We start from the raw sequence: 70,611 nt of genomic DNA, 5'->3' as shown, positions 1-70,611 counted from the left end.
TACACAAGCTTAGAAAGGAGAGGAAAACATGGAAAAACAATGCAGCTGAATGACAAACATAACTCAGTCGTTTAAAATTCAGAGCTGTCTGTCCCCATTCCAATCAAAGAAGGAGCTGAGAACTCTGAACGTGTATTTACAGGCAGAACTTGTTCCTGACATCTCCCATTTTTTTTATCCCTATTCTTTCCCCCAGTCTTATTGCCAAAAAAAATTAAGTTCAAATGAATGCCTTGTTATTCACTGTCTGCAAGGATAATAAAGATATTCTCTAGCAGAAAGCAGCAAGCAGGGCCTCCTGTGATCATGGGCAGAAGAGGAGCATTATCAGAAGAATCAACTTTTTATTAAAGGTGTTGTGTTCATGCAGCTTTTGTCAGAAAATCCAAATAATTTACTCCCACTTGCTTTCATTTTGAGCAAATGGCAGCCTTGTGGTACATAAAGAAAGAATGAGCCCTGCTTCCCTCCAGTGCTGCTTTCATGGGCAGGAGACAGACACTCTGTGGCTGTCCACAATCCCTGCATTTGAAGTTAGGAGCTGGCACAGCCTGCCTAGAGAAATTAAACATGATGAAAATGTGTTCCTGCCCAAAGTCAGGGGCTGCTTTTGCTGTGTGACATCCTCGTGTCCTGAGGCTGCAGCAGGTTTTCCTCCCAGCAGTGCTGGGGGAGCTGAGCCTTTCCTGGGGTGATTTTCCTGTGCCACAGTGAGGAGCTGCCCCTGCTGAGCAGGGAATTCTCAGCACAAGCATTTCCCTGCACAGGCACAGCTACAAACATCTGTTTTAAACCAGGTTACTGACCTCACTGGAGAGGGGATTCTGGATGGGAGGCATTCAAAAGCCAAAAAAGACCTTGAAGCATCTTCACCTGGGTGATTCACCTTGCCCTGACTCTCCACAGCAGTTTTGGCACTGCAGGACCCCAGAGCTGCTGCTGGGACTGCCCAGAGCCCAGGTGTGCTCCCTGTGGATGGGCTCCATCCAGGTGTGCTCCATCCAGATGTGTCCCCTGGGAATGGCAGGGCTCCATCCAGGTGTGCTCCATCCAGATGTGCTCCATCCTGATGTGCTCCTTGGGAAGGGCAGGGCTCCCTCCAGATGTGCTCCATCCAGGTGTGCTCCATCCAGATGTGCTACATCCAGATGTGCTCCCTGGGAATGGCAGGGCTCCCTCCAGATGTGCTCCATCCAGGTGTGCTCCCTGGGGAGGGCAGGGCTCCCTCCAGATGTGCTCCATCCAGGTGTGCTCCATCCAGATGTGCTCCCTGGGAAGGGCAGGGCTCCATCCAGGTGTGTTCCATCCAGATGTGCTCCATCCAGATGTGCTCCCTGGGAAGGGCAGGGCTCCATCCAGGTGTTCCTGCCAACGCTGGGTTTCAGTCAGAGCAGCCAAACCATCAGCTGGAAGTGGAATGATTTCACCCAGTGCCTCAGTCTCCTTTAGCTCTTTTCAGCCCCAAATCCCCCCCTGCAGACCAATCTCTGCTTTTCACATGCCCCACCTCATGATTTTGCTTTAATAGAGATGAGATAATAGGAGAAGCAGCTTTTCTTGGAGGGAAAATGCAAAGGATGAAACCCCCCCCACACTTCCCATCCATGCTGCTCTTGGGTCCCAGAGGGGCTATGAAGGTGCTGCTAAACTGGTTTATGTCACAATATCCTCCACCACAGGCCTGCCAGGTCACTGAGCCAATCTCAGCTTTAACCACACCATCTTTCAGCTGCTCTGCTCTGCTGCCAGCTCCATGCTGTATTCCCAGCTGGGAAATTAGAATTTTCTTTTTGCCTTGCACTGGGGGGAGAAGAGATCCATGTTTTCATTTATTAAATGACTGAGTGACCAGCTGTTCTTTTCTTGATTAAGGCACTTTAATACTCCTGCTGATACCTGTACTTTAAAGTCTCCTTTCAGACCTCTCATTCTTTGCAGTTGAGTTGTGAAAGATCAGCAGCTGAGCTTCAGTCGTGTTCCTCCTCATTTTTCATGCTGCCTTCACTGTTTTGGAGAGCTGCTGAATACAAAATGAAGCTGCAGGAGTGTGTTTGCTCCACAGCCAGCAAGGCATGAAGCCCTTTTTTTTCTCCAGCTGTGGAGTACAGGCAGAGCATTGCTAACAGAGTCACTGGGGATGTGACTCAAAGGGTGACATTTCGTGCTCCACTGTGAGACACCAGATGATGAATGCTCACAGCAAAACACGGGGCTGGCTTAAATAAACAAAATTAAATGTATTTCTGTGATTATAGGAATCGTGTTGCATCTCTGAGGGAGCATCAGCTGCTGCTCCCAAGTGCTGCAGATTTGTCAGCTTGTTCTGGAATGCTCTGGTTCTTCACTGGATTTTCCTGCTGCATAAATCCATTGGCACGTGTGCCCAAGGAGGCCAGTGGGTGATTTGGGCAATGAGTGATTGATTTGGCCAGTGAGTGATTGATTTGGCCAGTGGGTGATTGATTTGCCCAGCAGGTTGGGACACAGCCTGTCCTGCACATCAGCCTTAATCTTGTTTTACAGTCAGCAATTTACAGCATCATATTGTTCCCATTTTCAGCATTAGAGAGACATGATGGGAGTGTGTGAGAGCAGAGACCTTAGCTCAGAGCCAGACCAGATGGATTCTCCCATTCCTGGATTCTCCCATCCCTGGATTCTCCCATTCCTGGATTTTCCCATCCCTGGATTCTCCCATCCCTGGATTCTCCCATTCCTGGATTCTCCCACCCCTGGATTCTCCCACCCCTGAATTCTCCCATTCCTGGGTTCTCCCATTCCTGGGTTCTCCCACCCCTGGATTCTCCCATTCCTGGATTCTCCCATTCCTGGATTCTCCCACCCCTGGATTCTCCCATCCCTGGATTCTCCCATTCCTGGGTTCTCCCACCCCTGAATTCTCCCACCCCTGGGTTCTCCCATCCCTGGATTCTCCCATTCCTGGGTTCTCCCATTCCTGAATTCTCCCATTCCTGGATTCTCCCATCCCTGGATTTTCCCACCCCTGGATTCTCCCATTCCTGGGTTCTCCCATTCCTGGGTTCACCCATTCCTGCCACCAGGGCATCAGGCCAGCTGTCCCTGCTGGCCCCTCACCTGAGGGTCACCCTCTGTGTTCCAGACTCTGCTCCATGCTGTTTTCTGAGGAATGGGTGGCTTGGGATGCAGCCAAAGGGGCAGAGCAGAGCCCAGTTCTGAGCCCTGGCTCAGTTTCACCTTGCAGCCAAACCCCATATCCTCATCCCCTTCCCTCTGCAGTGCCCCACCAAGGGAGGGAAAACCCCTGGATTGTCCCAAATTCCAGGACAGAAGGGGAACGATCCTCCCAGCAGAGGCTGAGCCAGCACCTCCCTTTGGCTCTCAGATGTGACCAGCTGGGAAAAGACATTTCCCTTTGCCCCACTGAAGGAAAATTTCAGCAGCAAGGTGCTGGTTCAGTTCTGAGATTGAGAGCAGGAGTAAATACTGGTTTTATCTGCTCTGGCAGCTGTGTTGGGTGGGAATGAGCCTTGGCTGCTGTGTGTGTGCAGGTTTAGATAGTTACAGCAGCTGAAGTCACCATGGGATGGCACACAGAAGCACAGGGCTGTCACAGATACCCCTGGGTTTATCAGATGGTGTCTTCAGATGTCTGTGCTGAATGGGAAAACACTTGCAAAATTAATACTCCCCAAGCTCTAGTAAAAAAAAAAAAGGGCTTTGTACAGAAACCCTAAAAAATAAGAGAGGCTTTGCAGCACTGAGGGAGATAGAAATGTAAAACAACCTTTCCACTCAAAAACCTTTCTCCATGGAGTCATCAGGATGAATTTCCTGGGAAAACAGCAGAGACTTTGATCAGCCTGGTTCCTGAGTGCTGTTCAGATTATCATGCTTGCCATGAAGGGTGGGAAACAGGCTGCCAGCTGGTTAATGGCCCAGCTGAAAAATAGACTTCTGTGTTGCCTTTTGGAAGTCACTTGTCATGGAACCATCAAAATATAATCTCTGCACCCTTGTCATCCACAGCAGGAAGCATATTTTAAGCAAGTGTTATCAAGGCTAAGAGAGCCTGAATTAACTTGTGCTCAAGACACTCAGGGCACTGCCAATAAATCTACCAGAAAGTTGTTCCATCTAGAAAATACAAAGTAATACCAAAGCAATTCTGTGAGTTCTATCAGGAGAGCTCTGCCAGCTCCTCCCCCAGGGGTTGTGGCTCCTCTTCAGGGCCCTCAATATTTCCAGTGGCTGGGCAGCTTTGCCACTGCCCCTCAGTTAAACACTGATATCCCTTTATTTCCCCAGGGCCCTCTGCCTTCATCTGTCTACTCCTATTAACTTGGAGAATTCCCTGTGCAGTGGTTGCAGGCAGAGAAATTTGCTGCCATCAGTTTCAAGAGGCCAGAACTCATCATTTAACTTGGGGCACTGAAAGAGAGGAACCCAGCCAAGGTAGTGGCTGAGAAAGGGAGAGGGGAAAGATCCTTTTTATTCCCTTACAGGCTTCCTGCAGCAAGGAAAATTCCTCCAGCCTCTAAAAGCAAGAGGCACAGAATGGCTTCATTATTTTGTACTGCATTACCTCATGGTTTCATGCACTAATAGCTTAGGGTTTGCTTACTTTTAATAGCAAAATAATAAAAGGATTTGTGGTTCCCATAATACATCCACATTTAATGAGTGCATGTGTGCACAGACAAAATGCAATTTTCTAAATTCTACATCTTGCATGCATGCAGTCTTCACCTTTTTTTCTTTTTTTTTCTGCAGAAATACTGTGATTAGAAGCTCATTTCATATTTTCAGGTAAGTGTCCTTAAGTAATTTTTGCAAATTGGGCAAAATTGGGCAAAATTTTTCTAGTCACAAAAACATCCCAGATATGTCAGTTCCCAGCCAGTTCTTTGAACTGAGGCTTCAGGGCACAGCCTGGCAGAAACCTGCCCAGGGTCCAGAGCTGACTGAAGGCAGTGGCAATCTTTCTGTGATGGACCACAGAGGATTTGGAACGGGCTGCAGATGACAGTGTAGCTTTTCCTCATGATGCTCTTTGCTCTGAGTTCTTTGGACACTACAAGATTGTCTGCTCAATTGAAGCATGTAAGGTTATGGAACCAGACATTCCCTAATTTCTGTTCAGAGCTGACTGCATCTCTGCTTCAGGATGATGCCTGGATGTGCTGATCAGAGCTGGTGACATCCCTGCCCTCCTGCAAGGCTGGCACAAGGCTGCTCTGCTCGTGTCTCCAAACTCTCTGTCCCACATGTGTTAAGATTCAAAAGCTCACTAATTAATAGATCCCCTCCTCAGAACACTTTTATCTATCAGTATACGCACATTAAATGTGGAGTGACACTGGAAAATAAATGAATTAAAGTCACTCCAATCAGCCTGGTCACCTTGCTCCCCATGGAACTGCAGCAGTGAGATTGGCTCTGAAATACTGGGATGATCCACAAATTATTTCTGACCAAAAAATCTGAAGTGAGTTTATAAGATGGAGCACCCTGCCTCTGATTTTGTACAGAACAAGGAGAAAATTCTGTGAAGGAAAAACCAATGGAGACAGATGTGAACCAGGCAGCAGCAGAACCAGCCTCTTTTTCCTCTCTGGATTTTGCTGAGGGCTTTAATAGAATCACAGAATGGTTTGGCTTGGAAGAGACCTTGAAGCTCAGCTGGTTCCAAGTGTCCTGCCAAAAGCAGCTGAGCTGATGAAGATGTATCCTGGGCTTGGAGCTTCACACAGTCCTGCTCCTGGAAAATGACAGTGTCCCTGCACACTGCTGACTCCAAGCTGCAGCCTGACCCAAGCAGAACACTTCCCAGCAGAGATAGAGAAATTTGAGACCTTTATTTGTCTTGTAATAAACTTCAGAAATGTTATTATTAGTGTGTCAAGCTATGCTGACTTTTTGGCTGTTGCCTTTAGAAACATGAATTTACAAAACACACTGACCATGACCAAAGCCTCAAACAGTTTTTGTGCCACACTGTTGGTGACCAGTGAGAATTGGCATTGCCCAGAGCATGATCCTTACAGATCTCAGGGCAAGAGGGACTTCCTGATATCTTTTATTTCTTATCATGATTTAACATATTTCACTCTCTCTGTTCAGGCAAAATTATCACCCAGTTACCACCCACAGGGATTCCAGCTTGGGTTTAAAACATGACTTTTAACAAATACCTTAAAATAGAGTAAAAAACTATGAGTGGCTTCAAACTCTTTTGGTAGCATTAGAACACTTGAAGGAATGGTTGAAGCTTCTCTCTTTCCATGGGCAATTCCAATCCATTAATGAGAACATTAAAAACACAGCTTAGACACAATCCAGATTTCCTCTGTATCTCTTTCCTTCCTTTCTTTAAAGCATTTCTGCACAAACACAGAATCTTTTTTTTTTTTTTTTCTGCAGGAACTTTGCTTCAGTTTGTCTAAAAAGATCACTCTTCCACAGGGAGGATGTGTGTTTATGAGAGAGACAGTAAAATAACTGGTTATCAGTAAAACCTGGGTCATACCTGAGACATCATTCCTATTGTGATTCAGTGTGGCTGAAAAGATAAAAACCCAGGCAATGAGCTCAATTCCTGAGCTGCAGGAACAATTCCAATTCTTTCCTCAGCCAGCTCCTAGCAGACCTAGAATTTTACAATCAATATCTGTATCAGGGCTCGTAAATTTATCTTTTCCACCTTTCTCCATTTACCTGCCTGCCAGAGTGACCGAGTCAGCCTGACATCCTCCATCAGCCTGGATGGCTGCACTGCTATTGCCTGTAAACAGAAATTCCAGCTGCATTTTCACCCCTTTCCTCTGCCCAGCTTTTCATCCCCTTTGCCTAATGCCTACAGCAACTGGCCCATGACTTGGGCTTCTAATTAGTGCTGCAAAATGAAAAAAAAAAAAAAAATTCTTCCTGCGGATGCGGTTGGAAGGCAGCGCTGATAAAGAGAGTGACACTTGAGAAGCCCTGGCAAAGGGGGCGAGGGACGAGGAGTGTTAATGAGTTTCAAAGTATCACCGGTGTGCTTTGAGGATGGTTTCCCATGTGGAACTTTGTTTCCAGCCCGGCTGGAAGCCCAGGAAGCTGCTGGAGCCTTCGGTCTGTCTGCACCCCTGGAATCCAAACCCCCGGGAGCTCCGGTTTTCCAAGAGAAACGAACCCACAGCTCCTCCCCAGCTGTGCCAGGAGATGCAGGGCAGCTCACCAGGAAAGCAAATCCTGCTGGCATCAGCTGAGTTACCAAGGCACTGCTTTCCTCCTTCCTGGCATTGGGGTTTAGGGGTAAAAAATTATCCCCAAATAATATCCCCAGATTATGCTAGACATCTCTGTCTAATCCATTTATCCCTGTTTTCCACTGCAGGGACAAAAGCAAGGGTCACCCAGTAAAAGGGACAGGCAAGAATGAGCTTGTTAACACCACTTGTGATTTTAAAAAAGCCCTTGTAGAACAATATTGCCTCCTCCCCAGGCAGGGAGAAGCCCTGGACAGTGGTGGAACCTCACTGTGCCAGGGAATCTGCTGGTGGAGAATTCCAGGGACTGTGTAAGGCAGAGAGGGAAGGGGGAAATCTGAGAGACAACCAGAAGAGAACAGCAGAACAGGTGCAGCACACCAGTGAGTCAATCCCAGTTATTTTCCTCCTGTAAAAAAGAAATCCTGGGTCCTGTTGCAGCTGTGGCTCTCTGAAATAACCCCAGTGCAGCTTTGGGGCTGTTAATGGGGACAGGTGAAAGAACAACCCATTCCTGCTGTTCCACCCCACAGCAAGCACATGAGGCATCAGGCAGGATAAAAATTCCCCTGGGAACAATGATCTTCCCTCAGCAACCCCTTACCAAGAATCAGAGTGAGGTTTGCAACACCAAGCAGGTATTTGGGGGTTTGTTCCCCCATCTGTGATTATTAATCCCAGGAATCTGGTGCTAACTATGCTCCAAACTCAGCATTTCTCATTAATTGTGCTGAGATCCACCTGCACTTGAGCTCTGCACAGGATATCCAGCTCTGCAACACTCCCACAGGATTCCTGCCAAAAGGAAAGTTCTTCTCAGCTCCTTAGGATAGAGTGACATCTTGTGGTTTCTCCTTTTGTCCACCACTGACAAATAAAAATTAGCCAAAAGAGCCTTCACTAAGTTGGGTTTGTCTGTGTCTGGTGTAACATCAAGATTTTATTTCTTTGAGGAATCTCATGAGCTTGATTCCCACATACTGATACTAAAGTTCTCTCTGCCACTATCAAGGTTTGTGGAAGGAGAGTGAAAATTCAAACAAACCCATTCTAACTCACACAACATGACAAATTTTGGTTGAATACAGACTCTGCAAACACCTCCAGGTGCTCAAGGTCATGTACAAGTGGGATCCTGGCAGTCAAATAAATCCATCTCCAGCAGCAGCACCACTGAAGGGAATTTGGGGAAACCTTTCCAAGTGCAGCTCTGAAAAGATGTTGCAGTTTCCATGTGTGCAAGGAAGAGAAGATCCCATCAGGACCCCAGCACTGACACCATGGGTCACTTAATCTGCACCATTTGAGAAGCTTCAGTGATTTATTTTTGAGAGACTCCAACACAAAAACACTTTTAAATTGAAGACTACACATCTAAACTCATAGGTGAGCTACAACTGACAAATTCCCCCTTCCAAAAACAAAAAAACCAAACAAAAAAACCAAAAAAAACCCCACCAAAAAACCCAAAAAAAGACAAAATTATTTTGCTGGTTTTATAGTGAAAATGAACACTTTGAAGTGAAAGGAACTTTATATAAAATCTGGAGTAAAAAACCATCATGGAACAGCACTCATGTGCCTATTAAGTAATAATACTTAAGATATTATTACTACTGAAAACTATGGAAATAAACCAATTAATGCTGTTGTTAATTAGGTAATTCTTAATTTGCAAGAAACAGAAAAAGGTAATTTTGCATCTATAAGGCCTGGGAGAGCAGCAAGTGAAACCACAAGTGTTTGCATTTCTGTTATTGCTGGTTCTCCTGTGTGCCCACTCAGGCAATTTTGGGAATTTGATTTGAAATTAGTGATTCTGCATCATTCCATTGTACTTTTGCTCAATCCTGCTGCTGGGGAATTCTGTGCATTTGCCTGATATCCTCTATAAACACTTCTGCCTGACAGCTGTCCTTCCAAAATTCCAAGCCTTAGCTCAAATCTGTTTACAGCTCTTCCCTTAGTAAGGAATATATAAATTGCAAGGAAATGATACAAAGCAAAAGACAAAATTGGTCAGGAAGAACTTTTGATGGACTGAAAATAAACATGAGTGAAAATGGACATGACATTTCTCAGTCAGAGTGAACACCACAAAAATCAACCTGAAAAAAATGTCAAAAATGTTCCAAAGCTTAAAAAAGAGGCTCCCCTAAGGTTAATCCCACAGGAGATCCTCAGCATAGGGTGACTTTTACAGACACGAGGGGATGACCACAGAATTATTTAAAATTATTTAACCCACACCAAAGCTCATTTTACCTGCAGTGAGACACTTCTTGTAAAATCAGCCCCTGTTCCTTCTGAGCAGCACTCCCTCTTCCCTTCCCAGCACAACATTTTTAGCCACACAAAGCTAAAATTACCATTTTCATCTAAATTTGAATATAAAAGCTGTTTTTCCAAGTCCAGACTGTAACACAGTCCTCCTATTCTCTCTCACCTTTTTCAGAACCTCTGTCCTTTTTGTATTTTACACAATTATATGTGTGTCTGCTGACAGTGGGTGCTGCTCCTCCTCTTCCAAATGGAAATAGCAACCAATATTCCTTGTGCTATGTGCCATTCTCCTCTGTCTATTCTCAAGAAAATGTCAGGAAATGAAAAGGATTATGTTGCACCTTCAGATATTTATTTATGAATTGAACACTTTAAGTTGGGGTGGGTTTTTTTTTTTTTTAAAGAAAGAACATTCTAGAGCCCTGAAATGAGACATTGAAGAGTAGAATTGCTGTAGGGGAGAAAAAATCTGTCCACACAAATGGCATTACTAGTGAACTCCTTTACTTCAGTCACACACAGAGCTTTCTACACTGACAGGTCTCAGGTATTCATGCTTTTATTGGCATCAACACTTAAGGGAGGGCAGTGGCAGAGTCACATGCAGGAGCATCCAGAAAAGCAGCACTTGAGAATCAGGTGGGACAGTTCACACAAAGTCTACCACAGTCAGAGAATCAAATCCACCAGCTCTGCTTCATTCTCTGCCCCAGCAGGGCACCACAGGCTGTGGTGTCCCTGCTCTGCAGGGCCAGGATGGGATCAGTGTCCACATGTGCTTCTTCAGCTCTGCAAATGCCCACCAAGCTTTGCCATCTGCATTATTCAGAGCTGCACACGTTCTGCTCCTGTCTCATTGATCAGTCTTTGGACTGTAAAAAAATTACAAATAATGGATTTGCAGTTTTCTGCTTTACAACTCACTAGAACAAGAAACAATTGTTGACATGTACACAACTTTATTTTGAGGACACAGCAATCACAATGACAGAAACAGAACCATTACTTTAATACTGTAAGCTCTCCTCTGGGAACTGACTTGCACACAGTTAGATCCAAAAGCGTTTTGAAACAGTATCTTGGGGGAAAACACAGCAAACCTTAAATATATTAACTTCAAACTTTATGTGCTTATCTCCTCCTTTTGGTAGCTGGTGGCAGTTAAAGCTTTTCAAAGTCGTGGCCACTTGAATTCATTGCCTCAGGGTGCATCACCCTTCCCATGAATAACACAGTACCTGTGGAGAGAGTGGGAGAGGAGGGAGGGAGGGAGGGAAAGGTGTCAGAAACAGGAGGAGAAGCTGAGGATTTGAGATGATGAACACCAACAATAACCTCAGGAGCAGTGCTGAGTGGTTGTTACAGGAACAGAACTTAGAACTTGGGACAGGAAATGGCTCCAGAGCCCAGTTTGAAGACAGCATCAAACCTGAGCACTTGGGCTTGTCTGGAGAAGAATAGAAACCAACAGGGTCTTTTCAAAAGGTTTCCAACCTCACATTTCTGGATTAGTAATAAGCTTTGAGGCTTTAGCTACAAGTTTCCAAGTTTAGTTGGCAACCCCTCTACACACAACAAGTGTTCTGCAATTTCAAGAACTGCCCCAAAGTCACCAAGTTTCACTCTGTCCTGATTTGGACTCTTCTTTTTTGGGGAGATTTTTAGATATGGAATAGCAATAAAGGCCAGATACCCTCCTCCAGATATGTTTTCTATATAATGTGTCTACAACAGTAAGAATATTTAATTTTATCATGGTTAAGAAATCCCTAAGAGTTGGTATCCTGCCTTGCTGGGCTGGAATTTATTCTCTTCTCAGTGGCTTCTTCAGTGCTGTGCTTGAATGAAGTCCCACAAGTGACTCTTGTGATCACACAAGTGACCTAACCAGACTAAACATCACTGCCACTGAATGGTTTAGTAAACACTGATCCTGTGGTGGGAGCACAAACACAGAGCCATAAAACCTCTGTGGGTGCACAGCAATGTTTCATCAGCCAGCCACATCCACATCATTACAGCAAATTACAAATATGAGACTCAGGAATTACTTAATCCTTGCCCTTTTTGCTGGTGAGTGCTGCTCTCATCCCTCACCTGCCACAGAGCACAGCAGAATTATTCCCAGCTGTAATGTCCCTCCATTATGCAAATGATTTGGTACTGGGAACACATTTCCTGGTCTGACTGCAGCCAAGCTCTCAGGCAGTGCAGTGATAATGGATACTCAGGGCAGCAACACTGTTCTCACAACAGAAATGGTGAATTTTTCTTTTCTGTGAGTGTTTTTCAGGGTTATGTCAGATGTTGGTGTTTTATTTGGAGGAAGAGTCAGGGCCATGGAAAAGGTGAGTCTTTCAATATTGGGTATTTTAAAACAAACTAAGGGAAATTCATAATACAAGCCCAGTGCATTGGTCAAAACATGCACTTTTCCTTTGACTGCTTGAGGATATGCTGTGAAAAACTCAGAGAAATCTGCAACATTCTCACCTGTTCTTCTATTTCTGACCAAAAAGAAGAAGGGATGGTCCACTATGACTTGGGGGTAGAGCACTGCCATTCTGCTGATGGCAATCATTCCTAGAGAAAACAGAACACAGACAACTTGTCAAACAGCTCTGCCCCTTCTGCTCCTCAGCAGAGACCTCTGTGCAGCCACTGGAGTCCCACACTCAACACCAAAAAACAGCAGGAAAATATTCACTGAAAAGGAAAGAGACCTGCAGAGTAATTGCCTATTCTGGCTTTGAGAATGATTAACAATGTAGAGTGCTGCAATTTCCCAGGCTGAGGGAGCAGCATATAAATTTTAAGATGCAGAACCTTCAGAGGAGTTATGAGTCCTGCTCACTCACAGAGGGAAGTGCACTGCATTAACCAGCTCTGACCTGTTTTACACAGTGAAAAGGGAACCCTGAATAACCAGGGGATATGCAAAAATTAACTAGGCTGATCCTGCAGTGGTTTTGGCTGGTGTTTTTAAATAATGCAGAGCTGAAGGTAAAATTCACTGTGAATCAGGGAGAATTTGGCCCTTTGTTATTTTTTTATTTGGAGGTGTATGGATTTCTCCAGGATATTATTACTAATTCCTAGTGTTTCATTTACTTCTAAATTTTCACTCCACTGTTCATAAAGACTGGACCACAGAGACAGTTGGGCACAATTCAACCCAGACCTGGCAAGTAATTCCTCCTTTCCTCAAAGACAGGCAAAGTAGAGGCAATTAGAAATCACCTAATGATACATATGGGAAGCAAATATAACTTAATTTCATGTGACAATCATGTAAACCAAGAACCTGCCCTCAGCATCACCAGGGGACAGCTCTGGTTGTGCATTCAGCACTTCCCATCTTGTGTCTCTGAATATGAGCTTAATGAAATGCAGCTGCCACAACAACCTCATCTCCTTCTAACTCTTCTGGATCAAACACCTCTGACCATCTCAATTAGCAGGTGAAAAATGATGAATGTTCAATTTCCATAAAGGAAACATAAATTGCAGTCTGAAAGAAAATAGAGATTTATTTTTTTTCCCCAGGATGCTCAAAATTCTTTGTAAAACATGTTACAAAAATGCCAACACTTCTGATTTGCAGAATTCTCTCCTGCAAGCAGCACACTTGCTATGCTGTGTCTCCATGCTGCTATTTAGCTTTCCTGGCTGTACAGCAAATCAGTTGTAAAAAATTAATTAGCACAGAATACCCAGACATTTGATTTAATTCTGCTTTTCAGTCAGGTACCTGAGGCAGCAGCAGCTTCTGATCCTTCCTCATTAACTTCTAGAAATGCCTTGTGAAATGCCTTTGCAAGGTAAAGTTCCTTGTTATCTGCAGAGGAAAGGGGAACACATTTCAAGTGGCTCAACAATAAGATTGAAACATTTAAAGAACCCACCCCAACACTGCCAAAAACCCAGCACCATTATCCACCTCCTACACCAGGCAGGGAAGGAGAAAAGCTTTCTTGTATTAAAACATCTTCTGCCAATTCCTGTTACCAGCTCCATTTACCTCACTTAGATTTGCAGTGCTCTCCTCCACCATGGATATTTAAAGAGCTCAGGATTGCCCAGAGCCCAGTACAGCAGAGGGGGTAAAAACAGCCCTTGGACACAAGATTTTAAATATAATTAATGGGAAAAAAAAGATTATTGCATTATAGGCAAATACTCAGACATTAAAAAAAAATAATTTCTGCACAAGGTCTTTTCTTATTTATATTATTACTTACAAGAAGTGGAAGATAAATATTGCAAGACCCACCACAGAGCTAATTTTTTTCAGTCTTGTTTGTTTTGCATCCTCCCTTGTCAGTATTTTAATTCCAGCCCCAGCCTGCTGCTGCTGAAGTGTTTCACTGGTTTTTGTGGGATGCTGAAGGTTCAGCTCCATTGCAGAACTCAGCAGCTGTAATGCCAGAGCCACCAGGAGCAGCAGTTGGAAGAATCTTTCCCCAGCAGATCTCATTTGCTGCTCTGTACACTCAGCACTGAATTAAACCTCCCAGTTCAGCTGCTGCACTTCAATCACAGCAACAAAAGCCCCAAATCACCTCCTGTGGGACTGTGTGCAATAAAACACAGACAAGGCTGCTAAAACTGGCACCAGTTCCAGACTTCAGCCCCAAGCACTCAGCAATGTCCTGAAAGCTGGGATTGAGTTTCTACCCTGTTCCTTTAAAACATGGGACATGCAGCACCATTTGCCTTTTAACATTAGGTAAGAAATTTAAACCTAAACACATTTTTATGTTCAATAACAAGGAAATTCCCACTTAGCCTAATCACATATTTCTATCACTCCTTTATTACTGCAGCACTGAAGCCTGATCCTGTGCTCTGTAATATTCACAGAAATAGTCCATATTTTTGCTCCCAGTGCTTTATTTTGCAGTTTGCTGGTGTTTATGGAACTCCAAGGTGTGTTCCTGATGAGAAACAGCACCTCAGAAGATTGGTGCCCACCTGATGGGCTCAGAGCCCCTAATTCTGAGAGCACAAACACAGCTAACATTTGCCATCAGGTATAAAACTTGTAAATGCTTTCAAGATCTGAGTATTAAACCCAACATTTTATGTTGACAGGAACACAAAAATTGTCACTGCAGATGAGACCAGCACACCCAGTCAGCCCAGCCCACTGCACCAATTCCAGCTATGGAATTGTTGCTTCAGAAGAAGATACAAAAAGCCCATTTCATTGGCAGATGAAAACTGCAGCACAACTTACAAAAGAAAAATATCCTCTCACCCAGCATGTGAACCCAAGTTTCTATACCCAGAGTGCCTTTATTCAATGTAGTATAGAGAGTCCTGATTGCTCTGGAGCAATTTCATTTTTTTCAGTCCTGCCAATCCCAATGAACACCCAGCAAAGATCCCTGTGGTTAAGTTTTTCATGAGAGAAGCACTTTCTATTTGTTTTCCATTTGTTGCCTTTCACTTCATTGGATATCTTTGTCCTTGGATGATGAAAAGAGCAATTCCACATCCCAAATTACCTTCTCTAGATTCTTCTCTTTATATTGCCACTATCACATCCTTCTCATTCATCTCCCCCTGCAGTGAATGAATATTTTCCTGTGAAATCACAATGCTGTCCCTGAGAGTTCAGACAGCCTTTCTTTGGTCCAGGTGTGACAGTCACATCCCTGGCTGCAGTGTTCCCATCTCACCCATCCCTCAGGATCACCCACCTTCCCTTACAGCTCTCCCAGCTGGGGCTCACCTGAGCATCTCCCATCACTCCATTTCTCTCCAGGAGCTTCTCTGAATGTGGATTTCCACAAGAACCAACCTGACTTGGTTGTGACCATCTCAGGGAAGCCCCCTGGGGATGTGGAGCCCAAATTTTAGCTTTGTGCAGGCCTGGTGACCCAGGGGAGTGGGAGGGAGCTGGAGCTGCCCCCCAAAGAACACGACTCTGCTGGCAGCACACTTCATCTGTCACTACTCTCCATATGTCTGCAAACTCCCACTCAGCTGCCAACTGGCTGCTCTGCAAGTCTCATTTCAAAAAAAAAATATCATGTGGGTTTATTGGCTCTTCTTGCTTAGGCTGCCCCAGAAAAATTACATGGATGTCAGTCAAGGCTTCCAAGAGTTATTTACTGGACTGATGCTCTTCTAAATACTTTGTATTGTGAAGGGGAGTCACTGAGATCCCTTCATTGTTCACTGTCACCCAGGTCACCTTGCATTAAATGCAGCTGCTTTTAAGGCTCTATAAAACAGCCAGAAATATTATAATCATTTGAAGTTTTAGTATTGAAATTATTTAAATGCTAAGTCTTGAGTGGTGTTAAAACACTCAAGCAGCAAATTTATGCGATATGATAAAATCACAATAATAATATCTCAAATAGAAGAAGCTGTTTCAAAATTATTTTGGACACCTGATGGAACCAGATGCAAGTAAATAATACTGTCAAAGTCTTTCCTGAAAGTGAGAGTCAGAATACAGGAGAGGTGACAGCCCAACAGGAGTGTCCTCCCACTCACCTGCAGCAACTGTCAAAGAACTTAATTTCTGCAAGGGAGTAACATTTGCAAAGTGCACCTGGATTAACATTTTCTCTTTGGTTGCTCAGAATCCAGACATTCCAGAATGCAAAGCTGGTCCTTCCATTTTTCAGATTGAGGGGAAGCAGCAAAAAATTCTGAATATTGAAAAAAATTCCTGCAATGTGGTTTATATCCACTAAAGCCACACAGAATTTTGCTGAGCTCACCACTCTGCCTGCATCTGATGACAGGATTAAGGTTGCTACTGAAATTGCAGGAGACTTTCCTTGGCAGGCAGAAAAGGAGAGGATTTTAAACCACATTTCACAAAAATCTCTTCAGATTTAATTTCATTTGTATCTTCCTAAATTATGTGTTAAGGATTTTGTTGAAATATCTGCATTTAATGCCTCATGAAGTGCCAGGTTTTTTCAGAGGGCTGACCCTGAGATGCACAAAAACTTTCAACTTCCACTTCCCTGCTAGCTGATCTCCCATCCAGGTGTCTGTAAAAGTCAGTTTTAAACAATTTCTCTTCATGACTTATTTTCCCTTCCTCCATCCATCTTTTAAATTATGAAAATTAGGAAAAAAAAAGAAAATATTCTTTATTATAATTACTTAAAACTTCATTCAGACAGCACCAACTGTGAGGTTTTCACTAAAGACATTACTTCAAAACCATTTTTTTTCATTTTTAATTTATAAATAACCTTTTCATGCCCAGGTGGAACAACCTATTTTCAGTGAAAAGCAGGAAAGCAAAACCCATGAATTTTCTCTATAGACTGCTCTATACTTAAATAACAAGCAAATCTTTAAATGGCAGAGGAGTTAATTCAGTCATGCAGAAGGTGGTGTTTTGAGTTTGTACAGTACAATTGTCAGAAATATAAAACTTTTAAAATCATTAGTCACATGGATTGAGACAATTGAGACATAAACACGTGATCCTTTCTGCCAACCTCTGGATAAATAGATGTCCTTGATATATAAATGAATTTTACATGGAAATAAATAAAAGCCAGGTGCTGCCTTTGTGGCTCCCTGTGCATTTTCCATTCTCCTTGGAGCTTTTTCTCAAATAAATAATTTCCTATAAATAGACCAGAATTTAGTGGGAAGCTGACTTTTGTTTGAGCTAGCAGAGAAATTGAAGTGCTTTTCTTTAGAAAAATGCTATTTCTTTGAAAAAGAGGTTTTCCCTTTATTTCTTCTCATATTAGCTAAAACCAGCTTTTCCCCAGTTTCACTGGAAAAGTGGAAGTGGCAAACCAGTGGAATAAGCTACACGATACACTATAAAGAATATTTCAAACTTAGCAAAAATGAAAGGATGTGAACTAAATATCTCATTTCCACATGGATTTTTTAAGGTATTGGATATTTTAACCTCTCTTGAATACAGGTGGCATTTGTGACTAAATTGCTTTTATCTCCAAACTCTTCCTTCCTGTGCAGCTTCCAGGAATCTGGGGAGAGGAATTAATTGTGCACCAGCTTAATGCTGCTTCTGCTGGGAACAAAGAGCATTGGAAACACAGAGTGACCCCCCTGGGGTGTGAATCCCACCTGCCACTGCTCCTGCACCTGCCTCTTGCAGGGGATCACCCTTTGTCCCCATTTCTAATGAGAGCCAGTTCTGAAACACTCAGAGGGAACTTTGCCAGGTGAAAAATGCATTTCCTCATCTACCTTGAGAGACAAGACAAGAAGTTCTTACCAGACATGGCAGTGAGGTCAGCACTGCTGCTGAACAGCTCTGTAATTCCCAGACCTCTCCAGACATCCTTCAGATCAATTTCCTGTTCTACTGTGAACCTGGAGAATGGAAGAGAAAATTACAAAAAGCCAGATGTAAGCACTACTTACTGTTATTAGAAGATTAAATTTTTCTAGGTGAAAACACCAAGATAAATAATGCAAAGTAGGAGATCCAGAGCTAGTGACACCTCCCAAAAATGCTTATAAACAAATGAGTTTACTCACAGCTGGATTTTTTTCTAATATAGAAGCAATCAAAAATATGCTAATGGTATGTGCAGCCCCTGCCCATAAAACTGCAGAGCAAAATTATGCAGCAGCTAATAGAAATGCTTACTTTTTACACAAGAGGTTTTCTCTAAAACCTGAATTTAATTGTGCAGATACTAGAACAGAATATCAAATGAGGCAAAGGACAGCAGAACTTCCCAGAGAGCTGCTGGCGAAGGAGGAGTAAGAAAGATATTCCATTTTTACTTTTATAGTGTAAGAAAGACCAGCTATGAATATGAATATAAAGCATTTCTGATTCAGCTTCTAATTGGTGTGGTGGCACAATTGTAATTGGGTTTTGATTGTGAGTAAAGAGCAGGGAAAACAAATAATTATTAGTGTCAATGCACTGGGTATACCCTGGCAAAAGCCCTGCTCTAGGCTGGCTTAGTGTGTTGGAAGGACAAACTGAAATCTACCCTGAGGGCAAAATTTTGGGTAACCTGGGATAGTGGAAAACAAGCAAAAGACTGATTTTCAAAGATTGTAAAAGCTATGCCTGGTGTAAGACAAAAAAGACCTTTATGTGTGGCCAGAAAGAGACTGGACAGCTGGAGAAACAGAGAAATACAGCAGAAAAATAATAGTAATGGCAGGTCCAACCACAAAACACCAGATGTCTACAGACAAACACATGAGGGTGACTGTAGCTGCCTGCTGGGGTGAGTTCTGGGTGCTCTGGAGAATGAGGAAATAAATTATTAGTGATTTACAATCTGCTGGCAGTCCTACACAAAGCATGGTCTGTAGGATGCTGCTCTGGCTTCTGCAGCCCCTGAGTCAGACACAGCCACAGCTCAGCCCTTGGTGACAGGGCAAAGAAGTGCTAGAAGCAAATAAATGTGCTCCTGTGCAATCTCCTTTTTTGGGATTCAGCTCCCCAGCTCCATGGAAGAACAACATGTTCTCATCAGGTGAAAGTCTGGCCCAGAGATGTGGGCAGGGCACAGCTGATGAGGAGCTGACATGTCCAACATCTTGGCATGCAGCAGCCTTGGCAACTTGAAAAGACATCAAACAGAACTGGGCAAGAGCCAAGTGCATCTTCCTCACTTACACAAACCTGAAAAAAAATCCAGTACATAATCTACTTTCATAATGAACTTAAAAATGCCACTAGAAGCCAAAAATCTGGGGTAGAATGGCTATCATCCAGAATTATCATTATCCAGAGAAGAATTTTAGGACTTAAAATAGGATGTGGAGATAGGTCAGGACTGATAAATCACTGGTGGCATCAGCAGTGTTCATATGCACACTGTCCAGAACAATTCCAGGGCATGCATGGAATAAAAACACAGGAAATTATTCTTGTGGTTTTATTGCCTTGGAAGCTCTCAAAAGAATCAGAAGAGACCAACAGAAATTCAAGAACTGGAGAAGCTTCTCATGGTGTTCTGGCAGATTCTGCATCAGTTACTGTGGTAACAAGGCTACAAGTTGCTCATTCAATCAACATTTCCCTGACCTTTAGGCTCCAAAACTAAAACCACTTCTACTCTCACAACACACTTGTAAAACATGCCTAGATCTACTTTAGACACTTGGTAAAAACCCTAAAAAAGATTGAGACTTGATTCCCAAAGTTAGAGTTAGTACAGTCCAGTCCAGAAGTCCTGTCTGTGCCCAGCAAAGAAATCCACAGAAAATAAACTCAAAAATATTTTTCTACATTATATTTATATTAAAACATTTTGAAAACCACTTCCAACTGTATCTACCTTACAGAGAATGCAAATAAATGTTAAAATGCATTTGATAAAAATTTCAATGCTGTCTATTTCCCTGTTTGGTTTTTATTTCACCCCAATATTAAATGCATTGAGCTCTCAACACGATTTAGGTAGGAGCCAGAAAGAAATACCAGCAGCATAAGAAAGCAGCAAGTCTGCATGGAAAGCAAAGCTGGAGGTAAAAAATAAGAAAAATAACTGCAAAAAACCATCTTTTTCCAAGTGCAGAGTATCAGAGTAAGGCAGAAATGGAAATCAGGTGGGTTTAAGTCTCTGGACCATTAGGCAGCAAACACACATCTGCTCAGCAATGCAATGTGACCCAGAAAGCAGCTGTGGCACAGGATGCTCCTGCACACTTGGGAGAGGTTTGGGGAAAAGATAAACCTGGAAAGGCTCACTGGACATGGATCTGAGGGAAGGGAAAGCAAACAGAGTGGTTCCAGTGCCAAAGAATGCCTGGGGGAAGGACAGGGGCAGCCAGAGGATCCATCCTGCCCAGAACCCCTGGGAAGGCAAATCCTGAGCAGAGGATGAGTGAAGGGCTGCCCAGTGTCTCAGTTCCTGCTTTTTATGACCAACAAAACAGACCAAAAAATAACACATCAGCTGTGCAAATATCAAATGCTGCCTTTAGGAAAATAAACTTAATTACTTCCCCTCCTGGAGTTTTGTCTTGGGGTAAAACCCCACTCCAAACAGATCTCCCCTCTTTCCTCACATGCTCTGAAAAGCAGTGAGAGTTCCAGAGCAATTATTAATGAGATCTCCAATATTTAAGCTGACATCAGAACCAGCTTTTTCTCCAAAGTTATAGAGCAGCTTCCCCACCCTGAAATTTAATTTCAGGCTCTGCAGTTCAACATAAACATTCAGCAGGAGTTACCCCCAGTCAGATTTGGATTTCTGTGCACTCCATACAGGCAGTGAGGATGGTGCTCAAAAATCAAAGCTGACAACCTAGAGCACAGGAGTGACATCCCATCTCACTGCCCAGACTTTGGGAATGCTGATAGCACCCCTGACACTTGGTTATTTGCACTGCTTGTTGCACATAATGAGTCAGATGGTCATTTTTGATTTCTCCCACAATCTTTTAGGTGCTCCTCATGCTAAAAATACTCTGAAAAACTGATTGGAAATACTTCAGTATCAAAAAACTGTGGAATAGTAGCAACTGAGAGCTTTAAAAACCACAAAGGGAAATCTGAGAAACAGACACTGAAGAGAAGATTAGGTTGAGAAACCAGCAGTTCTCTGGAGATCTCAGCAGAGAATCAGGACATTTTAATGAAATTTAAAACTTGCACAAGCATTAGAATAAAATGATGCATTTATGTCACTGACATTCTGTAGTTATGCATTAACACCCCACATCAGGCCATCTTTCTTCTATTTTAGAGCCTTTTAAGACAGAAAAAAAGAGATGTGTTCATCTTCTATGGTGTCATGCAACCCTTAAAACACTGAATTTTCTGTGATTTTTAGATTCAGATTTTTAGATGCTCAGGATCCACAGAGCCAAGGAGGATGAGGGTACAGGGTCTACTCATCCAGGAGAAGGGAACTGCAGCCTGGAGTGATTCATCCCAAATGCCATCATTTCAAAAATTCCTAAGGGTTCTGAGAGAGCCAAAGCAAGAAAATTCCAGGTTTTCAGATAGGTTCTAATGGATGAAATCCTGCAGAAGGACAGACAAACAGGCACTGCCTGCCATCGATATTCCTGCTTGGAGAGCAGGCCCTGGGGACTGAGGCACTGTCTGCACCAGGCTCCACTGCCAGCTGCTATCAGTTCCAGCATCCCAGCTGGAATTTCAGCCAGGTTGTCCCCAGGTGCTAGAAGCAGCCTCCAGGATTTAATACTCTGAAAACAAACAAGAAAGAGAGCAAAAAAAAACCAACCAAACAAACAAAAAACCCCACTAACAGCAAAACCAGACAAAAAGCCCATTCAGCTGCCCTGGGCAGGGGAAGCAAAGCAGGTTGTGGCTCTTTCTCTGGCTGGATCCTTCCATCCAGGCTAAAGCTGGTGAGAATCTGTTCCAGGGGACAGTTTTGTGCCTCTTCTGTGGTTGTATCAAGGACAATCAGCACTGGCCCATTCCTCATCAAAACAGGAGTAACAGCAGGTTAACAAGTAAAACCAGAGAGCTCAAAGAATTTTTTTTCATTTTGGTTTGGATTTTTAGTGGGTTTTGTGGGATATTTTCAGTGCTTGATTTTTTTTTCTTTCAAAGAAAACAACCTTCAGCTAATATCACTTATTTTGGCACCATCTAAAGATTTTAAAGCTATTTTAAATGCACAAAAAAGGAAGAAGGTTGTTACAGAGACTTGGGCACACTGGAACAATCCTTAAGAGAGATCTGCAAACTGTAGCATCACTATTAGGTACCAGTTCCTCCCATGCTCTTCAAGTAATTTGTGTTGGAGAGACAGCTTTGTAAATTAGATTCATGGTCTGTTTCACTCCTATGCAAAAAGTGGATTAAAATGTTGATCATTTGAGTCTGGGTTAAGCTGGAAACAATGATTTGGAAATGAAAATGAGGAAGTATAATTTAACAATTCTGTACAAATCTCTCCTTTGCCATTAAGAGGAATAATACACAATTTCATTTGCACAGAGATAATGCAGACAGAAATTGCAAAGTTGTGATTAACTCTGCTCTGGCAAGTCATTCAGTCCCATTACAAATGTATAAGTTTAAAAAATGTTCACTTTATAATTGGATAGCATCTTTCAAGATATAAAAATTTAATTTTATTCCACTGCTGCTTTCAATTTCTCAGTGGACAGAGCCTGGAGGCCACATTTCATAACATGCCTTTCTGAGTCACAGCATCAAATATTTATGAAGTGTTTATTTAGAGCATTGACAAAATCCTGTAGATCACCTCTGAATCCCTTATGGAAATCCAACACCTTGGGAGCACACAATTAATCTCTGGATTTTTTGTAAGGAGACTGCAGAATTCCTACACAGAATTCCAAGCTCAGGAGAGTTATCTTCTGTGATCTGAAAACACTGAAGGTGATTAGCATGTGTTTCTACCTGGTTTATCTCTGTATAGCCTCAATTTGCAGCTGCTTATCCCATTCTTTGAGGTTCTTGGATAAGAACCAAGCAGCCTGAGGGCAGAATAAATAAGGACATTTTATGATCACACAAACCCTCAAATTCCCATCTGAGAACCTGGTTCCAGAGAACCCTGCAGCCCCTGCACACAAAACCCCAAACCACCAACATGAACTGAATCCAAGTCATAAATATAATTAATATGTTTTCAATGCCATTCATGTGTTAAGATACTCAAATAGGGAAACTGGCTTTTACAGATTTTCTCCATAATCAATAGAGGATCTCCATAACCTGCTGTGGATCTCCCACTCCAGAAATTCTTGGAGAAAAGATGCCCAACTTCAGCACTTGGAGCACAGGCTGCTGCCCCAGGTACAAAAGGAAAGCTTAAGGGATGGAAGGATCCTCAGATTTCTCATTAACATCTAGGTTTGCCCAAGGCTGCAGGAAAAGACAAAACTGCCCTGCCATGTGTCTTAGTGGACTCCTGAGGCCTCTGGGACCTGGAGCTCCAAGAGAAAACAAACAAGAAACAAATCCCAGGAGGAGAGTACAGCTTTTTCTGCTGCTCCAAAGGAACTGGGGCTAAAAATAAGAGAGAAACTCTTACTATGGGGAGTGAAAACCAGCCCCAAAATGCTGCTGGACCCTCAGCACTCTGCCTTTAAGCCCTACAGAGAAGTGGATTCCATCTAATTTGGGATCAGGGCATGCTGACAGCACCAGCCCTTCTCACCCTCATTTCTCCTGGCTGCCTTGTTTGTTGTGCTCAGCTCCTGGACAGGTCTCTGCCTTGGAAAGGGAGCTGATGGACTGCAGGGAGTCTGAACCTGTGAAATGCAACAAGCTCAGCTCTCCAAATCCCCTGAAATCAAAGAACTGGTTTAATGATTAAAGGATTCACTTGAGTTTATTTTTTCTGCAGCCACGTACCCACTGCACAGTGCCACAAAAATAGAGTAAGTGGAAGTGATTCCTTTCAGAGATGGGCTCTATTGTTACATAAACACTTCCATGAAATCATCATGAATCACTTGAAGGACAGTGTGATCCAGCTGTACATTAGTAGTGACACTCAGTAGTAAACAACTCTGCTTCCAAGCCAGGCAGAGCACAGGCATGAGAAATATCTGAAGGAGGATGAAGCAGAATTCCAGGAAAGATCCTAATGGTGCATGTGGGCAAGTGTGCACTGAGCACACAGCCTGTGTCTGCAAATGGACTGACAGAAATTTCAGCCCTTCTGGTAGTGATGTCTCATTATTCTTTGCTGTTCTAAGGAAAAAAACAGCACTTCTTACTGGGGAAAAAAAAAAAAACAACCTCAAAATTGACTGGAATTACCCCTCAACACTCAACCATTTGTATCTGCACAGACACACACCACTAGAACTTCTGAAAATAGCAGCACAAAGAAATCTAATTAGCACCTCAATGAAACATTTGGTAGTTCAGACTTCCAGAATTTCTGTGGCTCCTGTCTAAATGGAACTCATCCACAAGGAGTTCTGCACTCTGAGTGGATGCAGCCCTGATGAGGAACTTTCCTTTCTGGAGAGCTCTCCTCTCACAGGGATGCACATGCAGTGCTGGAATAACCATCCTCATCCCCCAGGCCTTGCTGCAAAGCCACCCTCCTGTGGGTGCTGCATCCCTCCAGGCTTGAGCAAGATGAGCTCCAGTTTTCCCTGCTCTGCTCCTCCATCAATTTTGGATGCAATTCCCCATCCCAGTGACATGGAGCATGTTCTCACCTTGGCAGATACACTTCCACTTTTTGCTTCTTCACAGAATTAGCCCATTCATTAATCAGGGAGGCCTTGACCAGGGGTTCCAGGGTGGCCAGGGGAACCTCCTGCCTGGAAAGGACAATCATCATGCTGATCTCATCCCCCTCATAGGGTATTTCCAGGACCTGGTAGATCCCTCCTGCTTCATTGGAGCCATCACTGAACTCTCCTAGAGGAGGAAAACAACAAAAAACCTGTTAGAACCATTTTCTTTTGCCTTTAGTTTTAGTTGGTCTAATCCTAGGCAGTATTTACTAAATGCTGGAACTAAAAATGACCTTTTCTCTTCTATATAAAATTTATATTGGCTTCTTCATCACAGAATTTGAGGCTTTAATTTGATTTCTTAAAGAATACAAGCTTAAGCTATCACACAGTTTGCAGATAATCACCATTCTGGGACATAACTTTCAGTGGTTAGGCAGAGAAAAGCCTAAAATTTAAGGCTGCTGAGACTTTCAGGGACATGGGCAGAGTTTTTTATTCAGGAGAGAGGATTTTTTCAGTGATGAGATTGAGCAAAATGCTGCCTGTGCCAGACATTTTAGAACCCACTTGGAGTTCAAGCTCCCAACTAAAAATGATCATTAGTTCTGTTGTTCAAAGAAGCTCTATTTTACCAGTCCAACAGTAATGAGCAAACATTATTCATTTGAATGTTTAGCACAGCACAAGAAAAATATTTTTGTGATAAGCAGGACTAGCTCAAGAATTGCAAAGAGCTTAAATCCAATGGATAAACATTCTGAAATCCATCCTGTGGCACCAAACAAGTCATTATAAATGTTGCTACCAGCTATAATACACACATTAGGGAAAAAAAAACCAACAAACTCAGAGTCTCTTCTTTGGGCAAACAGCACATTAAAAATTCCAGGTGGAAGAAGAAACAACAAAACAAATGGATATTACTGCAACAAACCCATTAAGTGAAGATTTAGTAGCTCTAAATTGCTACAGGTCTAACTCACCATAGTAGAACTCTCCCTGTTGGTACATCATTGGAATTTGCACTTCACTTTCATCATCTTTAGTGAAAGAAAAAGTTCTGGTGTTTTCAGGCCTGAACTGTGACTTCCAGTTGCCTTTAAAGTAGATTGCATTGATGAGAGCCAAATGAGTTAGAGCACCAAAGTCTCTCGAAGACACAAAATCTTTGATCATACCTAAAAAGAAACCCAGCTGTCAGTCTGCATGTCAGAGTGAGCATTACATCCAAACTTAAGGCAGCTTGAAAAATGCAAGAAAATAAAAAAGCAGTGTTAACATGCAATTTCCAATTCAGATGTTTCATTAAATCTCCAATTAAAGTGCCAGTGTTTTGTAAACCTGAATCACAGTGTAGGTGTGGAAACCCTTCCATCAAATACATGTTAGGAAACTGTTTCTTGAACACCACTAAACATACCCTACAAGGAAGCCACGTGAAAAAAGGGTCACATTTGGAATGTTTACCCTGCTGCTGTGAAACAGTTCAGCACTTTTCATCTTAAGGTCAGAACTTGTACAAACTTTGGCTCCAATCCAGAGCAGCACTTAAATAGGTGCTTGATTTAAAGGGGCCAAGTGCACCCAATGCAGCTTCACCTGGGCCAGCTCAGTGATGTTCTGCTGAATTCAAAGCCAGGACTTAGCAACAAAAATCCACATAAATTTCCAGCTTTTGTTCCAGTGGCATTAGCTCTTGAAAAGCAAGAGAGGAAAACCATCTAGCATCTGCTCTATTCATGGGAGGTACAGCAGCTGAGCATGGCAGCTGCTTTGCTCCTAGTCCTGAATAAGTCATTGACATCAGAATCCAGTCTGGTACCTGCTGGAGCTCATCTCAAGAACCTTGCATTTCACCCAAACCATTCCCAGTCTGGTAAACTGGGTGCACTGACCAGATCTGTCACTGTTCTTCAGGAATAGCAGCCTCCTTCACATTGATTTCCTGCTCACTTCTATTTTTAGCTGACATTGCAATGCAAAGTGCTAAAATAAACACATTCCTCCATCTGATTATTACTCCTTAATCCATGGTTTAAAAAACAAATTAATTCTGCTTTCTGGAGCACATGATCCTGACTAACAGGTGTGAAATTTGTGTATCACAGGGCTGGATTTCTTCCGGGTTGCTGTTTGTACTTCATTTTATCTCAAATGTTCTAAGGAGGGAGGTGTGACCAATACTCACTTGGAGGTGGAAAAAAAACAAAAGGGAAACTAAGAAAGAAAACACTTCTAGATTTCTATTTGTTATTCACATTTCTTTATGTTTTTTCAGCCATATCTTGTTAATACATTAATGAAATGTTAAGAATTTTGCTGCCCAGAGAAACCTTTGATGGTTCTGTTTCTTTGCTCTGAGCCTCCCATCCTGCTGAACATGCTGGCACTGGAAACCTGCCTGTGTCCCTGTCCTAAGGGGAAATCAGAGAGGAGATGGAGTGAGCAGGGAGCAGCTGAGGGACTGGAACCACCCCAACCTGACACCAAGAGCCCCCCAGGCTCTGCTTTTCCTTTTCCTCAGACATCCAGAGGAACAATCTGCAATCTGCAATCTGCTGCATCACTTACACCCAGCTATGTCTGCAGCCTGGGAGACAGGGCAGTTTGTTAGGAACAGAATGGCTGCTGTGTTCCCTTGGAACAAGCCAGACCATTTTCAAAATGGAATAAAAGCATTAGAGAAGGTGCTTTGCCACTTTGGAGCCATGCTTTTGCATCAAGCATTATGGATTCTTAAGTGCTCAGACTACATGGGGATGTGTTAATTCCTTCCAGGTGATTCCAATCCCTTCATATTCCTGATGGTACAACTGTGTCAGAGCCAGACCTCCAGGAATGACCCTCAAAATATCAACTTCAGAGTGGGCCAGAGGAGGCAGAACCAGAACATGTTCTGATCCCTGCACCAGGAGACTCCCAGACATTGGGATTCTGCACAGATCCAGGAGCTGCCACCTCTCTGGGAGCTGCCAAGCCAAGCCAGCATCCTGCAGCTCTCAATGTGCATATTTACAACAGTAATTTTGTGCTTAACTCCCCTGCTGAAAATTTCTGTTGTGAAACTGTTGACAGCGTTCCTAAAATCAACTACCCTCTCAACATGCTAGCTCGTTTCCTCACATGGCAAAATATTACATTACACACTCTGATTTGGTGGCTCAAAATTATCTTTTTATTCCCCTACTACTCTGTTTCTCAGTACCTTGTGAGAGTGAGTTCCTCAGAGGAGGAGTGATACTCCACACAAAGCACAAGCCAATAACTCCTGTGCAATCAGCTTCACTGCCATTAGCAATAATTCTTCCCATTTAAAAAATACTATTAAAACAGTCTCATTCAATAAATGCTACAGATGGTAAGACCAGAGAACAAATATTCAAATAGATGCCACATGATGAACAATGACTAATATTACTTATGACAGATCATTCCTACACTGGAAAAAAAAATTGAAATACTAGAATTCTTTTCCTGGGAAGAGAAACTTCAATCTCAGAACAGATAAAAACCAAAGCACCAACTCAACATCACTGCACCAGCCTGGAAGCAGAAACATTTCCTGCAGGAAGTGTACAAAAGCATCCCATGGACTTACTATTTGTGTGATTCTCCACCCATTTATTAATCTGAGTAGCAACAGCTGCACTTTGGCTGAAATCTACATTCTCTACTTCAGCTTTGAAGTATTTTTTCACCAGCTGCAGGAATTTGTCACTGACATGAAACCCATTCTGCACGTAGAGGGAGTTGGCAATGTCCAGCACGTAGTGACTCTCCTCAGCAGTGGCCATGTCAGAAAGGTCCTTCAGGAAGGCAAACTCCTCACCTGGGCAAGGAAAAAACAGCTTCAGTAGCTCAGAAAATAAAATTATTCCATGGTTTTTTCTGTTGAAAATCCACAGAAGTGTTTTATGTGAAGGAAAGTCATCTTTTTTTAAACAAACTTATTTCTTAACCTACACACATCTTCAGGTCTGAAGGAATAATCTCCAAAAACATTACTTAGAGCCTGTTTTTCCTACTGGCTATAATTAGTCTAATTAATGAGATATTTGAGTCCTACCCAGAGGCAAAGGTATCAATGGAAATCCTTTCTAAACTAAAAGAGCAATTAAAAAAATATAAAAAAAAAAAATCTTACGGGTCCCATTTCTAAGTCTTGCCACCAAAAATTCTTAACAGAACTTTTGTTCCATCTTAAATGCCAGTTATTTAAGGAAAAATGAACTTCAAATCTTGAAGCTAAGGACCTCCCACAGCCTCTTCTATGCCAAAAGCAGGTCTAGAAATTCTCAGGATCCTTGATGGGTAATGAGGAATCCTGGATAGGATTAAAGCAGTCTGCTTTAAAATAGGAAGCTTGTAGTACTGCATTATATGCCTGAAGGTGAAATTTTAAATTAAAACCCAATAAAATAAACCTTGAAAGCTGATTGCAATGATGCATTCCAAGCAGAAATCATGGAACACTTTCACTGAATGCCACTCATATCCCAGAATAGTGAACAGCCCAGGAAAAAATCAACTACAAAACTCTCCTTTACAGCTAAGGGATAACTGATTATTTTTTTAGAGACAAAATGTAGATCTCAGTTGGTGCTGCATCCTCCACAAAGAAGCATCAGCTCTGCAGTGGTTCAGACAAACACAGTTTGATGTCTGTGTTCAGAAATTCTTCCCCAAGTTCCTTTCACTGAAGACTCCAAAGTCCAGCACATTGCATGAGTAAGAAACTCCATTCAGGTTTCAAACCAGTTACTTGGATATCAATAGAAGCAGTTCTACTGAAATCTTTCCTTACCAGCTTTCACTATAATCCCTAAAAAGGATATTCCTAAAAAAACCTTCTCTCTCTAGAGGCCAAGCCAAGTTTACTTTGCAGCAGAAACCAAGCAGAGCTGCAAGTGTTGAAGATTCAGGTACTCCAGGCAGGGTTTTATGCCAGCATCTCTCAGCTCATGCACAATTCTCATGTTTGAGCCTGCCAGGCCATCAAAAACACCAAGAAACTCCTGATTAATAACCCATGGACACGAGCAGCCCACTCCCACCCTTGCTCCTGTTTCTCTAAGACAAAAAGTAAGACGTGATGAAAAAGTCTCACCATTTTTCAAGCTGTCAAAGCCCAAGGAATGTCTGATTTCCTTCAAGGTGGTTCCATGGGCTCCCAGTTCCACCATTCCCATGGCTATGGCAATGCTCAGAGGGGAGAAGAGGATGTTCTCATCCTCCCTGCTGGCTCGTAGCTGGTTGTAAACGTTCACTGAGAGCTCAGCAATGCTTTCATCAGGAAAATTGGTCTTGAAGGCTTCACTTTGCAAAGCAAGCAAAGACAGCAGTCCAAGGAAATACATGTCTTGAGATTTTAAGGTCTGCAAGAGAAATTTTAGGCAAAATAAGGTGGTTTGAATAATATAAAATTCGATTTGAGAGGAAGAAGACTAGTCAACTTTTGAATCTTAAATCTGTGGGGGAAGAAATTCCCTAGAGTTCAATACACAATGCAGTTATTTGGAGGAGACACTATTAAAACATCAATAATGATGTATTTTCACACAAAAATAACATCCTCCCTTATGTAATCACATGTTTGTGTAGTCTTCCAGCCCCAGACCAACAAAACACTTGTGACTTCTACAGAAGAAGACCCCAAAGGCAGCAACCCCTTCCCTAATTAATTGGAATTGTGGCTGTTTAGCAGTGCTGACCTGGAATTGGTTTGTGTTTCTGCACTTTTCCACCAAGAACACCCAGAAATCTGCTATTTCTTTCATTTGACCTTCTAGTAAGATGCAACTTATTTATCTCAGTCACTCTAAGCCCCAACAGGTAAAAGTGTTTCAAGCTCTGGAACAGAGCTCACTGACACCCGTGACAAAGTCACTGTTCCGTGAGGTTGCTCAGTTGCAAAACACATGGCAAGCAGCCAGAAATTCTTGGAAAGAAAAAAATAAAAATCAATCATGCCTTAGTTACCAAATAAACCCCCTTTTGTTAGTAAACAGCAGGGAGAAGTTGGGTAGCTCTGCTAGCTGGGAGTAAACCCCCGCTCAGAGAGCCTCAGAGGACAAAGGCACTGTGAGAAAGAGCCAACAGTGGGAACAAGGAAGGAAACTAAATTTAAAAAAGGGTTAGCACCCATGCTTCTGACTAATCCATCCTCCAAGCTTTGCTGAAATGCTCTGGGGTGAGCAACAGTTCTCACTCCACCCTAGTTTAGCTCATCACACAACTACTGATAGTAGAATTCCAGCTCCTGGAACAGGGAATGTGTAACTTCATCCTTCCATTTTTATTTTCCTTTAAACTCTGTGCTACCTTGGCATGCAACTCACTACTGCTGCAAGTCTGGGGTGAGAAACAGCAACCAGCAGAGCTCCTGTTTCAATCCCTTCCCTCTGCCACTCTCAAGGCACAGCTGAGCAAATCCTCCTGAAGCAGAGGGTTGGACAGGACAAGGCTCAGAGCTTTACCCACAAGTGTTTACAAGTGCTTGTGCCAGGCTGCAGGGCTCTCAGCACAGCCCAGATTTGTGTGAATGCTGCTGCTCCTCAGAATCAATTTGCATGCAGCCAGCCCAAGTGCCTCTCCTTATGCTTCCCAGCAATCCTGGGGCTGCATTACCAGGGGTTTTATAGACATGACACAAAGTAAGCTTTATACAACATTGATATTCTGCATTTCATCTTCAAAGGCCTATGTAGCATTATCTAATTCACTCACAGGGCACTGAATGATCCATAATTTAAGTGTTATTACTTGCATTTTATAGCTGAGAAAACACAAAGAACAACAGGGTACACACACGTGCCTTGGCAGCCACTGTGCCAGCACTAGTTAAGATTCCTCCTGTCCCCCAGCCTCCAGCAGCCTTTTGTTCAGCCCTGAGAAAATGGAAGAGATGAGCCAGAGCAGCAATCCCACATGGTTCAGGGGAAAAGGAGAGCCTGGCCTCTCCCCTGCCCCTCATCTCCTTTCCTTCTTTCCACATATGTAAGAAATATTCCCTTTCTAAATTTCCAATAAGTTATCTATGGTGGCATCACTTCACTTCTGTGGATTACTTGATCAATCTTCCTCTGATTCTTAGTAAAATAGCAAAAATGTCCACTGAAGGCTCTTCTATTCAGGAACAGCACAGATCAGTCCTAAAGCAGCAGCTTTAATCCTTCTGCCTGCATGTTCCAGTGCACTGACAGAACCACCCAGCACTTCACTGCTGCCCAGTGCAAAACACCAGTCTGACCATCACTGTTTAATTCAGAACCACTGAGGCACTATTTATAACCCCAACATTATCAACACACCACCAACTTCCCTAACAACTGCTTAACAGTTCATTTTTTTTTTACCTCCCCATTTATAAATTACTGACTTAAGGATATTAAGATTTCTGACATAGAAAATAACTGGATTTCTCTGTGATCATAGGCATTGTAGATTTCTTTATTTCAAAGCCCTGGAGCATGCCTCTGCCAGTGTTACATAAGACTTCAGCCAGCAAATCACCATGATAGACTGAGCCCAGGTATTATTCTCTTATCCTAAAAGCTGCACAAGGCAAGAAAAGCTTCACAAACCTCCATCACACAGGTCTATAGTGGCACCAAAAACAGCACTCAGGAAACAGATAAGCAGGAGCTCATCTTTCTTTTGTTGAGGATGAGCTCAAATTTGGGAGCTCTCCCACCCTAAGCTATACAAACAAGTGGTGCAGCCCAGTGTGGATGCAATTATACAGAGAGCTAAAGCTTTCCACTCCTGGATCAAGGACAGCTTGAGCTCACTTGGAGACCTGACGTGGTTAAAACAGATGTGAAATAATCTGCAATTTCAAAAAGAGAAGTTCCCCAGCCTTGCAGTGGCAGAGGCAGCTGTTCAGCACTCCAGCACTGATCCCTGTCCTATGCACTACTGCCAGACAGGCTTAAATCATTGCACAGGGGAAGGAGGGGAGAAATTTATACATCTTAATTAAGTGTTTAACATGCAGGTCAGGCTGTCTGAAAGCTAATAAAATATTTCTTATTAGACAATGCTGGAACCCCAACATTATATACAAATCAAAATCGTATTTCTTTGTGACCACTCACCAAAAGCTCCTCATTTGGAATAATTAAATTGTATTACTTTTCATTATTTAGTTGGACAGAAAATAGAGCAATTACATAGATGGAGACAAAATTTATACTGAAATACTCTTAAAAAGACAAAGTACCAAACTTAGGTTTTTATCTACAAGCCAAATCCCACTGATGGCAAGAGGTGCAGAAGTTCCCAGCAGGAATGAATTAAAACCAAACAATTCAGATTTCCTCCCCTGCCCTTCCACATCATTTTAGTCAGAGAGGTTTTCTAATGAAGCTCACAGTGAAGTTCCCCATACAGACACCAAGGGGAAGGGAAGATAGGGAGGCAGGGATGAACACATGGATACAGGCAGAGAATTTATCAGCTCCTTTGCTGGCAATGCTCTCTAAAGCAAAATACAAAATTAAATGAGTGAGTCCAATGCAAGGGAAAATGCTTTAAAGCAAACTAAAGATCTGGAGGGTGCTGGTCAGTGGGGAGGAGGCTGTAAAACACCACAGACACCTGATCAATCCTTGCCAGCCAGTGTGAAAATGGTCTCATCTCATCCATCTAATGGGAAATGTCTGTGGCAAATTCCTCAGTTCAATTCCTCTCACACTTCTGTTCGTGCACACGCTGCTCTGCTGCCAACTGGGAACCCAGCCCTTAATTACCATTCCAACCAGAGCAGCTCCTGCTCCTCTGATCCTGCCTCACTCCAGGCTGGATTACTTTGGGGGCTGAGCTTCCTCAGGCAGGAGGGCTGGATCTGACCTAGACTGAGACTGATCCTGCTGCAGCATCTTCTCAGCATCTCTCTCCAGTCAGAGCCAGAACACCCCTGACTGTCACTGCAGCAGCACTCAGAGCATCTTTCAATTACCTGCACCCCACTCACAAACACTCTGAGTGAAGGAAATGAAGCTGAACATTATGTAATGCATAACCAGGAACTTAAACAGACACTGGGAGTATCATCAAAATTTTACTCAGTCTTTTCTGTCTTCCTCAGATATTCCCAATACAAGTCTGTCACTGCTGATTTACATCAATGCAATCTGGTTAAATAATCCTGTAGCAGTGGGAAAGGAGACAACATCCCCACTGAACAATGTTTAAAAATCAAGAATCATCAGTTTCAAATGTTACTGTGCACATTTTGCTTTCATTGGCTAAATATAAGAATTGAAAAAAAGCTGATAAAAATGCTTTTTACTCCTCAGCCATACAGTTAAGGCTAAAGGTATGAGCTTCTCATTTGAGGGTGTGTCAGCAGATTCTGGGTTTTGTTTGATTTCATCAATTGATGCATGAACACCTCTCTCCTACCAGGCAATCAAGCAATCAGTGCAAATAAACTCTTTGCCACAGCCCCTTCTTGAAAAACAGTTGTGTATCACAAATCCTCATTTGCTCCAGAGGTTTGTCACAGCATATCAGTTTTGCTCTGGCTTGTAACTGCTCTCAGGGGAAAAAAGCAGCAATGGAGCACTAAAACCAGCAAGATTCCAGATATCCATCCTTCAGTAGATTGAAGTTATCCTTCAGTAGGTTGAAGGTATCCATTGAGGTCACAGCTGGTTCAATTCCCAGGAAACTTTTTTATTCGGCATTTCAGAAAACACCTGGCAAGACATCACAGTCCCAAAATTCAGCCCAGTGCTGCTGCTCACCTGCCCCAGGGCCAGCCCAGATGTGCTCCTGTGCCTGGGCACAAGGGACACCCATTCTTGTGATGTCTGAAGAAAACCACTCATCTGATAAATACAGGACTGCTTATCCAGCTCTTGCCTCTCCCAGCATAAGGCTGGGATGACTAAGAGGAAGCAGAACAAATTCGCCCCCTCACACCCACAAACCCTGAACTATTTGGTTCCAGTAAAATGCAGAAGGGGCAGGAGCTCTCTGTAAGCAGAGATATTTTGAGATATCCTATCAACAAACTCCAACTGAGTTCAGACATGAGGTACCACGAATTTTGAAACAGCGAGACCTGGACTCGGCGTAGGAAGGTGCCAAAAATTCAATTAAGGGTTGAATTCTAGTACCTTGTACTTGTCAGACTGGTTGAAAAAATGGGTTATAATTTCCTTTTCTTTTACACCTTTACAGAAGGTTTTATAAAGAAACTAATTTATGGCTTTAAAAACCTATAAAATAAAGCTGTGATACATTGCCTTGGTTCCTCAGCACACAGACTAAACTAAGATTAGTTACCTTCAAGATTACTCTTGGCTACCTGCAAGCTAAACACCAAAGGTGTGGGAAGCACAAATGAGAAAAACTGTTGATTCCTGATCAGCATGTTAAAAAAAAAAAAACCCTGGGAGGAAAACAAGTGTGGCAACAGCACTGATTACATTGTCTCCTGTAAAGAGCAGCTGCAGGAGCAGACAGAAGTCTGGCAGAACAATTTGATAAAGCAACAGACGGATTTGCTCAGGGAACAAGACCTGCTGGGTCAGGGGAAAAACCCACTGTGGATCCAGGGAGGAACTGGGGGATCCTCCTTCCCCCCAAACCCAACCAGAACAGCATCATGCTGGTGGCAGGTGAATCATGGAAGGATGTAAGTTTGGTGAAACCCAGCTGGTAAATATGACAATTGCTGCAGGCATCTTTACTCTGAATGATTTCTCCTTGGCATCACATCTACCAATAAATATCAGAGAGAGGCACCACCCAACTAACAACAGCAGCTTAGAAAATGAGCATTGCTTAGACAAGGAGCCCAACCTCCAGAGCCCCAGCAGAGCACAGGGATGCAGGAGCAGAGTGAGATCCTCAGCAGCTCCCAGACCAGCAATGGTTGTCATGGCTACCCTGAAGGATGTGCAGAGGAGGATCCCAGTCAAGTCCATCATTTGCTCCCAGCTAGTTCAGGCTTGCCTCAGGCCCCACAGCACCAGGGGAACGTGGCTGCTGCCACCAACAACTGCTCACAAACCCTCCTGATCCACTGCAGAACAGCCTTTTCAGTCCCTTCTGCTTTGAATACAAACTGTCAGATTTTTATTTGAAAATTGGGCAAAAATTGCACTCCCAACCAGCACTACTGGAGCAAAAGCACTCTCACCTCCAGAACGTTGTGGTTTTACCAGAGGAAGAGCCCACAGGAGGAATGTGACACTGCCTCCCATCAGCTGCTCACTGTGCTCATCTCCCTCTTCTCCCCAGCACAGGGACTGCTCGAACCTGAGCTGGCTCTGCCTCAGAAATAATTTATTTTGCACAGCCAGGAAAACAGGCAGGTGTCCTGGAGGTGAGAGCAGACAAATCAAATAGCAATCCTCACAGCAACAGATACACAATTCACGAGGTGTTATTGCTTAGGACCAGCAAAATGCAGGCAAGGAAATGGGGAAATAACTAAATATCCATTAAATGCTTTAAGCTACAACTTGATAGATAACTGGCTACATAGTGGACAGTGCAAGCAGCACATGAAGGGATTTACAAAGTACTTTGGGTATTAGCAGTGCAGTCCCTGCCTCATTACAACAGTGACAAGCCTGGGAAATTCCACATTTCTTGGGCAGCAGGCAGACACATCCCTGCTCACTAGGACATGTGTTCCATTTAGCCAGCAAGGCAGCTCCTTCATGTTAGGGGATCCACTTGCATTTTCTGTGCTGCAAAAAATGTTTATCCCTAAAAAATGTTTACCCTTAGCCTATGTGAGCATCTGACCTTGTCAAGATTCTACAGACACATGTGGAACCACTGAGCTTGTTGGAATCAGTTTGTCTCAGTGCAATGACATCTATATCTCAATCTGCACAAACATTTATTAATAAATTAAAGGATTTTATCACCATCTGTCAATTATGGTGTCATTGCCTTCTGGAGCAGGAAACCTTGATGTTAATTTCATTAGAGAGCTGTACAATAATGATACAGGAAATAGTGGGGCATTTAAACCTCCAGTATGGAGTGATTAATACAAGGAAGAGTCATTCCATAGGAAGTGTCTGCATCACACCAAAACTTTGCCCTCCAACACACAGCCAAGTCATGCCCTTCAGGACTCTTTATTTCTGTTTTTTAAATGACTCCATGGCACCAGGAATATTGAGAAAACCTGAAAGGCAAATGGTACACTGAAAAATTTCATATTGACAATTTTTCCCATTGACTCCCAAATGTTTTTAAACTTTCATGGAGCTTGGCACTGAGTCACTAACCTGCTGAGGCAATTATGCAAGCCAAAGTTGTCTTAATTGCACTTCCTCAAGCATATTCCCTCAGCCCTAATTAAAAAATAAAAAGAGATGCTGAGAAGCCATGTCCAAAATACTTAAATTTGAATAGCCTAAAGCAAACATCTAAATACATGTCTAGACAATTAAAAAAAGGTGGTCTTGCTTCCAAATCTACTGCTGTAAGACCTGCAACTGGGAGGACTCATGCAATTTCTCTGTTTGGTTCTCCTGTCTAGGAGAAACAAATTTTTAGAAATACTTTGGCAGAGTGCCTTACTTTTGACAGCTCCAGTGTGCCCCACAAAGCAAGAGCTATAAATAAGAAAACACAAAACCCACAAGCTCTGTGAAGGAGAAAATTTGAAGCATTATGGAACTTGGGGATTCTAAAGGGTTCAGAACTGGGGGTGTGCCTGTGGCTCATCTGAGAAAGTCAACACAGTCTGACTGGGGAGAGCTTCAAGGCTTGAGACTGAAATACTACACAGGATTTGCTTTCAGCAGACCAAAAGGGGGGATCTACCTGGCAAGTTCTATAGGAGCATCTTAGTTAGGCACAGACTGGTTTTGGTGGTTTTCCCATCTGTTTGTGCCCCACTGCTGTGGAAGAGGGACACAGGAGGGGAAGCTGAGTCTCAGAGGATCTCAAGAACCAATTCTGACACATTCTGCCTCTGCAATGAGTTTTCAGTGAAAAGGCCAATGCAGTACTCCACTCAGGGTGCAACCATCTAGGGAAGACACCCCAGCATTCCTTTTTCTGCCTCAGATTTCCTTAGGGCTATCTGAGAAAGGAAGGGTGAGATCTAATTCTGTAACAGTCTCTTTCCATCAGAAGCAGCAGAGATAGAACACTGCAATCAGTTATTTTAGACACAAGAACAACTTCTTGCCTGCTCTTGCACGTACCACAAATTTCCTTACTTACACTAAGCCCCATTTCTGTTATTTCCCTCAGTTGATCATCAAGCTCCCAGTAGCAAGCTCTCACTATAATTTAATTAAAAGGGCAGTAGCTAAGTTTCACCATATGCAACTGCCAGATGCAATCAGTGCAGTTGGAGTCTAAAGGCAAGATTCCTGCATGTACTGGAGCTTAGTTTTATAAGTGATGAAAGCTGTCACTTATGTCACAGATATTGCTGTAATGCACCATGATATTACAGTTTCAGCAGCACCAACATATATTAATAATACATCCTGTGGAAGCCTTTACAGCAAGTGAGTTTGGAATAGAGTGTTTCAAGCATTTTTCTTGCAACTCCCTATTTATACATTAAGTCACTTCAGATACATTACATTAGTCTCTGTACTTTGCCTGGCATTACACAAGCTCTCACAGCCAATTTTAAACCTTCCAAAGTAGGAGGACTAAAAGACACAACTAATTAAGGAGAAACAAAAACAGAACAGGAACCCTTCACTACTTAGGGATAGGAATAGGGAAAACTGCATGAGAAGTACCCAGAAATTGTGCATCTCTGGAGAAGACTTTGCTTTTAAAAGCCCATCAACCACTCAGGAAAGTTTTCAAATATTCTTAACAAAACACAATGAACAAGGATAACCTTTAAATCATCCCAGAATAGCTAAACAGAAAAAGTATATGGTGTGAAATACCATTTCAAAAGATCAAAGTAGCAGTTAATTCTTCCATACCTTGTCCAGCTCCCTTCACAAGGATTTCAGAAGAAAAGAGATCAGGCTATGGTATAGCTATGTCAAGATGATGAAGAAAGTTAATTAAAATGCAACAGGATTTTAGAAGAGGAGTCTGTCAGAGCATGAACTGAAAGCAAGCATGACATACAAACCAGCTTGTTTTCCTACAAAATAATATTGGCTGCAGCCTTGCAATCAACACTGGGCTCCATTTACATTTAGGCAACGTCCCTCTCACCAGGAGAGTATTATTCACTTCTGGTAACACTTCTGAGATCAGAATTACTTTCTTACAGTACAGTAATAAGACAGAGATTGCTTTAGAAAAAAAAAAAAAAATCAAAACAATTAACCCCAGCATCCAAAGTAGATGTTATACCCAGATTAATTACCAGCAGCAATTCATCATTACTAGGACTGCTGCTTCTAATACACAGAGATCATTCCTGCAATGCTCCTCTGCTGCATGCTGCCTTTCTCCATGGAAAACTCAGGATTGCAGCAGCCACTGCTGAGCTTCCAGCCAGCCAAAACCACTGCTGGGAGCAGAGAGCCTGTCCTGAGAGCCCCAGTGCTGGCAGCAGCACCAACCAGCCCAGGCTGAGCCCCCAGAGCCCTGAACCAGTGCCCAGCCCATGGCCACCAGCTGATGGAGCTGTCCAGAAACCAGGCAGGGACTAGGAAAAAACAGGATTAAAACCAGCTGATGGAGCTGTCTTCCATGGCCAGGAACCAGGCAGGGACTAGGGAAAACCAGATTAAACCATCTGATGGAGCTGTCCTGGCACAGCCAGGAACCAGGCAGGGACTAGGATAAACCAGGATTAAACCAGCTGATGGAGCTGTCCTGCATGGCCAGGAACCAGGCAGGGACTAGGATAAACCAGGATTAAACCAGCTGATGGAGCTGTCCTGGCACAGCCAGGAACCAGGTAGGGACTAGGAAAAACCAGGATTAAACCAGCTGATGGAGCTGTCCTGGCACAGCCAGGAACCAGGTAGGGACTAGGAAAAACCAGGATTAAACCAGCTGATGGAGCTGTCCTGGCACAGCCAGGAACCAGGCAGGGACTAGGATAAACCAGGATTAAAACCAGCTGATGGAGCTGTCCAGAAACCAGGCAGGGACTAGGAAAAAACAGGATTAAAACCAGCTGATGGAGCTGTCCTGCATGGCCAGGAACCAGGCAGGGACTAGGAAAAACCAGATTAAACCAGCTGATGGAGCTGTCCTGCATGGCCAGGAACCAGGCAGGGACTAGGGAAAACCAGGATTAAACCAGCTGATGGAGCTGTCCTGCATGGCCAGGAACCAGGCAGGGACTAGGAAAAACCAGGATTAAACCATCTGATGGAGCTGTCCTGCATGGCCAGGAACCAGGCAGGGACTAGGATAAACCAGGATTAAACCAGCTGAAGGAGCTGTCCTGGCACAGCCAGGAGCCAGGCAGGGACTAGGATAAACCAGGTTTAAACCAGCTGATGGAGCTGTCCTGGCAAGTGTGTTCAGCCCAACCAGCAGAGCCACAGCTCAAAATGAAAATGAAAAGGTTTTAAAGCTGGTCTAGCACAAAGTCTGCAGAGACAAAAGGGTGAGAGAGACACTCAGAGGGAGTTCAGCTCTGATCCAGCAAAATGGAGTCACTGAGCAAGGACATTTCAGCAAAAACAGTCTGAGGGAAAAATTTAGCATTAAGCCTCTCCACTTCAAATATTTCTCTAACATAGCAGAATAACATCTGTTACAAAGTAGAGACTTTTTTTTTTTCTAAAAACTACAGAATAATCTTGATGCCAAATTCAGCCAGTAGCAGGGTTTTTTCACTGTATTATTTTTCACAGTGGAAAACCTCCAACAAGGCATTCCATAAGAATTTCTTTTTGATCTGAAGGATGTTGATCACTGATCTTCCCAAAGGAATGAGAAGCATGGGAATTTCACATGGAGAAGAAAATTAAACTCCTCTTTCTTCCTACCCTAAGGCCAGTTCCAACTCTTGCCTCTCAGGCCTCAGCATCACTGTTATTTACTTTGTTGGTATTTTTCATATACTCCCAAATATTTTCAGTTGCCTCTCATCTTCATGGTTTCTACAACTTCACAACTCTGGTTTTATATTGCTTGAGAGCAGCTCTGCAAATATCCAAAAAAAGCAAACAAGCAGGACATCTGCCCCATTACAGACAAGTCAGAGCTTGACAGGAGAAATGAATCACCCAGTATGGCACAGTGGACAGAATTGCACTAAAATCATCACACTTTTATCTCCCAAATCATTCATATCCTTCCTCCCTCTTGTTTCTTCACAAGCATCCATGAATTTACCAACTCAGGGAAAAAAATCCCAAAAGCCAACAAATGGGACAGTAGCAGCCTCATGCTGTTCCAACTGGGAGAACATGAAATAAAGAAGGAATCTTGGTGCCCTGCACGTGTTTCTGAATTGTGCAGAGAGAATATCTGGAACAGCAGCAGCTTTCAGGGATAAACTGGAAAGTTAGAAATAGAAAGGCAAAGAGGAAATACCACTTCCTGCTGTTCAGGCATCTTACCCATAACAGAAGATCCACAACAACCAAATGGGTTTTTTTCAGTGAGAGGCAAAACCAAGTCTTGTTTTACTGGGGGGAATAAAATATTGGCATTTTTGTTCCGACAGTTTCGTTTATCCTGGCCCTGGACGTTTGTGGCTATTGAAACATCACTCTTGGCTCACCATGGACAAAACAGCTCAGTTCAGAGGCCAGCACTCAAGCTGTGCCTGGAAGGTGGAATCTGGCCTTGGAGCTCACTCCTGTGCTCACTGTTCAAGCCTCATTGGTTTGTGTTTATGGGAACTGATGCTGTTCCAAGTACCCACTCCATGATGAGCCATTTAAACACCACATGGAGGGAGCTGAATTTGCCTTAATCTTGCTGCTTCTCCCACACAGCAGAGTTTGCATCACATTAGACCTGAGTGTAACTGCTGCAGCAATTCCCATGAACAAGAGCAATCACAAAGCACTGGAGGAAGAGGCCACTCGTGCTGTGCTCTGCTGGCTCACATCTACACACCCTCCCTGAGGCTCCAGAATGCTCCTGCTGTGCTGCTCAGAGGATGGCTGGGGTTTTTTTTTTTTGGTTGGGTGGTTTGGTTTTGTTTTCTGTTAAAACTTTTATAATTTGAAAACTCTAATACCTTAAAGGAATCAACAATTTCCAACACCCAGAATGAAAACTGAAGGTTGAAATCTCACTGTCTGCCCTCCCCAAACCAAAGTACCTGTTTTCCAGCAGGTCTCAGATGTTTTCTTATGGCATGTCAATATTAATTCCACCTTTTGCTACAAAGGCTGTGACACTACTCCCAGTTTTTGTATGATGAGCTATGATTCATGTGCATCCAATATTTTCCATTGGTGGGTAACATACACACTTATTTAAAATTAGGTTAATCCTTTTAATTAGCGTGGCTTTCAAAACTAAGTAGGTTAACCTGAATTCTTGTGCCTATATACAAGATCCCAGTTTTCAAGCTGGACATGGGTTATCTGATTTTTATGTCTAGATTAAGTTGTCAAATAGGCAAGCTGGACAGCTCAAAGCAAGGAATTCTCAGCCAGTTTGCGCCAAGCAGTTCCATCAACATAGTCACAGAAGAAAAAAATATTTTAATTTTCAGCCAATCTGTCTCATTAGGCAATAAGCAGGCAGAAGGCCTTGCCTCACACAGACCTCCTGGAGCTGGTGCAGCTGCATGAGAAGCAATGCCCAAATTACACACATTTTTTAGTTAGTCACCACAGGACAGCTACTCCACTGGATCCACACAGACCCCCAGGTGTAAATGGGCAACAGCTCATCTCTCAGTGCTCTGCTAAGCCTGGCTTTGTAACGCTTGAGGCAGCTCACAAAGATCAGCTGTGCACCCTGGGGACTGTGCAGCACAGCCACCTCTGTCTCAGAGTTTATCATTGGGACACATGAGACACTAAAATTACAGCAGGCCCCCTTCAGGGCATGAAATCATCCACCTGAAATCACTTTTAGGTTTACTTCTTTTTAATTCAAATTCATCCATGGCAGAATATACAGAATGACACTACCTTGAAGTGAAGGACAGCACTGAGATTTGCTGTTTGAAGTGCCAGTGTAGAGGTGACAGCAGCTCCACTGGATCAAGTGTCCAAACCTGTGGGACATTCAATGGCATGAATTTCTGCACTTAAAGAGCAACCAGCTGAGACATGAGTGCTTGTTTCCATAAAAACACAGGGAAGCCAGCAGCAGAAGACATCCAGCCTTCACCAGGAGACATCTCTTTTCCAGCTCCCAAAGCCCACCAAGGCTACTAATAATGGAACACAACCTCCCTACACTTTTTCCCCCAATGCTACATTAAAAAGCTTGAGTTTAAACAAATCTTCAGCACACAGTTGCAATATTTGTGTGCTCACTCCCAAATACACAATCAGTGATGTCAGACATGGCCATGCACTTGCCCAGGCAAGACTCCAGTTTATGTCTCTATAGAGCCAGAAATTAATAGCCTAACACTTGTTTCCCATGATTCACAAGTTTTCAGGAATTGTTGCAGTGTACAAGGAGGAACAATGAAAAACCCAGTAAAATAATGGATTAAGAAAACTCTTAGTACAGCAAGACTTGAAAACACACTTATCACAGCTGTAATTACAAGCCTGAATGGCCACAGCTGATCCCTAACCTCAAACCCTTCTGCACTCCCATTCAGTGAGTTTGCATTAGGGAAAAAAAAAAATCTGTACTGGGGCCTTATTAAACAAACATTTCCTTGTTCTCATTTTAAAGGTCCTACTTGTTTAACCTGTCTTATATAGAAAGAGTCAAACCATGACATTACAAAATTAGAGCTTAACTACCTCAAAGTCTTCAGGTTGTTCAGATTTTCAGAGGTGATTTTGCTGAATTGTTTCAGGGAGAGAAATATTTACCTCCTATTTGACACTGGCAACTCCCCACTCACTCCCTCCAGGAACTGTTGAGATTACTTTATCCAGAAATCCAGACTAGAAAATTTTCCCTGTAATGTCCTGATCAAACTGGGGATTTTGTTGTATTTATTTGGTTTATGATACTGTCAAAGAGGTCACAGTGGTTACTGTGGGAATAAAGCTTATATTTTGGCAGGTACTCAAGCAGTACTTTGCAAAAACCAGGAATATTCCCCATGCTAAGTAATTTTCCCCTAGGACTGAGTGTGACACAGCCTGGCTGCAAATTCCTTAGGGTGGGTATTTATTTTTTTTTAATTGGACTAACAATGATGCCAATTGAGGTAGCCAAGTATGAAATTAATATGGATTTAAAAGCTCAAACTTGGCCAGTTTGGCAATGTTTTATTTCAGTCCCTCTCTTTGATATCAATCATGGAGGGAGAAGAAAAAAGGCATTAAAATATTGTTCTGATTGTGTATACTCAGTGGATGGGACAAGCAGAGTTTCAAACTGTACTAAGAAAACATCAGGCTCAATTTAAACAATAGAATTTTGCTGGCAAACACAAGAAAGCTCTGGAAAAGGCTGCCTGGAGAGGTATCTACCCATAGCCACTACAAGCCATGGTTTTGGTTCAATGATTCTGGAATTCTTTACCAGACCAGGCCAGTATGGTTCAAACCTCTGCTCTGTGTCAGAGATGCAAACACAGAAATCATCCATGGTTTATGAATTTTATGGCTGGCACAAAAACCTCCTCAGGATCCCAGTTCTGTTCTCTGTCCAGCTCTGATTTTATTCAGAAAATCTGAAAAATCAGAATTGTTTTCCCTTGGTGTAAACTAACACGACAAAAATAATTTAAGCTGCTCAGAAAATGTTGTGTGTTTAGCTGCTTGATCTGTAAGTGGAAAAAAAGCTAATTACACAACCCATTTAGGCATTTAATGTCCCAGGGCCAAGTCACTCTATGTCCACAGAAAGCATTAATAAACATGGCTTATCTCACTTTATGAAAGTTGTGATTACCATTTTTCAATAACTGCAGCTATCAGCAGCATTTCACCTCTCCTACCTTATGAAACTGAACCCACACAGCAAAACCTATTTGAATTCAGCTCAAATGTGAATTCATTGGGAACACACTCTCTTTTTGCTCCTGTGTAAAACGTTGAAATTCAGGGCTGGGTTTCTCCAAGTGCAGCACATCAGGGCTCAGCTGGGAACAAACAGGAGCAGCCAAGCACATGAGATCAAATAAACCTCTAGTTTGATGCCTAAATGGGAAATAAACATTCAAGGGCAAAAAAAAAAAAGAAGGAACACAATTTTTAGAATTGTTACATTTCAAATCTATCTGTAGAAATGGTTCACTTTGCATTTCAGCTACAGAACACACAAGAAATATTTAGGAAGTTTCCTTTATGGAATAAAAGCCAACATAGTACTATGTAGGTATAGACCAAATCCCATTAGCATCAATGGAAAGATTTTATTATATTTTGCATATATGACACATTATATAATATACATATGCTTTAAGTCATATATGGGTTCTTGATATCCCACTTTTGAAATGCCACCAAGCTGTTGGCTCCCATTCAACACCAACCAACTGCCTCTTCCTTGTTCTGAAGGCAGACAAAATAATTGTAAATTAGTAGCAAACCCTCAAATTTCAATTATGGATAAAAGTGAAGAGATTCCCAGAAAGGAAACAAAATGAGTAACTTTTCATGCAGCTGAGACATCATGGTTACAGTATTAACATAATATATAGGTGAGCTTTATGAATTCTGTGGAAAATCATCTTCAAATGTACATATTCCAACAAAAATTATATATATATATATATATTCCAGCAATATATATATTCCAACAAAATACAGACATATCTATTCCAACCAAATGCATACATATACATATATTCCAACAAAATATACACCTAATCAGCCTTTTTTATGCTTAGTTTGATACATGCTGGAAACTGAGGGTAATACAGGAATACAATTTACCAGTAGGTTGTGCTTACAATCCCTGTTTGCATTACCAAATTATGACAGGGATTTTTAAAGGCATTTTTATCACATTAAAGCCACTGCTAAGACCACCATGCCGGATCCTTTATCTAGAAACTTCCAAAACTTAAATGCACATAAGACTAGCTCAAGGTTAAGTCTTATGATTTTAAGTTTTTCAGATGAAAAACACTCAGATTTTTACTCAACCCCAAGAAAGAGATCCCAGTCCTACAGGAACCTTAATCTCAGGTGAATCCATCTCAGAATCCACATTACTCAAGACTAGAAATATTCCAAAGCAAATGAATTAAAAAAAAAAAAAAAAAAAAAGAAGTAACAAGAAAATAAATCCGCAATTTCCCTAAGCATTTCCATAGCTTGCATAAAGACATCAATTACCATAGCTTGTCTTCTAAATTAATGATTCACAGTGATGGATTATTCATGCAAGTCGGCCAGCTGAACATTATACTTTGACTCTGGGGAGAAAGTATAGCATGTCTTAATTAACTAGATTTTGTATATGCCAAAAGATACCCAGAAAAACTTTATTTCTCTAGTCAACCAGGTAAAATGTGAGCAAACAGAACTAATGGTAATTGAAATATGCAAAAATCTTCCATAGTCTCAGAATCCATATTTTAAGTGAACTAGCAAGAGCACATTGCCTCAAGTGAGCTCTGTAAAATAGATCCAAATTGCCATTTTGTTGAATGAACTGACTTTAGATCTGCTCCATTTAAGCGTGAAAAAGATGGAAATTTCACATTAATATGCTGCTTCCTGCTTCTGCACAACCTTGCAAGGCTTCAGTGATAGCACAATTTCTTCTTTCTAAAGGATATCAAGTATTTTCTTGACTGAAATGCAACTCAGAACTGAGATTTTCTATGAGGGAATGATATTATTCCAAATATTTTCCAAATGAATTCTGTGTTCTAACGGCCTCCTTGAAAATACACAACATTTATGTGTTGTGCAAGTCCATTGATGCTATTTATTACTTTGCTCAGGATGGTGCAAAATACCCTTACAAGTCCAACAATATCTGGGATTTGCACTTATTGGCTTTCAAAGTGTTCTTCAAATCACAGTATTGAAAGATTTATAAAATAAAAATGGGAATGCCATGAGAAATGTTGCAATTTATCCTTCAAGTAAGTAATAGGAACGATCCAGTGTCTCTAAAAATCTATTCCAAGCTGCTGTGAGGCAGCAAAGATCACCATGGCTGATGAATGGTTTGCCCAGCTAGTCACTCACATGGTTTATATAGACTGAGATTATTTTCAGTATTAATCACAGACAAATAGACCTTTACCTTTAACAAATTAACCCCAGATGCTTCACAGAGTAGGAAGAGCCTGTTTTCATTTTATTCTGGAGAAGTGTAAGTTAAGTAAAGATTAAGTGACTTGTCCACTACCAAAGATCTAAAAACAAGGAAGTTTTTTTTTTTCCCTTCTTCCCTTAAAACTGTCCAATCCATTGGTGTTACCTTCTCTGAGCTTCTGGGATAATCCTAGAGCCTTTGAAAGCAAAAAATTAATTTTGTCCTTGCTCTCTCAGTGCTTCAGCAATATTTCCAGGGATTCTACCAAAGCCCTACACTTCCTAAGGAATTAAGAAATAACTCCAGGATAGGACAGTTACTTGGATAAGGATTAGGAAAGGATGCTGCAAATCAATTTCATTAGTCCCTACCAATGCTGAGATGACAGAGGGAACACATTTTCATACCTCTATCTCCACAGGGCTTTCACTAAAGGTAACAAAGATCCTTATGAGACTCAGCTCCTTGTAACAATTCTTAGATGCAGATTTGAATTTCTGCAGCTTTTCTCTCTTTTCAAATACGAGATGTCCTCGTGTTGTTCTTGGGAAATATGCTTCCATCACTTCAAGAACTTGTTTGCATTGTGACTGAGTGAAAGCTTGTCCCCTTGCAGCTGAAGGGTATTTTGCTGTCACTTCATATATGGGGACCTGCTATCTGTTATGTCAAATCCACAAGTGCACCATATTCTAATATTGCATGCACATTTTCCTCCCTCACATTGCTATATGATAAACTACTAATGGCATTTTTTGCTTCATGTATATCATCCCCTCAAAATAGATCTACTTACAGTCAATTTGATTCTTACTCACTGTCATGGGTATCTTATATGCCCTGCTGCTCCATATCCCCTGTAATTAAATATTTCTGCTTGCTTTTTTTTCTGATATTTGTTTTCCTTGGTATCTTCCCCTATATCTAATGTCCTGCTTTCTTTAGGATTTCAACAGAGGCATGGTAGGAAGAGCAGATGGGAACTGTCAGCTGAAGATGATGCCAAGTAGCTTCTGATCAAGTGGAGACTCCAACAGCTCCAAAATCCCCGTGGGGTTTGGGGACACCAGGACATTCCCTGTGCCCCAGAGATGTGGGGAGGATGAAGCCAAGGCACTGTCGTGCAGCCAGCTCAGCTGTGTCACCACACAGGTGACAGGGGAGCTGCAGCCAGGCACCCAGAGCAGGAAGAACAGCAACAATTACAGCTACAAAGCACCCCAAACAGTTCTGGGTGCTTGCAGCAGCTCTTTGAGGTGCAGAAGTCAGGAGCCTTGGGGGTTAAAGGCAGCAGGGATTTGTGAGCACACACTGCAGGAGCACAGCAAGGGAGATCCCTGAGTTCAGGCTGGGCAGCAGGAGTGGATAAAGCAGCCCAGGGAAAGCCCAGCTCAGAGGCACAGGAATGACCCGAGGCAAAAGCAGAAGAGCCCTCCCAGACTTTCACTACTACCAGTTGGGGACAACACATAATCCCTATCTGTCACACTTCAACCAGCATTGCTGCAGCATGGAAATGAGATCACAGCAACCACAGACCACAGCAGTGCTGAATTAAAGGGTTCAGCTCTGAATCCCCCAGTTTCATTCCCAACTGCAGGATGGCTGCTCTCCCTAACCCTGGGCTCACTTCTCTCCAGGTTCCCAGGTCCTGCTGTCCTTTTCCTCCAGCTCCCCAGACATCTCCACCAACAGACAGAACCAGGAGAGCAGATGTGCTGATGAATCCTGTGACTGGACTAACCACAACCAGTCTCTGGGCACAGAAAAACATTGCTGCTCCACAGCACACACACAGTCATGAAACAAGATCTTGTTTGTCACTCTAGACCAAGGAGGTGTAGCAGGCACATTAAGCATTAATCTAAAACTCTTCTGTCATCTTCAACTCAAACATCAGCTTTGTCAAGTGTTATCAGAACCCTTAATTTAGAAGTGTGGAATCAGCTTTGGGTTTTTTAAAGTTTTTTTTTTTTAAATCTAAACCCCACCTTCTGCCTGCAATGCTACTGTGAATAAACAATGTTACTTTAATAAAGAGGTTTTTATTTACCATATGCAATTGCACATGTTCTAAAGATAAAATAGAATTACTACAGTGTTTTAAAAGTCCATATCCAGTTTAATAAGAGACTAGTTTATTCCTCTTTAGTACTTGTACGTGTCATTAGACATCTTTCAACTCCCACTAATTACTTTGTTTTTGGCAGACATTAGTGTTTCCTCCTCCTGCTTTTTTGAATAAATCTGAAATTAACAAGTCAATAAACTGACATATTTACAGTAAAAATAACTCTGCTCCCCTGTCTTCTCCCTCCCACTTCCCATATCTCTTAGCAGATGAAAAGGTCATCGTTCACCTACAGGCTTTACACACACTTGTGGGGACTTGGGCACTTTCCCTTTGCATCAACCTCATCTCAAGTTGAAGACCTGATATTACAGAAGCTGTTCCTGCCGTCTTAGCTTTTGATTAATTGCTTTAAATAGTTTAGAAACTGGAGCAAATGCTTCTTTTGAGAAAAAGATATCTGAGAGAGAAAACATGAGTTGCTTCAGTGAACTCCAATTGCTGTGTGAAGTACACAGTCATTAAATGCTCCAGGAGCTGCTTTAATTTAAACGTGGGGAAAAAAAAAAACAAAAACCCAACCAAAAAAGAATTGGAAAAGGTCAGTTTTGGTGTACCAATTAAAAAATGATGTCTTAAATCTTTAGACCTTCTTTTCCCACTTATATAACTGAGATGTATGGGGAAAAGTAGGGCAGCAAACATCAGCTCAGCCATGGAGACAGTCCCCAAAGCCTGGCACTGGCTGTGCCAGGGAAGGAGGCAATCTCTCTCCAGTGGCTGAGTGATGCTGAGCACTTCTGACAGGCTGGCTTTGGCAAAGTACCCACGCTCTTAACACTACCTTGACATGCCAAGGGCAGTTAAAAAAATCACAGTGAAAAGTAGATGTCCAAGTCCTCCAGCTCACTCCAAACTCACACGGGAGAATCAAGGCTGGAATGGCATCGTTGTTCAAACAGCAGCAGATACAAAATGCAACTGGTGAGCAGTGGTTGGGCATTCTGTCTTACTGCAAAGGGAATTAAAGCCTTTGCTTTCTGTAGTATCTGAGCAGAATTCTCAGAAGTGCAAAAGCAAAACAAAGCCTTTAGTGTGCTGTGCAGAAAGGTTAAAAAGGAAATGAGAGTTCTCTTTTCTGAGATGAGGAAATCCCCCCCAAACCTGCACACACATAGAAACATGCACAACAAAAACAGAGGGGGGAACACAGGAACTGCAGCTTTTCCATGGTCTGGGGAGATCATTGCTGACTAACAAGTGTTTGGTTTGCACATCTGACATCCCTCTGCACATATGGCACAGCTTCAGTTTTGATTCAGACAGAATAGACCTTTCTAGAAGCAGCAGATTGTCCATTAGGCCCATCAAGCATCACGAGGTTGGAACTGTCAGACTCACACAGCAGAGGAGGAACAGAGAGCATTATTAAGCAATTATTTCTTTAGCTGTAATGATGAAAGACTTCAGGGTTGAAGTACACAAAGTACATAAATTAGTGCAAAGATAGCCAGTCTATAAATTGGAAGCTAGTTGAATAAAACAAAATACAACCACATTGTTTTAAGTTTCTTCTTCTAGACATTAAATTACTTGTCATTATTGATTCTTCCTGAAAGAAGAGTCTCAAGGTCTGCAAAAATATTTCTGAAGAATTATCATAATATTTAAACACTGAACTAAACCAAAAAAATCCTTCACAACACATGAGGTCAAATCTCATTAACCCAAAAGCCATACACACATTTAACTCATTAGCTTGTATGAATAAGAAATTTCCTCTTTTCCCATCTCACAGCTCCAGCTGCTCTGCAATGACTCCAAAAGCCCAAAAAGGACATGGATAACTCACACAGCTTTTATCCCATTAGCCATGGTCTGCAGTTCTCATAATCATTAGCTTTGAAGTGTATTAAACAAACCAGAACACGACCTTAGAGCTGATATTTTAATCACACCACATAAGAACAATTCTTTATTGCAGATACTTCATTAAGGCCACCAAATGAGATGCTATTGAGAGCTACCCAAGCCACAAGCAGGCAAGGAGCTGCTCTCACATTACTTTATAACTACAGACCTTCTCCAACAGAACCCTTGTAGTGACTGCACCAAGGGACTTAGACCAGAAATAAACCCATTCTTAATGGGATCAATGCATCCCTACATCCCTGGCATTTTGTACTGCTTTAAATGCCAAGTACAGAGGGAAAGAAGTACCAAAATTTCACATTTTTTACTGAACTATGAGATTATTTTTTTTGTCTTGAAGTAGTGACAACTTTATGTCCAGGACTATTTCACATAGAAGTTTTCAGAAAATGTGTCATTCTGTCAATTCAATAACTCAAGATGCAGGAAGTATTTCCTTTCCTCCTGCAGGAATACATGGTATGTTATATCCCCCACCTCTGAGTTCTGCTAATATTTAATCATCCAGTTCATAAGACCATGCTAGGAAGACACAAACCCAAAATTTTTAAAGGACTTCCAAATTTAACTACTCTGCTTTTTCATACATACAAAGTATGTATATATTCATATGGACACATTTATCACTAATTACAGCTGACTATACAGACATCTTTCCCCACCATCTGCCCATTATACTGTATCAGAGATATGTAAGTGTATATAAAACAGAGAAAACCAAACATTAACTTTGAAAACCATGCTTACACACCAATTTTTAACGTTATTTTGAACACACAGCTTAATTCAGATAATGACAGCCTGAAAACTGAGCACAGGACAGATGCACCCTATATTAATTCACCCTGTGCTTTACACAGACAGAATAATGTGTTGCCCACACAGAGCACAAATTGCTAGAAATTATTTTAAAAGGTATTCAGGCATGCCAACAACGTGTCTTCACTGATGATGAGCAGCCCAAAAGACAAATTTGAAATTTTGAGATGCAAGCTATTAGTTGAAAAAGCCTTTAAAGAGCAAGGAGTAGTCAGATCTTGCTGTGAAGAATTCTACCAGCACCAACCCATTTTCATTGCTACGTGTTATGATATGCAAGGTTATAAACTGAGCTAAGCTACTACACATAAATCAACATTTATATCAAGAGAATAAATTTCAAGAGAGTTTTTACAACAATAGCATTCCTAGAACTGTTCACCCCTGAATATGAAAGGAGGTGACAGACACGTTCATGAATAACTTTCATCTACACATGAGCAAATCACTGACAGTGGCAGATGAAGAGACAAAGCAAATTTTAAAATCCCAACTCAAATTGGACTAGAAGATGTGAAAACACAGGAGAGACAGTCTCATGAGGTCAAATTTTGGAACTCATGACTGCCTTTAACAGGAAACTTTACACTGCCACAAGCCTTCACATTGTATTACATCCTAGGCTGCTTTGTGTAATTCTGTAGACAACCCACACCTTAAAAATAAAAATATCAACCATTCCTGCTCACTCCCTTGCCTTGGCAATTATTCTTCATCACACTCAACCAAGCCAGAGTGATTCTAAAAGACACAATGGGTGGAAAATAACAAAGGGTGAATCTGGTCCAAGCCTCATGATCCAACCACTAAAAACTCCAAGACCTGAAAAAAATCTGGGAAAGTATCACAAATTGACAGAAGATGTAACTATCTTAAGTTTTAGCAGCTCTACAACTGCAGCTTTGTAGCTTTACTTAAAGCACACTAATTTCACTGAAAGGATAAATTACCATTAAACAGACATTTGGCTCAATCTATGCTGCAACATTTTGGTAAACACCTCGCTCCTACAAACAAGGGCGTAATTTTCCATTAGACTAAACCACCAGATCACAACAAAAACCAGGGGAAAACTGAAGAATCTGAGCTCAAAGGTGATTAACAGCACAAAACTCATACACACGATGCAGGTTTTAAGCAGCCTTTTAATACCGGGATGCACAGAGGATTTGATATGTGAGAGATCATCCATCGATCTGATTAAAACAAAACAAAGCGGCGTGGGAAGGGGAAAACGCACACCTGTAATAATGTATAACAATGTAAGTGCCTTTTTTTTATTATTTTTCCCCCGCTCTTTGCCCTAAGGAGAAGTGGATGGGTAACACACACGGACACCTGCACATCGTCCCCCTGCTCCCGCTGCATCCAACTCTTGCACCAGCACCAAAGGAAGTTACAGCCGATGCCTGCCAAGTTTAATGCTTTAGCTGCTCATTGCCGCGTTCACATCGGGGAATTCGTGCGCCTTAACATCAGGCGACAGCGATCAGCGCTTTAAAAAAGTGAGCGCTAACAGCGACACATCAGGAATGCAAATTCGAACCCAGAACCGAGGTGATGCTTTAATATTAATAGCAAGTTTTAATCACTGAGCTCTTCCTGCAATGCAATTCCAAACTTCAAACCTCAAAGCTTGCTAGGAGCAGAATCACCGCGACAAATAATAAGTTTAGTTCTTTAATGGGCAGCTCTGGGGGCGCACAGACGGTGCGGAGCAAGCGGCCAGGACGGGGCGGGAGCAGCGCGGCACCGGCGGCTCTGGGAGCCCGGCTGCGGGCTGGGAACGGCCACAGGGACGGAGGGACACGGAGGGACACGGCGGGACACGGAGGGACACGGCACCGGCACACTTTTCCCAGCCGGGCACAACTCCGGCCGGGCGCTCCCGCCGCGCCGCGGGGCCGGAGAGCGGCGCGTCCCTCTGCGGGAGCCCAGAGCACCGGAGCGGCTCCCGGGCTCGCCCGCCGCTCATCCACGCTGGAGAAGCCGCTGGGATCCCCAGCGCCTCCTCTCCCGCCGCAGCCTCCCTGAGGCGCTGAGGGAACGCCGGCGACCCCCGCACGGGCAGCGGCTCCCCCGCGCCGCCGCTCCTCGGTGCGAGGAACCCGCCGGACCGCCCGGGGTATTTGTTCCCACAGCCGCGCCGAGGGACGGGCGCACTCACCGCACTCACTGGCTCACCGCTCACACTCACCGCACTCCCGCCCGCCGCCCGGCGCTGCTGCCGCCGCTCCGCACTCCGCCGCGGCTCTGCCGAGCAGGGCTGAGCTCGGCTGCTCCGAGCCCGCTGCGCTCCGCCCGGGCGCTGTCCCCGCCCCGGCCCGCCCGCCGAGCGCTCCCGCCCCCGCTCCGCTCGGCATTCTGGGGCTTGTGGTCGCGGAGGGCGGACTACGAGCCCCAGGGCCCCGCGCGCGGTTCCGGACAACGCCTGGTGTGTGGTAACGCCGCGGATCTTCCTCCTCCTCCTCCTCCTCCTGCTGCTGCTGCTCCTCCTGCTCCTCGCGGGCGCTTCCGGCGCGGCGGCGGCGGCGGAGCCCCTCGGGAGCGGCGGGGGCCGGGGCAGGTGAGGTGCCGAGCCCTGCCCTGCCCTGCCCGGCGCTCCGCGGGCTGGACGCGGGGCCCGCCGCGCCCTGCGGAGCTGCCAGAGGCGCTGAGGGAGCGGCCGAGGGCGGCCCGGCCGTGCGGGGAAGGTGCGCGGTGTCCCTTCCTTCCCCTCGCCGCTCTGCGCTGCGGCCCCCGGGCACCGCCGAGGGCTTGTCCTTCTGGCCGCCCTTCCCGCGGCCCGGCCCCGCTCCGGGCCTGGTGCTGGTTCGCTCGGGCCGGGCCCGGCAGGCGCAGCAGGCCCGGATGTGTTTTATTTTTGTGTGGATTATTTTTAGCTCGTCCTCTCGGAGCGGAGCGCTGTCAGGTGGCTGCGGCGGGCAAAGGAGAAAAGGGCGCCGGGGCTCCTTCCCCCTTGCTGCGCCAGGGGAGGTGTAGTTGAGCATTAGGGAGAAATTAATATTAGAGATCGGAATGGGCTGCCCTGGGAGGGGCTGGAGACTCCGTTGCTGGAGGTGTTTGAGGAGAGGCCGTGGGCTGTGGACAGGGCGGTGTTCGTTCAGAGGTTGATCTTGGAGGTCTTTCCCAATAATTGATTTTGTGATTCCTTCTCCGCAGGAGGCTGAGCCCCCCTCGGCTCTGAGTCAGGGCTGGGGTGTCCCATTAAGTTGCTCACTGAACTGGTGAGTTGGGTTGGTGTTTTTCCTGTAGCTCGCACATACTGGGTGCCTGAAACCTTGTGCTGTTCCTGTTATCAGAGGAACTAATTCTCCTCTGGTATTTGTTTACACGTTGGAATGTATTTTTGTCCCTTCGGAGCTGTGTCATACCCGTTTTGATAAAGTAATGGCTTCACTTTCACATTCCCAAAGAGGTGAAGGAGAAGCAGGGGTATGTTGTGGTTATTTATTCCAAATTTTCACGGCCTGTTTCAGTTATGCTGTGTAGCAGTTTTGGTGGAACTGGAGCACAGGCTGTAGGGTCTCATGTGAGACACAGACTGGTGTATTAGGGCTGATTAAATCACTTCCATTTTCAAGTCCAGCAAAAGAACACCGACTAATTATAAGCCTGACTTCAGGCTAGGCTTGGTTTTTATTTTTTAAGTTGATAGGGTTCTAAAAATAGCCGTCTTGGATTTATCACAGGTCTGTGTCATTTCTGAATTAGTCATAGAACTGCTCTTGCAGTAATCAAATGCATAAGCACTTCTGCTTTTCCAGAGTGAATTCCACTCCAGGTGACTGCTACACATGTGTGGAGACCTTTGAAAACTATTCCTGCTCTAGTGAGAGGCATTTGAAGACACATTCAAAACTTCAGTGCCATTTGCTGGTGACATTCCTTTCATGAACTCTTCAGTGAAACTCTTTGGTATAAAAATCAGTAGGATGTAGAATCAGTTCACTAGGCTGCCTTTTAAGTCTCTTGTTATCATTGCTGATTTTAAAATACAGATTGTTATCCTAATACTTGATCTGTATGCTAATCCTAGTGAATCCACCCAGACTCAGTTTTAAAAAGGAAAGTAATTCTGTATCTGAAACACAAAGCTTTGAAGCTTTGTATCAAATAATCTGAGTTACAAAATGGGAAATAATTGCAATTGATAATTAAAATCAGTGGCAGGTAAAGTAATATCTGACCAAAAAAATGGGTATGGCTTAGGTTTTTTCTTTAAATTAAAGTAATCATTAATGGCAGAAACAAAATTACCAAGACAGGTGTGGTGTGTGTATATAGTTAAAAGAGCCTATTCTGCAATTTTTTTACTTCCATAAACTTTACAACAGCAATAGTGAATTACTTACACTCCCTCCTCCCATGCACATTGGTCTTACATTTTGATTCAAGCTCTGCCTCTGAATTCAGATTGAATTTATGCTGTTATTTCCCTTCCCCCACTCTTTCTTCCTGGACTTGAATGAGTTTTTCTGGCATCTCAGGGATCTCAGATCAGGTTAAAGGTGAAACCTGTTATTGAATCCTCACTGCAAGAGTGGAGCAGAACCTCTTTGGCAGTAAGGTTGTCTTTTCTACCAGGATTGGGGCTGTGATTTTTGCTAGAAGCCAACCATTGAAATAATAATATTTGTAATCCTTGCCTTGGGTCTTGTTCCTCTGTTGTACTTCTCTAAAAAAGAATATTAATGTCTAAGCACTCCCCAGATTTAGGGTAGATGGAGCCTGGAGAAGGGAATAGAGACAACATCAGTGCAGAGGTAGATCTGCTGATGCCAGAGCTGAAACCCTGCCAATTGATACCAAATGTTTCTGTTGGTTTAAAACTTGAAAAGTTGAAATCATGAGAGTCAGCTCTCTTTGCTTTAAGCACTGCTTCAGAAGATTGTGTTACACAAACAGCTTTCTTTGATGGAAACCTCACTCATCTTCAGCCTGGCCTAGGAGCAGGGCTGGATTTGGGGAAGATCTGCCTGCTGTAGTTACATGATGGTGGTTGTGTTTTATTAAGCAGTTCTGCTTGATTGAAGTGCATGACCAAAAGTCTGACAGTAAATGACACACATTAGAGAAAGCAAATTGTCACCTCAGACACTGACAATGGTGGTTGTACATTTAGGAAATGTGGTGGTTTGTGCTCTTCACCCTTTTTGGTAGGGGTTGGGTTTTGGGGTTTTTTTCTGCTAAAGTTCAGTTGAATGATTTAAAATGTCATTGGGTGGCTATAGGTCTGTCAAAGAACCTTTCCAAATTTATTCTTTATCTAAAATATACCAGCTCTCTCCGTGTTTGCTGACTGGCTGGGATCATATTTTAGTGCTGAGGCTTAAAGGTTAGGATGTAAGATTTATCCTGACAGTGAAAGCACATATTCCATGTACATGCATCTCTTGGAATACAGCCTGATGTGTTTGATGAGTCAGGGTTGTATTAACTGGGATTTTAGCCCAGTGGACAAGTCTAGATTCTCTTTAAATTCCCTGTACCATTCTGGATATTCTCTCCCAGGATTCTCATTGCAGACCCATAGGTTTGGATCTGTGGGGCTGCTGTAACAAAAGGAAGATCAGGCTGGCACTCAGTTCAGAATTTGGCAGTGTCCTGCTGTCTTCTCCTCATCTGCCCCCTCAGACCAATTAACAAGTTTGCCAGCAGAGTAGCACCTTTTATACATCTTACAGTTTTCCAGGATTTTCTCAACTCTGCCACTCCACTGTTCTGTCCTAATAAATCACCTTCTCATGGAATCTTATCCCACCTTTTTTGACAATGTAAAAAAAAAACAGATGACAGATGAAACTAGGGTAAACTCCTCTCAAAGAAAAGGCTCTTTTGAGATTGGAGGAACTGAAGTTAAGCTGTTTCAAGACACTGTCATGAAGTCTGGCAGCTGTGCAGAGCTGCTTTTGATCACATCCTGAAAGAAATGCTGAAAGCTCCTCCTTGCTGAGTGATAATGTGCATTACACTCGAGTCAGGCCATTTTGAAGGTTAGTGGACTTGCTGATAGTTGAAATAAATAGAACAGCAGCTTCAGTTTTCTGAGGATTTGGTCCCTAATCAGGATTGAGACCTTCTTCAAGGCTATTTGGATGTGGTTTAGTGCAGCTCTGGCAAACTGACTTGCAGTAACACCATGAACACAGAGTTTCTCTGAAGATAATTATTCTTTCTATTTAACACTAGCAAATATTAAAGTGAATGAGTTACATCCAAAAGATGTGAAGTTGATTCCTAACTGTAAAGATAAATAGTTTGAGAATTTTAGCAGTCAGCTACTTCATGACACTGTGATGCTTCCTAGTGCATCTTCTGGAAAACAGGAAGATTTCTGAAATAATGAACAAGCAGTGTGATAAATTGAATATATTTGTTTCCATACCTTGGCAACAAAAGCATTTGATGGTTTTAAATATTTCTTGTGTGTGTGTATATATATATAAACCCACCTCTTCAGTTGCAAAATTGGTGTCCTTTGTGTTAATATAAATTCAAGTGTTGTATTTTTTTTTTTAAGAGTGTCAGTGTCTGGAAAAGGGGTAATAGATAATGTATAATTGTTTTTATATGAAGGGTTTAACTGTACCATGGATTAGTAACAGTAGCTTATGGTTCTTCAGGAGAAAATGAGTTCTTCATGGTAGCTCACAGTGTAATAGGTTTTCATCATCATAAAAATCCATCATTTCACTTAGTATTTCCTTTTGTTTGTGTGTGGATACTGCTAACCCATAAAAACAAAGTAATTATATCTAATGGCAATTTTGTCCTTTTTTGCCCTTCTCCCTGTGATAAAAATCTTTTGGGTAGAGTAGAACAATGTTCAGTGACCTGATTTAACATTTAAAAAATTTACTCTGAGAATACAGATAAAAACTTGCTCTAAATGAATCTGTGAATGCAGGTGATGCTTGTCAGATGTGTGAGTGACTATTTACTGAACTTCCAGAAAGGAGGAATTCAAGAGCAAAACAAACAGATCTGCATCCTGCAGGGAATGCACATGGATAATAAATGGGACAGCTTGTACCTGCAGAAGGGAGTGAAAACTTGTTCAGACAAGTTCCCTCCCCCCCATGAGCAGACCTTGCATGAATTTATGTAACTGAAACAACTTCTTGGGAAAACACTGGATTTTCTGAGGAGTGATGAACATTCACTTGTGTTCTTCCATGTTCTTGACAGCTGTAAAATGCCAGGGGTGGGTGATCAGTTGTCAGCCCCCTGATTATTGTATTTCTATCTGTAGGGATGGATTTTCCCTTCCAGATTCCTTCCTGAAGTCTCAGGAGTCCTTTTCTGGGGCTGGAGGAATCATCTCTTCTCTGGCACTTTGATGCTGGAGCAGCAAGAGAAACAAAGTCAGCTTTTGCAATAAGCAGTCCATGTTAGAAGACTTGCATTAAGTTTTTACTGAAGTCATAATTAATTTTTCTTCAATTTTTACTATTCACAAGCTCAGATGAGAGATACACAATATTTGTAGTCATCCAGTTTCTTCTCTGTGCTGACTAATCAGTAACAAATTTCACTACTGTAATTATAGCTGAACAATTATATATCTGCTCTGGACAAAAAATACCTGTTCTTCTATTTAAACAGCCTGAAGATCTTTAGCCAGTGCAGAGCATAATGAGGAATATGGCTTGATGAAATGTCTTGGCATGTTCTTAACCTGTTCCTACTCTCAAAAAGTGATATTGATTGCTGGAGCTGTTTCTTACAATTTCACTCTTTTCACTTCTTACAAAAATATCAGCAAATTACACAGACATGCAAATGCCTGGTGTCTGGAGCTTGCTAGGAGGAAAACATCCCTCCTCTAGTGTATAAAATACTCCAACCAAATCTAAAACTCTTATTATCTTTCTTATTATCTTTTTTCCTGACTTGGACTTCAGGTCTTTAAACTCAGTAATGCCATATAAAATATTTTAAAAGAATCTGATGAATAGAAAATACAGCAAGCTGGAACAAAGAGTTTTTATCAGCTGTAAGGTGACCTTTTTTCTTTTCCACATAATTTCTGGGTCTGAGCAGTGATCCTTCCATGTTGGGTGGAGAACTTCCAAACCAGAGGTTCAGTTACTGGAACAATAATTTTCCATTGAGTTAACATAGCTGGTGACACACCCTGAGTGGAAACATGACTTCAGCTTATATAAAACCAAAGATGCAGTGTTCCCATTCAGATGGGTGCAAAGTAGGCACTGATCTCCAGCAGAATCACAGCTTGATGCATGTGCAGAAATCTGGAGTATTTAGAGGTAGTTTTAATAGTCACAATGCATCTGGATGAGGTTTGGGGTTGCAGCATGTTGTGATTTCCAAGCTTTTTCTGGATGGGAGTTGTCAGATGTGCTGCTGCCTATGAGTGGTGGCAAGATTTTTGTAAATATCACATAAAATCCCTGCTTCCAGGAGAATTGATTCATAAGAACTTGAAAGGGAAAAACACTTGTGGTAGCACCTTTGCTTTGAAATATTCACTTATTAGATTTCAGCTAAGGTTTTGAAGTTGCACCTTTCCATGGTAACTTGACTCTTGTAATAAATCCCTGGTTTGTAAACAGTGAAACTCACCTTGATCTCTTGTGCCATGTCATTTTTAGAACCTGCCCCCCACGAGCATTTGTAATTATATGTTTGCTTTCTCTTTTCTCACACACCCTAAGGACAAGAGATTTTCCAAGTTCCTTCAAGTATTCTTGCACAACGAGGAAAAAGAAGAGACATTTCAGTGAATGAGGAGTTTTTTGCTTCTATAGTGTTTCCCTTGAGAAGTGGCTCTTTGAATGAGGATGACAATGGAAGAGATGAAGAATGAAGCAGAGACCACTTCTATGGTTTCCATGCCTCTCTATGCTGTCATGTACCCTGTCTTTAATGAGGTGAGCTCCAGTTTACCTTGAATGCAATAATCTCTTGATTTTGGGAAATGTGGCCTCAGTAACATGTTCATCTTCTGAAAGCTTTGTCTGACACCTCTCTTTGCATTATTTCACACTTCTTGCCATGAACAGTTTTATGCCCATCAAAGGTTGCTGGTGTTCTTGGTGCTGAGCTTTTTCTCTTATCTTTAGCAGAGGATTTTCCCAAAAATGCCAGCTCTGGTATTCTCTGGCAGGAAATAGCACACAGTTGAACCTGTGAACAGCTTGATGCATTTTAATTTTACTGCTAATGGTTGTAATTTAATAGGATATTTGTTTTTCTCTGAGAGCCAGAGATTGCTAAATCTTCTGCTGGACTTTTGCTGCAAAATATGTCCAGTGATTTTTGTTTTCATTGTGGGGGATCTCTTTCCTTTGGGATGAACTTTATGGTATCTCTGAAGTGAGACCAGCAATTTGAAAGCTTCTCTCAATCCCCCTTTCCATTCTGCTTTATAGGGCAAGGTGTGATTACTTGACTTGTTTTATTTTGATAACAACAGAATGCTAATAATTAATTTTAAACTTTTATTTCAGCTAGAAAGAGTAAATCTGTCTGCAGCTCAGACACTGAGAGCAGCTTTTATTAAGGTGAGAAGTAACTTGCATTAAAAAATGGTTGTTTCAAATGTAAGGTGTGTATGATGAAGCTAAAAGGTCAGCTCTCTTGTTTCCTTGTCTTTTTATCTAAGACTTCATCTTTGATCCAGTAGTCTAAAAATAAAGTGGGTAATTGCATGAACTGGAAGTTTGGGATGTCTGCAGATTTCATGAGTAGAAATCAGAATGAGCAATTTTAAACAGACTCTTGTCCATATAGAACAAAAGCTTAAATGAGGGAGCAGTCAGTGAATCAATAATAAACTTAATCTAAAACCCACAAGATTTGTAGAATGGATGCTCATGAGCAATAGGCACGTAGCAGACTTTGAAATTGGTTTACAAAGTGAGTGATAATGAGATTTTTTTGTGGATTAAATTCAGTGTTTGTGTAGAAATCCAGCAGTAAATGGAAAAAAAAAGATTATTCTGACATTTCCATTGTATTCCTAAAGAGTGAAAATACTGATATTCCTTTACACTGCTTTATTGAAGAGGTGATCTTTTGTGATGGAAAATTGAAAGAAAATTACAGCAGGAGTGACATATGTGAGCTGTGCAACTCTGAGATACCTCCCTGCTCCTGCACTTAAATCTAAATGTACCTTGCTGGTCTGAAAAAACTGAGCTCCTACAAGTGGGCCTTGGTTTTGTGTTTTCACAATTGGTCCTTAGGAGCCAAGCTGGATGCAAATCATGTTAAACTGAGAAGTTGGTAAAACTGGTAGTGCCAGCTAAAAACCCCAGCCAGGCTCATTTTCCTTCCCCACTGAGCAGTTTTTTGGTAGCAGCACAGGTGATGTGAACAGCTCCAGTGTTAATCCAGCTCTGTACTTAGATATGTCATCCATCAAAAGCTGGGTTTGTTCTGAAAGAGCAATTCCCAGACAATGGCTGAGCATATGATGTGATTCATGAGAGGCACATTTATAAATGTCATGGGGAAGGTGGGGGAGTAGCACCTGTGGTGGAGTGAATTAAATTCCAGGGGATACAATATCTTTGTCTCAAAGCTTGGTGTTTATGAAAATAAACAGGATAGAGACATTTATTAAAACCTTAGAATGAGTGCAAGGGCTTATTGGAAAAGTAACTTGTACAAAACCAGTGATGTAGTCCAAGAAAAATGGATTTTCTAGTGGAAAAATGTTTTTAATGTAATCTACTGGTCTAAAGCCATTAGAATTTCAAAGTTCCTAGCAAACTCCTGCAGTATCTGAAGCAATTGACATGAAAATCTTTGTGCTTGCAATGTCCAGGTCTTGCATATTTAAGAATATAAAATTTCTCTGCTATGCAGGCTGAAAAAGAAAATCCAGGTCTTACACAGGATATCATCATGAAAATTCTGGAGAAAAAGAGTGTGGATGTGAATTTCACAGAGTCCCTTCTGCGAATGGCAGCTGATGATGTAGAAGGTAAGAAATGTTGAATAACTGTATTTTTAATTACACTGTTAACTAGGAGCATGCAATTCTCTTTTTTTTTTTTTTCCAGAAGAGATTATTTGTTTCTTAGTAGAAGAACAGCATGGTAGAAGAAAATTTGTGTTTTTGAATACCAATGTTGGAGAAATTAAATCTCCCTGAAAGCCATGCTTGACTAATAAGAGAAGGAAAGAGAGAAAATGAATGTTTAGAACTTTGTTTTTTATGGGTGCATAGTTCAGCCTTTGCAATGCTAACAACCAGGAAAAGGCAAATATGGAGTATAACATCCTTTTTTTTTTTTCCCTGCTTCAAATTAAAAGCAGCAGTTACACTGTCACTGAAGGAGAATAAACTGCAGGCTTTAAGTTATTTTAATACTGAATTTGATGACTTTAATGTCTCAAATAAAGTAAGATGGGCTCTTTTTCCACCATGCAGTGATAAAGGTGATTTTTGCACTGTCCTGATTCACACAGGGGTTATTCTCTGCAGTTCTCTGCCCATGGCTCTTTCTGTGCTGTTCACCTTCAAATTTACCCTGGCAGCCCTGGTGCATTTTGTGTTGTGTTTTTATCTGTCACTACAGACTTGAGGACAAACTAATGATGGTTTTGAATATGTTCTTTTTGCCAGAGTATATGATTGAAAGACCTGAACCTGAATTCCAAGATCTTAATGAAAAGGCACGAGCACTTAAACAGATTCTTAGTAAGATTCCAGATGAGATCAATGACAGAGTGAGGTTTCTTCAGACAATCAAGTAAGTACAATGTGATGGATTTTACTGCAGATGGAGAAGTCAAACTTCTTTATTTAGGCCTGAAATCCTGTAGATGTAGCAGCATTGTTCCCATTGAAGAGAGCCTGATCCCACTCAGAAATGCTGAGGATGTTACTTGACTAAATTTGCTGAATTGCCAGGATGCTGCTGTGGCTCCTGCATCGTGTCTGACACTTCCTCTGTAGACACTGCCCTAAGAAACACTTGGCTGCTAGAAAGAGATCTCCTAAAGATATTCAAATTCTCTTTTTCTTGCCCAACAGGGACATTGCAAGTGCAATAAAGGAGCTTCTTGACACAGTAAATAATGTCTTCAAGAAATACCAGTACCAGAACCGGCGGGTACGTGCACCAACTCTCAATCCAATATTTCTGATGGCAAAGGAGGAGACATCCTCTGGATCAAAGGATGAGTAGGAGAGCTTAGCTGATCAATGGCACCATGCTTCAACAGCAAAATGATAAGTCTCAGGAGTTTCAGAGAAAAAAATATTTCTCTTTGTTTCTTCTAAAAAAGAAAAACAAAAGCGAAACCAAAATTTTTATTCCCGATGTAACATTAATTTTCTGATCAGTTTAACCTCAAGGTTTTCTCTACGCAGAAATATGTGAACTAAGACTCTGCTCCTGGTGTTTTTGTTTTTGTAGGCACTTGAGCACCAAAAGAAAGAGTTTGTAAAATACTCCAAAAGTTTCAGTGATACTCTGAAAACCTATTTTAAAGATGGAAAGTAAGTATGCTTTTGTCCTGTTGGTTTTGTCCTGTTGTTTTGACAATTCAGATAATGAAAGGCTTTGTTGGCTAACAGGAAAACAGGACAAGCTTTGGGGTGTAAGCTGCTTTTTTTAGGAGTTGCTTAATTATTCCTTACCTATCATTACCATGGCTGTTTTAAAATGCTGTTTCTTTTGTAATGCCTTTGAGGAAAGGGAAATTTGTTAAATGCACCACCATCTAACACCCATGTGTGGTGTCAGTTTTGAATTTGAATATGAGAAGTTAAATTTCCTGGCCCTATGTGAGTTTTCTCAGTGCATATACAAGGGTAAAGAAATTATGGATTTTTTTTTATTGAGAAAAATAATTTACCTATTTGAAATATCATTTGCAAATACAAAACATCTGTGCAGGGTTCTCTTTGATATACATTTTTATTGGCCTTTCTTTATAGACCCTCACAGTGCTCTGCAGTATCTGGAATGATTCAGCTGATTTTTTTTTCTTAGCTGAACATTTTAGCCTTTAAACTGAGACTTTTTCCAAGTCTTCACCTTGGGTTTTGAAGTCACTATTCCTGTATAATTCACTGTAATGATTCTTTTGGAGGATGAGTGGATGCCCCTCAGATTCTGACAGTGCCAAACTGTTCTGTTTTAAAGATGGAACCAACTTTGTCAGCTCTTGTTGAGCTTGGCAAAGGCTGAGAGCACCCAGGAGATGAAAGGAGAGAAAAGTCTTGGGACCAGCTGGGAGCACAGTCCTGCTCCCATCAAAACATTCTTGTTTTTCTCTCCTTTCCCTGAAACTGGGGCTAAATTTGATACCAAAATGAAAAGTGTAGGTTTTGGTAGCTTTGATTCCTGGACAGAAATACTCTGTGTTGTGGGCTTAAGCTTAAAGTGTGTCAATTATTTGCAGTAGTGTAAGAAATTCCATAAGGCCTGGATTCCCTATCCTTGGAGGGATTTCAGTCTGAGCTGCACATGGAGTGAGATCCCTGCTCCCCCCAGGAAGTAACAGCCTAAACACAAGCCATGCTCAGACCTCATTACTGAGCTGAAAAATTCTGTCACCCCACACCTTTCTCAGCAGAAAGGTAACTAAAACAGTGTGCTGCTGGCACATGTGTGCACCTTTAGTATTCCTGGAGGGAAGAGTTGCCAATTCTGGAATTCCTGGGGGATGAAGAGCTGAGCTTTGGAAAGGTGAAAATGGCTGTGACCTTAAAGATCATCTGGTTCCAAGCCTCAGTCATCTGCTCTGTGCTTTTCCCGTGGTTATGTGAATCCCAGAAGGAAAGGATGGAGATGTCAGTGATGATAGAGAGCCAAATTCTTTTCAAATTCCTGCCAGATCAACACAGCCTTTCTGGGATTAGCTATGCAGATGAAACTGGCTGGCTGCCAGCAGGTCAGCACAGGGTGGAACATCCCAGTGCTTCCAATTCCCACAGCCTGGGTGCCAACAATGCTGGGTTTCTCCAATGTTTCTAGAAAAGTGTCTGAAGCAATATTCTTCTCTTTCCACAGGGCAATAAATGTGTTCATAAGTGCCAACCGACTAATTCATCAAACCAACTTGATACTGCAGACCTTCAAAACTGTGGCCTGAAAACTGTATATGTTGAGAGTTGTACTTTTCAATGGTGGATAGGGTACCTTTATATGTAAATTTTAAAGTTTTGACTGTATAAATTATCAGCCCCTCTCTAGGGGCCTAATGCAGGATTTTGAATGGGATTATTGCCATCTTACACCATATTTTTGTAAAACATTGTAGCTTAATCATAATCTCACAAGAAAGATTTTGCATCACTTTTTTGCTATTATCATTCTTTTCAGAATTATAAGCCAAAAGAATTTACGCCTTAATGTGTCATTATGTAACATTCCTTACAAGAATTGTAAATATTTGGTGTTCTGTTTCTGACATTTTAACTTGAAAGCGAAAAACTGCAAGATTATGTATTTAACAATATTGGTGGCAAATATTCAATAAATAGTTTACATCTGTTAGACTGTCTTTTTGTATGTGAACAAAAGTGCATAACTCATCTTTCTAGAACTGCAGAACATTCATTCAATAGAAAAAAAAAATTGAAATTATTTGGGTGCTTAAAGCTACTGGGAGTTCAAATCAGTGTAAAATGAGGGGTTTTTCTTAAAACTGAGACTTTTGGCTGTTATCTAGAATATCAGAACTATATTAAAATGTCTTTGAGAAAGTAATAAATTAACCCAGAAGTGAGATGTGCTTTTGTTATTGATAGAAAACTAAATCTCACTTCTTTCTTAGTCTTCTGTTAGTGGTGAGTTAACAGGTTTTTTTTACTGCTAGGCTATTCCAAGGTTTGGAGCACAGGATTAAAATGCAAAGGTTGCATTTCAACTATTCAGATCAGTGGGTTTGAATCAGTCCCCTTTGGGAGGGAGGAGGATTGGAGCTAGAACTCTTCCAGGTAGCACTAGTGATATCTATACTATGCATGCCATAAGGCAACTTTGTTTTTTCAGGGAATTGAAATCACATGAGACCTCGACTGACAAACCTTGGCTGTGTAGGTGGTTAAGAGCTGCTGCTGGACAGGTGGAAATTTTCTCTTGGTGATTTCCTGGTGGTGTTTCACAAGTTCTGGCAAATCCCTTGGAAGTGCACCTCGAGCTGATTTGGAAATAGAATAAACCTCTGGAAGTTTGGCCATTACTGGGAAGTTTAGGGAAGAATGTGAAGCAGCTTCTGAAGCTGCACAAGCTGTTGCAGGAGGAGCACTCCAGGCTGAAAGAGCACAATTGCTCCAGAACTATTCCTTGTTGTAAATGGTGAAGGAAAGGTCCCTGCAGATTGTCTGGCACACTGGCCTGGTGCTGTACTGCTCATCTGGGGCAAGTGCCTTATCCCAGGTACAACATTTGCATTTGCTGATCTGAAAGGATCAAAAAGGGGGGAAATGCAAACTGCAGCCTCCCAAATAGCACTGGATGTTCTGCTGTCTATTTGTGCATGGAATGATTTCCTTGATGAGAGCACTGACTGTAGTGAAATAGAGCAATGTGAAGGAGAGTATTGTGTAAAAATGAGTTCTTTGGGAATGTATGTTGTGCAATGTTTGGTTCCACACAGAGCTGTAAGCAGGACATTGTCCTTAGAGCTTGCTGGTCAGCCTGTTCTCTGTTCTGACACTGGTGTCTTGTGTCCTTAGCAAAGTGAGCCTAAAGGGATGCTGAATCAATTTATAGTTCAAACTTTCTGCTGTTTCTTAAAGCTTGGCCTGCTGAACTGGTTTTTATTGGCAAGTGGTAGAAGAACAGCAATGTTAGAGCTGCTGAAATTAGAGTAATGTTTAATTTGCATCTTTGCATTCTGTAAGTAAGAGTTTAGTCTCCTGTGGATGATGCTCACACAAGTCATAGCTCCAGAGGGCTTCATGAAGATCCATGAGTCAGGGAGCAGGAAGGGAAAGGCCCCTGGAGTTTGTGATAATTCATCTGCCTTGGAGAGAGTGTTTGGTACTGGAGAGGCTGCAGCAGTGGCTGCAGGGAGAGAGAAACACAAAAAATTGGGTTATGTTTTATGAATTTGGCCTGATTCCCATAATATTCTGAGATTTCTTTATTTTCTTGGATTGAGCAGGACAGTAATTAGTGCTGGCAGTCATTAGTTGAATGAGACCATGTTTATGTCTATGGATGGTAAAAAATGCATATAAAAAATCCATTTATGACTTGTGTCCCAAGCAAGCTGCTGTGTTATGTCCTGCCAGCTGATTCCTTGTCAAATCAGAGGCTATTCCATCAAGAAATGAACTGTTCCTGTTCTTCAGTTCTTCCCCAAACCTTTATTGGGTAAAAGGTACCAAATACAGGGCTAAGCTTCAGGTTGTCTGGCCAATGTGTTTTGTTTTATTTATAACCTCATTGTGATTTCTATATGTTACCCTTAAAAATAATGGAAAATTATTCATTGTAATCAATGTCTGGTAATGGGAAAAACTTGAAAACTGGTGTCTTCAGGTCACACTCTTCTGTTGTGTGCAGTGAATCCATATCTAGTGGTCTTATAAACCTTTCTTTTCCACTGAATATGAGCTGGGACATATGTCTGTCAAATTTTATTGTGGTTTTGCACTTTATTATTCAAGTTACCTGAGTAGCTAAAAGATAAGTTTCTCTTAAGGATTTCTGATACAGCAGTTAGTGTTGCAAAAATGCTCTTAGAAAATTTCTGCTGTGAATGTGGGTTATAACTGCTATGATAATGTTAACATACAGAAAAGCAATCTAATAAACAAAATAAAACTTTGTATATTTGTTAATGAAGCAAAGAACCGTCTTAATCACTTGTTTTGATTTTTCCTCAGCCTGTAAAGAAGTGAAGAAAAGCTTAGGCTGCCTTGTTTCTGGCTGGAAGCTTTAATGCTGATCACAGATTTGTGTCCAAGTCTGTGAGGTGTGCCAGGTGCCCAGCTCAGAGCAAGGTTTATCTTGAGCTGACAGGAAGTGGTGAGTATGAAATCTCACAGTGTGCTGGTGTCAGACCTTCCTTGTCTCCAGCCAGCAGGAGCAGATAGTGTCAGTCTGGATTAAACATTATCTTTTCTTATGATCTTAACTAGATAACCACCAAAGTGCTCTTTCTTAATGTGCTTTTCAGAGCTCACCCTGTGTCCAGGGAAGTCTTGTTTGTTCTGTATCTCTTCATCCCACAGAGGATCTGCCTCTCTCACTTGGGTGGGGAAGGAAAAGAAAGTTGTGGAGACAAACTTTCTACAAATCCAAGCTTTGGATTGCTACATTTATTTGATTTCCCCTTCAGACTGGGGTAATGTGTGCAATAGCAATAATTGGATTGGGCACAGCAGTGATTATCCCTTGCCTTTGGAGGAGGCCCTGGCAGTTCTGCCTGAGAATGTTGCTGTGCTCAGCCTGGCTCATCTTGCCCAGGATTCCCTGTGGGCAGTTTGTGCTGGGAGCTGTGGGAGCTCCCTGGGCTCTGCACACTCATCCTGGGCATTGGTGCACTTGGGCATTTCCACTCCACTCCTTGTCCTCATACACATCTGGCCAGGTGCTGCTTTTGAAAGAGAACAATAGGGAGCAGGAGCAGAGGCACAGCCCAGCAGCAGCCTCAGTGCTGAAAACCAGCCCTGGAAAGATGCTCCTGGGTCATTTGGCTTCTCTAAGAGAAGTTAAAAGGTACTGTAGAATGTTGCCCAGTTCTATTTTAAAGCCAGCCTCTTTGTCCTCATTCCTCTTGTTAGATGTCATTGCAGAACAGGCTGAAAAAATAAAAAAACCCTTCAAATACTGAAGTTTAATATGCTCCATAAATTTAATTTATGATGAAGAATTCACTAACCTTGGCTATAACCAACTGTTCTTTTTCCCTCTTCTCCACTTGGGAGTCCTGGGATGAATTTTGTACCACCATGGGCTTCACAATCCCAAGGGTTTGGACCTCTAAACAGAACAAGGTGTTGGGCAATGCTAAATTTGCTCCTTTGAGGCTGAGACAAAACAATTTTTTCCTCATGCTGTAGCACAAGCTTGAATTTTACTACAAAACTCATTGTGCTGGTGACTCCAAGGGAGAGGAGGAGGGTCTGGAGAGTTTCTGTCCCCTCCTGCCCCACAGCCTGGCTGTGACACAGACCTTGATGTCTGAGACAATGCAGGATGTTTCCCCCTAGGATTTCTTGTTGAATTGCCTGAGCATTTTCTCCCTGACTTCTTATTTTGCACCTTGTCCCCTTGCCCCATCCAGGCCTGGCTGCTGTGACAGCTGGGGGAGCAGAAGGGGCAGAGGCAGCACATTGTCACATTGGGGACTCCTGCAGGGCAGGGGATCTCTTCCCAACTCTAGCATGGCATCCTCACCATTATTATTGCCAGATTTGGGTAAGTTCATGGCTTTAATGTTCATTTAAGGGCCAGGAGTGGAGCTCAGCAGCACTTGAGGTGCAAGGCTGTGAATTTGGGCTGCACTATCAGAGTCTGTGATGATGTGATGAAGGGTTTTATCTCTTCCCTCTCCCTGCCACCTTGCAGTGCTGCTTATCAGCATGCAGAGATCAGAAATGCTTTCCCTGGCAGCACAGCAGCCAGAATCTGCAGTTCAGGAATCAACCATCCCACAGAACGTTGTGTTGTTGGGTAAAGATCACTTCAGTGGAAAGGTAGGTTACACTCTGCCATTGCTGCTCCTTTGGAATTTGTTTCTTGCTATTAAAGGTTTATAAATCATGAGGATTCCTTTGCTGAGCAGTAACCAGAGTGGCCTGGGGGGAGGCTGAGTTGTTTTTGTGGGGACTGTCAGTGACACTTCAAGCATGAAAGGAAGAGACATTAAACTCCTCCAAGAACCAAGAGGAAGGGAAGTTGAGTTCTTCTCACTCTAGAGACAGAAGTG

At 42.4% G+C, this 70,611-nt stretch overlaps 2 protein-coding genes across 5 annotated transcripts; one reads left to right on the top strand and one right to left on the bottom strand.

Moving 5' to 3' along the window:
• Positions 1-10,053: 10,053 nt before the first annotated feature.
• SERPINI1 (serpin family I member 1) lies at positions 10,054-30,054 on the bottom strand. The gene is made up of 9 exons (XM_079314750.1): positions 29,767-30,054; positions 28,258-28,488; positions 25,643-25,837; positions 24,636-24,840; positions 17,749-17,846; positions 13,264-13,350; positions 12,006-12,095; positions 10,265-10,750; positions 10,054-10,216 (listed from the first exon to the last, which is right to left on the bottom strand). Exons 1-8 carry the CDS (start codon positions 30,014-30,016, stop codon positions 10,674-10,676), a joined length of 1,233 nt encoding a protein of 410 aa, XP_079170876.1. The 5' UTR covers positions 30,017-30,054; the 3' UTR covers positions 10,054-10,216; positions 10,265-10,673.
• A 24,024-nt stretch (positions 30,055-54,078) lies between these two features.
• Positions 54,079-66,221, top strand: PDCD10 (programmed cell death 10). 4 transcript variants are annotated; one of them, XM_079315036.1, is made up of 9 exons: positions 54,086-54,306; positions 54,898-54,962; positions 60,417-60,632; positions 61,212-61,265; positions 62,575-62,692; positions 63,338-63,464; positions 63,749-63,827; positions 64,134-64,216; positions 65,736-66,221. In XM_079315036.1, the coding sequence occupies exons 3-9, from the start codon at positions 60,537-60,539 to the stop codon at positions 65,815-65,817; spliced, it is 639 nt and encodes a 212-aa protein (XP_079171162.1). In that variant the 5' UTR covers positions 54,086-54,306; positions 54,898-54,962; positions 60,417-60,536; the 3' UTR covers positions 65,818-66,221. The 4 variants fall into 4 exon arrangements, with proteins under 4 accessions (XP_079171161.1, XP_079171162.1, XP_079171160.1 ...); XM_079315034.1 differs by having other exon boundaries at positions 54,088-54,306; positions 54,898-54,966; positions 60,423-60,632; XM_079315035.1 differs by lacking the exon at positions 54,898-54,962 and having other exon boundaries at positions 54,079-54,169.
• Positions 66,222-70,611: the final 4,390 nt, after the last annotated feature.

This window comes from Erithacus rubecula (assembly GCF_903797595.1).
Source record: "Erithacus rubecula genome assembly, chromosome: 11".
NCBI classification, from domain to species: domain Eukaryota; kingdom Metazoa; phylum Chordata; class Aves; order Passeriformes; family Muscicapidae; genus Erithacus; species Erithacus rubecula.
The sequence above is the reverse complement of the archived record's forward strand: the minus strand, read 5'-3'. Positions and strand labels throughout refer to the sequence as shown.

Bases quoted from the DNA above. Each gene is read 5' to 3' on its own strand.
- SERPINI1 (XM_079314750.1), bottom strand. From the start codon at position 30,016: ATGTATTTCCTTGGACTGCTGTCTTTGCTTGCTTTGCAAAGTGAAGCC. The intron at 28,489-29,766 runs GTGAGACTTTTT...TTCCTTGCCCAG, and splicing joins CTTTGACAGCTTGAAAAATG to GTGAGGAGTTTGCCTTCCTG. The intron at 12,096-13,263 runs GTACCTGACTGA...TGTTTTCTCTAG, and splicing joins AGAAGCTGCTGCTGCCTCAG to GAATGATTGCCATCAGCAGA.
- PDCD10 (XM_079315035.1), top strand. From the start codon at position 60,537: ATGAGGATGACAATGGAAGAGATGAAGAATGAAGCAGAGACCACTTCT. The intron at 60,633-61,211 runs GTGAGCTCCAGT...CTTTTATTTCAG, and splicing joins TGTACCCTGTCTTTAATGAG to CTAGAAAGAGTAAATCTGTC. The intron at 62,693-63,337 runs GTAAGAAATGTT...TCTTTTTGCCAG, and splicing joins GGCAGCTGATGATGTAGAAG to AGTATATGATTGAAAGACCT.